Source organism: Artemia sp. Qi Xiang Cuo, unplaced genomic scaffold, assembly GCF_049724085.1.
Source record: "Artemia sp. Qi Xiang Cuo unplaced genomic scaffold, ASM4972408v1 HiC_scaffold_3025, whole genome shotgun sequence".
NCBI lineage: Eukaryota > Metazoa > Arthropoda > Branchiopoda > Anostraca > Artemiidae > Artemia > Artemia sp. Qi Xiang Cuo.
This window is the reverse complement of record NW_028300420.1, coordinates 1,057,121-1,129,209: the sequence shown is the minus strand read 5'-3', so window position 1 is coordinate 1,129,209 and position 72,089 is coordinate 1,057,121. Positions and strand designations below refer to the sequence as shown.

Genomic DNA, 72,089 nt, shown 5'->3' with positions numbered 1-72,089 from the left:
TCTGAATCTACGTATTTGTATGTGTTTTTGTCTCACTCACTCTTTTTGCCTGTAAGTCTAGGTAGGTGTTTGCTTATTCTATTGCATGTTTTTTTCAGTTTGTGCGTCTGAATCTACGTATTTGTATGTGTTTTTTTCTATCTCACTCTTTTTGCCTGTGTGTATGGGTGGGTGTTTGCTTATTCCAATGCATGTCTTTCTCGGTTTGAGTGTCTGAATCTACGTATTTGTAAGTGTTTTTGTCTCTCTCATTCATTTTACCTGTGTGTCTGGGAGTGTGTTTGCTTATCCCAATGCATGAATTTCTCGGTTTGTGTGTCTGAATCTACGTATTTGTATTTGTTTTTGTCTTTATCACTCTTATTGCCTGTTTGTCTGGGTGGGTGTTTGCTTATTCCAATTCGTGTCTTTATCGGTTTCTGTGTGTGAATATACGTATTTGTATGTGTTTTTGTCTCTCTCACTCTTTTTGCCTGTGTGTTTGGGGGGTGTTTGCTTATTCCAAATGCCTGTCTTTTTCAGTTTGTGTGTCTGAATCTATGTATTTGTATTTGTTTTTTTCTCTCTCACTCTTATTTACTGTGTGTCTGGGCGGGGTTTGCTTATTCCAATGCATGTCTTTCTCAGTTTGTGTGTCTCAATCTACGTATTTGTATGTGTTTTTGTCTCTCTCACTCTTTTTGCCTGTGTGTCTGGGCGGTTGTTTGTTTATTCCTATGCATGGGTATATCGGTTTGTATGTCTGAATCTAAGTATTTGTATGTGTTTTTTTTATCTCTCACTCTTTTTGTGTGTGTGTATGGGCGGGTGTTTGCTTATTACAATATATGTATTTCTAGGTTAGTATGTCTGAATCTACGTATTTTTATGTGTTTTTGTCTCTCTCACTATTTTTTCCTGTGTGTCTGGGCGGTTGTTTGCTTATTCCAATGCATATCTTTCTCGGTTTGTGTGTCAGAATCTACCTATTTGTATGTGTTTTTGTATCTCTCACTCTTTTTGCCAGTGTGTCGGGTGGGTGTTTGCTTATTCCAATGAGTGTCTTTCTCGGTTTGTGTGTCTGAATCTAAGTATTTGTATTTGTTTTATCTCTCTCACTCTTTTTGTCTTTGTATCTGGGCGGGTGTTTGCTTATTTCAATGCATGTCTTTCTCGGTTTGTGTGTCTGAATCTACGTATTTGTATTTGTTTATTTCTCTCTCACTCTTTTTACCTGTGTTTCTGGGCGGGTGTTTGCTTATTCCAATGCATATCTTTCTCGGTTTGTTTGTCAGAATCTACCTAATTGTATGTGTTTTTGTCTCTCTCACTCTTTTTGCCTGTGTGTCTGGGCGTGTGTTTGCTGATTCCAATGGCTGTCCTTCTCAGTTTTTGTGTCTGAATCTACGTATTTGAATGCGTTTTTGTCTCTCTCACTCTTTTTTACTGTGTGTCTGGACGGTTATTTGCTTATTCTAATGCGTGTCTTTCTCGGTTTGTGTGTCTGAATCTACGTATTTGTATTTGTTTTTGTCTCTCTCACTCTTTTTGCCTGTGTATATGGGTGGGTGTTTGCTTATTCCAATGCATGTCTTTCTCGGTTTGTGTGACTGAATCTACGTATTTGTATGTGTTTTGTCTCTATCAGGATTTTTGCCTGTGTGTCTGGGCAGAGGTTTGCTTATTCCAATGCATGTCTTTCTCGGTTTGTGTTTCTGAATATACGTATTTGTATGTGTTTTTGTCTCTCTCACTCTTTTTGCCTATGTGTCTGGGCGGGTGTATGTTTATTCCAATGCATGTCTTTCTCGGATTGTGTGTCTGAATCTACGTATTTGTATGTGTTTTGTCTCTCTCGTTCTTTTTTCCTGTGTATGGGTGCGTGGGTTTGCTTATCACAATGCAAGTCTTTCTCGGTTAGTGTGTGTGAATATAATTATTTGTATGTTTTTTTGTCTCTATCACTCTCTTTGCCTGTGTGTCTGGGCGTGTGTTTGCTTATTCCAATGCCTGTCTTTCTCGGTTTGTGTGTCTGAATTTACGTATTTGTATGTGTTTTTGTCTCTCTCACTCTTTTTGCCTGTGTTTCAGAGTGGGTGTTTGCTTATTCCAATGCACGTCTCTCTCGGTTTGTGTGTCTGAATCTACATATTTGGTTGTTTTTGTCTCTCTCACTCTTTTTGCCTGTGTGTATGGGCGGGTGTTTGCTTATTTCAATTTATTTCTTTCTCGGTTTGTGTGTCCGAATATACGTATTTGTATGTATTTTTGTCCCTCTCACTCTTTTTGCCTGTATGTCTGGGCGGTTGTTTGTTTATTCCAAAGGATGTACTTCTCGGTTTGTGTGTCTGAATCTACGTATTTGTATTTTTTCTTGTCTCTCTCACTCTTTTTGCCTGTGTGTCTGGGTGGGTGTTTACTTATTCCAATGCATGTCTTTCTCGGTTTTTGTGTCTAAATCTAAGTATTTGTATGTGTTTTTGTCTCTCTCACTCTTTTTGCCTTTGTGTCTGGGTGGCTGTTTGCTTATTCCAATGCATGTCTTTCTCGGTTTGTGTGTCTGAATCTACTTATTTGTATGTGTTTTTTTCTCTCTCACTCTTTTTGCCTCAGTGTTTGGGTGGGTGTTTGCTAAATCCAATGCATGTCTTTCTCGGTTCGTGTGTCTGAATCTACGTATTTGTATTTGTTTTTGTCTCTCTCACTCTTTTTGCTTGTGTGTCTGGGCGGGTGTTTGCTTATTCGAATGCATATTTTTCTCGGTTTATGTGTCTGAATCTACGTATTTGTATGTGTTTTTGTCTCTATCACTCTTTTTGCCAGTTTGTCTGGGTGGGTAATTGCTTATTCCAATGATTGTCTTTCTCGGTTTGTGAGTCTGAATATACGTATTTGTATGTGCTTTTGTCTCTTTCACTCTTTTAGTCTATGTTTCTGGGCGGGTGTTTGCTTATTCCAATGCATGTTTTACTCGGTTGGTTTGTCTGAATCTACGTATTTGTATGTTTTTTTGTCTCGCTCACTTTTTTGCCTGTGTGTCGGGGCGGGTGTTGGCTTATTCCAATGCAAGTCTTTCTCGGTTTGTGTGTCTTAATCTACGTATTTGTAAGTGTTTTTGTCTCTCTCACTCTTTTTGCCTTTGTGTCTGGGCGGGTGTTTGCTTATACCAATGCATGTCTTTATAGGTTTGTGTGTCTGAATCTACGCGTTCGTATGAATGTTTGTCTCTATCATTCTTTTAACCTGTGTGTCTGGGCGGTTGTTTGGTTATTTCAATGCATGTCTTTCTCAGTTTTTGTGACTGAATCTACGTATTCGTCTCTCTCACTCTTTTTGCCTGTGTTTCTGGGAGGGTGTTTGTTTATTCCAATACATGTCTTTCTCGCTTTTTGTGTCTGAATCTACGTATTTGTATGTTTTTTGTCTCTCTCACTCTTTTTGCCTGTTTGTATGGGCGGGTGTTTGCATATTCTAATGCATGTCTTTTTCAGTTTGTGCGTCTGAACCTACGTATTTGTATGTGTTTTTGTCTATCTCACTCTTTTTGCCTGTTTGTATGGGCGGGTGTTTGCTTATTCCAATACATGTCTTTCTCGGTTTGCGTCTCTGAATCTACGTATTTGTATGTGTTTTTGTCTCTCTCACTCATTTTACCTGTGTGTCTGGGAGGGTGTTTGCTTATCCTAATGCATGTATTTCTCGGTTTGTGTGTCTGAATCTACGTATTTGTATGTGTTTTTGTCTATATCGCCCTTTTTGCCTGTGTGTCTGGGCGGGTGTTTGCGTATTCCAATGCATGTCAGTTTCATTTTCTGTGTCTGAATCTGTGTATTTTTATGTGTTTTTCTCTCTCTCACTCTTTTTTCAGCTGGGTCTTGGGGGGGTTTGCTTATTCCAATGCATGTCTTTCTCAGTTTGTGTGTCTGAATCTACGTATTTGTATGTGTTTTTTCTCTCCCACTCTTTTTGCCTGTTTGTCTGGGCGGGGTAGGCTTATTCCAATGCATGTCTTTCTCAGTTTGTGTGTCTGAATCTACGTATTTGTATGTGTTTTTGTCTCTCTCACTCTTTTTGCCTGTGTGTCTGGGCGGTTGTTTGTTTATTCCTATGCATGGGTTTATCGGTTAGTATGTCTGAATCTACGTATTTGTATGTGTTTTTTTTCTCTCTCACTCTTTTTGCGTGTGTGTATGGGCGGGTGTTTGCTTATTACAATATATGTCTTTCTCGGTTAGTATGTCTGAATCTACGTATTTTTATGTGTTTTTGTCTCTCTCACTCTTTTTGCCTGTGTGTCTGGGCGGGTGTTTGCTTATTCCAATGCATGTCTTTCTCAGTTTGTGTGTCTGAATCTACGTATTTGTATTTGTTTTTGTCTCTCTCACTCTTTTTACCTGTGTTTCTGGGCGGGTGTTTGCTTATTCCAATGCATATCTTTCTCGGTTTGTGTGTCAGAATCTACGTATTTGTATGTGTTTTTTTCTCTCTCACTCTTTTTGCCAGTGTGTCTGGGTGGTTGTTTGCTTATTCCAATGATTGTCTTTTTCGGTTTGTGTTTCTTAATCTACGTATTTGTATTTGTTTTATATCTCTCACTCTTTTTGTCTGTTTGTCTGGGCGGGTTTTTGCTTATTCCAATGCATGTCTTTCTCAGTTTGTGTGTCTGAATCTAAGTATTTGTATTTGTTTTTGTCTCTCTCAATCTTTTTGACTGTGTTTCTGGGTGGGTGTTTGCTTATTCCAATGCTTGTCTTTCTCGGTTTGTGAGTCTGAATCTACGTATTTGTATTTGTTTTTGTCTCTCTCACTCTTTTTGCCTGTGTATATGGGTGGGTGTTTGCTTATTCCAATGCATGTCTTTCTCGGTTTGTGTGACTGAATCTAGGTATTTGTATGTGTTTTTGTCTCTATCGGACTTTTTGCCTGTGTGTCTGGGCGGAGGTTTGCTTATTCCAATGCATGTCTTTCTCGGTTTGTGTTTCTGAATATACGTATTTGTATGTGTTTTTGTCTCTCTCACTCCTTTTGCCTTTTTTGTCTGGGTGGGTGTTTGTTTACTCCAATACATGTCTTTCTCGGGTTGTCTGTCTGAATCTACGTATTTGTATGTCATTTTGTCTCTCTCACTCTTTTTGCCTCTGTGTCTGGGCGGGTGTATGTTTATTCCAATGCATGTCTTTCTCGGATTGTGTGTCTGAATCTACGTATTTGTATGTGTTTTGTCTCTCTCACTCTTTTTTCCTGTGTGTCTGGGCGGGTGTTTGCTTATTCCAATGCATGTCTTTCTCGGTTTGTGTGTCTGCATATACGTATTTTTATGTGTTTTTGTCTCTCTCACTCTTTTTGTCTGTGTTTCAGAGTGGGTGTTTGCTTATTCCAATGCACGTCTCTCTCGGTTTGTGTGTCTGAATCTACATATTTGGTTGTTTTTGTCTCTCTCACTCTTTTTGCCTGTGTGTATGGACGGGTGTTTGCTTATTTCAATGTATTTCTTTCTCGGTTTGTGTGTCCGAATATACGTACTTGTATGTATTTTTGTCCCTCTCACTCTTTTTGCCTGTGTGTCTGGGCGGTTGTTTGTTTATTCCAATGCATGTACGTCTCGGTTTGTGTGTCTGAATCTACTTATTTGTATTTTTTCTTGTCTCTCTCACTCTTTTTGCCTGTGTGTGTGGGCGGGTGTTTGCTTATTCCAATGAATGTATTTATCGGTTTTTGTGTCTAAATTTAATTATTTGTATGAGTTTTTGTCTCTCTCACTCTTTTTGCCTGTGTGTATGGTTGGGTGTTTGCTTATTCCAATGAATGTCTTTCTCGGTTTGTTTGTCTGAATCTACTTATTTGTATGTGTTTTTGTCTCTCTCACTCTTTTTGCCTCAGTGTTTGGGCAGGTGTTTGCTAAATCCAATGCATGTCTTTCTCGGTTCGTGTGTCTGAATCTAAGTATTTGTATTTGTTTTTGTCTCTCTCACTCTTTTTGCTTGTGTGTCTGGGCGGGTGTTTGCTTATTCTAATGCATATTTTTCTCGGTTTATGTGTCTGAATCTACGTTTTTTACTATGTGCTTTTGTCTCTATCACTCTTTTTGCCAGTTTGTCTGGGTGGGTGTTTGCTTATTCCAATGAGTGTCTTTCTCGGTTTGTGTGTCTGAATCTACGTATTAGTATGTGCTTTTGTCTCTCTCACTCTTTTTGTCTGTGTTTCTGGGCGGGTGTTTGCTTATTCCAATGCATGTTTTTCTTTGTTTGTTTGTCTGAATGTACGTATTTGTATGTGTTTTTGTCTCGCTCACTTTTTTGCCTGTCTGTCGGGGCGGGTGTTTGCTTATTCCAATTCATGTCTTTCTCGGTTTATGGGTCTGAATCTACGTTTTTGTACGTGTTTTTGTCTCTCTCCCTCTTTTTCTTTGTGTCTCTGTGCGGGTGTTTGCTTATTCCAATTCATGTCTTTCTCGGTTTGTGTGTCTGAATCTACGTATTTGTATGTGTTTTTGTCTCTCTCACTCTTTTTACCTGTGTGTCTGGGCGGGTGTTTGCTTATTCCAATGCATGTCTTTCTCAGTTTGTGTGACTGAATCTACGTATTTGTCTCTCTCAATCTTTTTGCCTGTGTGTCTGGGAGGGTGTTTGTTTATTCCAATACATGTCTTTCTCGCTTTTTGTGTCTGAATCTACGTATTTGTATGTGTTTTGTCTCTCTCACTCTTTTTGCCTGTTTGTATGGGCGGGTGTTTGCTTATTCTAATGCATGTCTTTTTCAGTTTGTGCGTCTGAATCTACGTATTTGTATGTGTTTTTTTCTATCTCACTCTTTTTGCCTATGTGTCTGAGTGGATGTTTGCTTATTCCAATGCGTGTCTTTCTCGGTTTGCGTGTCTGAATCTGCGTATTTGTATGTGTTTTGTCTCTCTCACTCATTTTACCTGTGTGTCTGGGTGGGTGTTTGCTTATTCCAATGCATGTCTTTCTCGGTTGGTGTGTCTGAATCTACGTATTTGTATGTGTTTTTTTCTCTCTCACTCTTTTTGCCTGTGTGTCTGGTCGGGGTTTCGCTTATTCCAATGCATGTCTTTCTCAGTTTGTGTGTCTGAATATACGTATTTGTATGTGTTTTGTCTTTCTCACTCTTTTTGCCTGTGTGTCTGGGTGGGTGTTTGCTTATTCCAATGCATGTCTTTCTCGGTTTGTGTGACTGAATCTACGTATTTGTATGTGTTTTTGTCTCTCTCACTCTTTTTGTCTGTGTGTCTGGGCGGATGTTTGCTTATTCCAATGCATTTCTTTCTCGGTTTGTGTGACAGAATCTTCGTATTTGTATGTGTTTTGTCTCTCTCACTCTCTTTGCCTTTGTGTCTGGCCTTTTTGCCTGTTTTTGTATGTGTTTTTGTCTCTCTCACTCATTTTACGTGTGTGTCTGGGTGGGTGTTTGCTTATTCCAATGCATGTCTTTCTCGGTGTTTGCTTATTCCAATGCATGTCTTTCTCAGTTTATGTGTCTGAATCTATGTATTTGTAGGTGTTTTTGTCTCTCTCACGATTTTTACATGTGTGTCTGGGTGGGTGTTTGCTTATTGTAATGCATTTCTTTCTCGGTTAGTGTGTCTGAATCTACGTATTTGTATATGTTTTTGTCTCTCTCACTCTTTTTCCCTGTGTGTCAGGGCGGTTGTTTGCTTATTCTAATGCATGTCTTTCTCAGTTTGTGTGTCTGAATCTACGTATTTGTATGTGTTTTGTCTCTCTCACTCTTTTTGTCTTTGTATCTGGGCGGGTGTTTGCTTATTCCAATGCATGTCTTTCTCAGTTTGTGTGTCTGAATCTACGTATTTGTATGTGTTTTGTCTCTCTCACTCTTTTTGCGTGTGTGTCTGGGCGGTGTTTGTTTATTACAATGCATGTCTTTCTCGGTTTATGTGTCTGAATCTGCGTATTTGTATTTGTTTTTTTCTCTCTAACTCTTTTTACCTGTGTGTTTGGGAGGGTGCTTGTTAATTCCAATGCATGACTTTCTCGGTTTGTGTGACTTAATCTACGTATTTGTATGTGTTTTTGTGTCTCTCACTCTTTTTGCATGTTTGTGTGGGTGGGTGTTTTCTTATTACAATGAATGTCTTTATCGGTGTATGTTTCTGAATCTAAGTATTTGTATGTGTTTTATTCTCTCTCATTCTTTTTGCCTGTGTGTTTGGGCGGATGTTTGTTTATTCTAATGCATGTCTTTCTCGGTTTGTGTGTCGGAATCTACGTATTTGGATGTGTTTTGTCTCTCTCACTCTTTTTGCGTGTGTGTCTGGGCGGTCTTTCTTTATTCCAATGCATGTCTTTCTCGGTTTATGTGTCTGAATCTGCGTATTTGTATGTGTTTTTTTCTCTCTCACTCTTTTTACCTGTGTGTTTGGGAGGGTGCTTGTTAATTCCAATGCATGTCTTTCTCGGTTTGTTTGACTGAATCTACGTATTTTTATGTGTTTTTGTCTCTATCACTCTTTTTGCCTGTGTGTCTGGGCGGATGTTTGCTTATTCCAATGCATGGCTTTCTCGGGTTGTGTGTCTGAATCTACGTATTTGTATGTGTTTTTGTCTCGCTCACTGTTTTGCCTGTGTTTCGGGGCGGGTGTTGGCTTATTCCAATACAAGTCTTTATCGGTGTGTGTGTCTGAATCTGCGTTTTTGTATGTGTTTTTGTCTCTCTCACTCTTTTTACCTGTGTGTCTGGGTTGGTGTTTGCTTATTCCAATGCATGTGTTTCTCTGTTTGTGTGTCTGAATCTACGTATTTGTATGTGTTTTTGTCTCTCTCACTCTTTTTGCCTGTGTCTTTGGGCGGGTGTTTGCTTATTCCGCTGCATGTCTTTCTCGATTTGTTTGACTGAATCTACGTGTTTGTATGCGTTTTTGTCTCTCTCACTCGTGTGGCTTGTGTGTCTTGGCGGTTGTTTGTTTATTCCAATGCATGTCTTTCTCAGTGTGTTCGTCAGAATCTGCGGATTTGTATATATTTTTGTCTCTCTCACTCTTTTTGCTTTTGTCTCTGGGCGGGTGTTTGCATATTCCAATGCATGTCTTTCTCGGTTTGTGTGTCTGAATCTATGTATTTGTATGTGTTTTCGTCTCTCTCACTCTTTTTACCTGTGTCTTGGCGGTTGTTTGCTTATTTCAATGTATGTCTTTCTCAGTTTGTGTGACTGAATCTACGTATTTGTATGTGTTTTTGTCTACCTCACTCTTTTTGCCTGTATGTCTGGGCGGGTGTTTGCGTATTCCAATTCATGTCTTTCTCGGTTTGTTTGTCTGAATCTACGTATTTTTATGTCTTTTTGTCTCTCTCACTTATTTTGCCTGTAAGTCTAGGCGGGTGTTTGCTTATTCTAATGCATGTCTTTTTCAGTTTGTGCGTCTGAATCTACGTATTTGTATGTGTTTTTGTCTCTCTCACTCTTTTTGCCTGTGTGTCTGGGCGGGTGTTTGCTTATTCCAATGCTTGTCTTTCTGGGTTTGTATGTCTGAATCTATGTATTTATATGTGTTTTGTCTCTCTCACTCTTTTTGCCAGTTTGTCTGGGTGGGTGTTTGCTTATTCCAATGAGTGTCTTTCTCGGTTTGTGTGTCTGAATCTACGTATTAGTATGTGCTTTTGTCTCTCTCACTCTTTTTGTCTGTGTTTCTGGGCGGGTGTTTGCTTATTCCAATGCATGTATTTCTTTGTTTGTTTGTCTGAATGTACGTATTTGTATGTGTTTTTTTCTCGCTCACTTTTTTGACTGTCTGTCGGGGCGGGTGTTGGCTTATTCCAATGCAAGTCTTTCTCGGTGTGTGTGTCTGAATCTACGTTTTTGTATGTGTTTTTGTCTCTGTCACTCTTTTTATCTGTATGTCTGGGCGGGTGTTTGCTTATTCCTATTCATGTCTTTATCGGTTTGTGAGTCTGAATCTTCGTATTTGTATGTGTTTTTTTCTCTCTCACTCTTTTAACCTGTGTGTCTGGGCGGTTGTTTGCTTATTTCAATGCATGTCTTTCTCAGTTTGTGTGACTGAATCTACGTATTTGTCTCTCTCACTCTGTTTGCCTGTGTGTCTGGGCGGGTGTTTGTTTATTCCAATACATGTCTTTCTCGCTTTTTGTGTCTGAATCTACGTATTTGTATGTGTTTTGTCTCTCTCACTCTTTTTGCCTGTGTTTATGGGCGGGTGTTTGCTTATTCTAATGCATGTCTTTTTCAGTTTGTGCGTCTGAACCTACGTATTTGTATGTGTTTTTTTCTATCTCACTCTTTTTGCCTGTGTGTCTGAGTGGGTGTTTGCTTATTCCAATGCGTGTCTTTCTCGGTTTGCGTGTCTGAATCTGCGTATTTGTATGTGTTTTTGTCTCTCTCACTCATATTACCTGTGTGTCTGGGTGGGTGTTTGCTTATTCCAATGCATGTCTTTCTCGGTTTGTGTGTCTGAATCTACGTATTTGTATGTGTTTTTTTCTCTCTCACTCTTTTTGCCTGTGTGTCTGGGCGGGGTTTCCTTATTCCAATGCATGTCTTTATCAGTTTGTGTGTCTGAATATACGTATTTGTATGTGTTTTTTCTTTCTCACTCTTTTTGCCTGTGTGTCTGGGTGGGTTTTTGCTTATTCCAATGCATGTTTTTCTCGGTTTGTATGTCTGAATCTACGTATGTGTATGTGTTTTTTTGTCTCTCTCACTCTTTTTGTCTGTATGTCTGGGCGGATGTTTGCTTATTCCAATGCATTTCTTTCTCGGTTTGTGTGACAGAATCTTCGTATTTGTATGTGTTTTGTCTCTCTCACTCTCTTTGCCTTTGTGTCTGGCCTTTTTGCCTGTTTTTGTATGTGTTTTTGTCTCTCTCACTCATTTTACGTGTGTGTCTGGGTGGGTGTTTGCTTATTCCAATGCATGTCTTTCTCGGTGTTTGCTTATTCCAATGCATGTCTTTGTCAGTTTATGTGTCTGAATCTATGTATTTGTATGTGTTTTTGTCTCTCTCACGATTTTTACATGTGTGTCTGGGTGGGTGTTTGCTTATTGTAATGCATTTCTTTCTCGGTTAGTGTGTCTGAATCTACGTATTTGTATATGTTTTTGTCTCTCTCACTCTTTTTCCCTGTGTGTCAGGGAGGTTGTTTGATTATTCTATTGCATGTCTTTCTCAGTTTGTGTGTCTGAATCTACGTATTTGTATGTGTTTTGTCTCTCTCACTCTTTTTGTCTTTGTATCTGGGCGGGTGTTTGCTTATTCCAATGCATGTCTTTCTCAGTTTGTGTGTCTGAATCTACGTATTTGTATGTGTTTTGTCTCTCTCACTCTTTTTGCGTGTGTGTCTGGGCGGTGTTTGTTTATTCCAATGCATGTCTTTCTCGGTTTATGTGTCTGAATCTGCGTATTTGTATGTGTTTTTTTCTCTCTAACTCTTTTTACCTGTGTGTTTGGGAGGGTGCTTGTTAATTCCAATGCATGTCTTTCTCGGTTTGTGTGTCTGAATCTACGTATTTTTATGTGTTTTTGTCTCTATCACTCTTTTTGCCTGTGTGTCTGGGCGGATGTTTGCTTATTCCAATTCATGTCTTTCTCGGTTTATGTTTCTGAATCTACGTATTTGTATGTGTTTTTGTCTCTCTCACTCTTTTTGCCTGTGTGTCTGGGCAGGTGTTTGTTTATTCCAATGCATGTCTTTCTCAGTTTGTGTGTCGGAATCTACGTATTTGTATGTGTTTTGTCTCTCTCACTCTTTTTGCGTGTGTGTCTGGGTGGTGTTTGTTTATTACAATGCATGTCTTTCTCGGTTTATGTGTCTGAATCTGCGTATTTGTATGTGTTTTTTTCTCTCTCACTCTTTTTACCTGTGTGTTTGGGAGGGTGCTTGTTAATTCCAATGCATGTCTTTCTCGGTTTGTGTGACTGAATCTACGTATTTTTATGTGTTTTTGTCTCTCTCACTCTTTTTGCCTGTGTGTCTGGGCGGATGTTTGCTTATTCCAATGCAAGGCTTTCTCGGGTTGTGTGTCTGAATCTACGTATTTGTATGTGTTTTTGTCTCTCTCACTTTTTTGCCTGTGTTTCGGGGCGGGTGTTGGCTTATTCCAATACAAGTCTTTATCGGTGTGTGTGTCTGAATCTGCGTTTTTGTATGTGTTTTTGTCTCTCTCACTCTTTTTACCTGTGTGTCTGGGGTGGTGTTTGCTTATTCCAATGCATGTCTTTCTCGGTTTGTGTGTCTGAATCTACGTATTTGTATGTGTTTTTGTCTCTCTCACTCTTTTTACCTTTGTGTTTGGGCGGGTGTTTTCTTATTCCAATGCATGTCTTTCTCGGTTTGTGTGTCTGAATCTACGTATTTGTATGTGTTTTTTCTCTCTCACTCTTTTTACCTGTGTGTCTTGGCGGTTGTTTGCTTATTTCAATGCATGTCTTTCTCAGTTTGTGTGACTGAATCTACGTATTTGTATGTGTTTTTGTCTACATCACTCTTTTTGCCTGTATGTCTGGGCGGGTGTTTACTTATTCCAATTCATGTCTTTCTCGGTTTGTTTGTCTGAATCTACGTATTTGTATGTCTTTTTGTCTCTCTCACTTATTTTGCCTGTAAGTCTAGGCGGGTGTTTGCTTATTCTAATGCATGTCTTTTTCGGTTTGTGAGTTTGATTCTACATATTTGTATTCGTTTTTGTCTCTCTCACTCTTTTTTGCTTAAGTGTCTGGACGGGTGTTTGCTTATTCCACTGTATGTCTATCTCGACTTTCGTTTCTGAGTCCTTGTATATGTATGTGTTTTTTTCTCTATCACTCTTTTTAGCTGTGTGTCTCGGCGGGTGTTTGCTTATTCCAATACATGTGTTTCTTGGTTTTTGTCTCTGAATCTACGTATTTGTATGTTTGTTTTTCTCTCGCATTCTTTTTACCTGTGTGTCTGGGCGTGTTTTTGCTTATCCTAATGCATGTCTTTCTCGGTTAGTGTGTCTGAATCTACGTATTCGTATGTGTTTTTGTCTTTCTCACTCTTTTTGCCTGTTTGTCTGGGCGGGGTTTGCTTATTCCAATGCATGTCTATGTCGGTTTGTGTGTCTGAATCTACGTATTTATATGTGTTTTATCTTTCTTACTCTTTTTGCCTGTGTGTCTGGGCGGGTGTTTGCTTATTCCAATGCATGTCTTTCTCGGTTTGTGTGACTTAATCTACGTATTTGTATGTGTTTTTGTCTCTCTCACTCTTTTGTCTGTGTGTCTGAGCGGATGTTTGCTTATTCTAATGCATGTCTTTCTCGGTTTGTTTGACTGAATCTTCGTATTTGTATGTGTTTTGTCTCTCTCACTCTTTTTACATGTGTGTCTGGGCGGGTGTCTGCTTATTCCAATGCATGTCTTTCTCAGTTTGTGTGTCTGAATATATGTATTTGTAGGTGTTTTTGTCTCTCTCACTCTTTTTACATGTGTGGTTGGGCGGGTGTTTGCTTATTGTAATGCATTTTATTCTCGGTTAGTTTGTTTGAATCTACGTATTTGTATGTGTTTTTTTCTCTCTCACTCTTTTTCCCTGTGTGTCTGGGCGGGTGTTTGCTTATTCTAATGCATGTCTTTCTCGGTTTGTGTGTCTGAATCTACGTATTTGTATGTGTTTTGTCTCTCTCACTCTTTTTGTCTTTGTATCTGGGCGGGTGTTTGCTTATTCCAATGCATGTCTTTCTCAGTTTGTGTGTCTGAATCTACGTATTTGTATGTGTTTTTGTCTCTCTCACTCTTTTTGCCTGTGTGTGTGGGTGGTGTTTTTTTATTCCAATGCATGTATGTCTCGGTTTATGTGTCTTAATCTGCGTATTTGTATGTGTTTTTTTCTCTCTCACTCTTTTTACCTGTGTGTCTGGGTGGGTGTTTGCTTATTCCAATGCATGTCTTTCTCTGTTTGTGTGTTTGAATCTACGTATTTGTATGTGTTTTTGTCTCTATCACTCTTTTTACCTGTGTGTCTGGGTGGGTGTTTGTTTATTCCAATGCATGTTTTTCTCGATTTGTGTGTCTGAATCTACGAATTAGTATGTGTTTTGTCTCTCTCATTCTTTTCGCCTGTGTGTCTGGGCCGGTGTTTGCTTATTCCAATGCATGTCTTTATCGGTTTGTGTGACTGAATCTACGTATTTGTATGTGTGTTTGTCTCTATCACTCTTTTTGCCTATGTGTCTGGGCGGATGTTTGCTTATTCCAATGCATGTCTTTCTCAGTTTGTGTTTCTGAATATACGTATTTGTATGTGTTTTTGTCTCTCTCACTCCTTTTGCCTGTGTTTCTGGGCGGATGTTTGATTATTCCAATGCATGGCTTTCTCGGTTTGTGTGTCTGAATCTACGTATTTGTATGTGTTTTTGTCTCACTCACTTTTTTGCCTGTGTGTCGGGGCGGGTGTTGGCTTATTCCAATGCAAGTCTTTCTCGGTGTGTGTGTCTAAATCTGCGTTTTTGTATGTGTCTTTGTCTCTCTCATTCTTTTTACCTGTGTGTCTGGGTGGGTGTTTGCATATTCCAATGCATGTCTTTCTCACTTTGTGTGTCTGAATCTACGTATTTGTATGTGTTTTTGTCCCTCTCACTCTTTTTACCTGTGTGTCTGGGCATGTGTTTGCTTATTCCAATGCATGTCTATCTCGGTTTGTGTGTCTGAATCTGAGTATTTGTATGTGTTTTTGTCTCTCTCACTATTTTTACCTGTGTGTCTGGGTGGCTGTTTGCTTATTTCAATGCATGTCTTTCTCAGTTTGTGTGACTGAATCTACGTATTTTTATGTGTTTTTGTCTCTTTCTCTCTTTTTGCCTGTGTGTCTGGGCGGGTGTTTGTTTATTCCAATGCATGTCTTTCTCGGTTTTTGTGTATGAATATACGTTTTTGTTTTTTTTTTGTGTCTCTCACTCTCTTTGTCTTTGTATATTGGCTGGTGTTTGCTTATTTCAATGCATGTGTTTTTGGGTTTGTATGTCTGAAATTACGTATTTGTATTTGCTTTTTGTCTCTCTCACTCTTTGTGCCTGTTTGTCCGGGTGGGTGTTTGCTTATTCCAATGCATGTCTTTCTCGATTTGTGTGTATGAATCTACGTATTTGTATGTGTTTTTGTCTCTCTCACTCCTTTTGCCTGTGTGTTTGGGTGGGTGTTTGCTTATTCCAATTTAAGTTTTTCTCGGTTTGTGTGTCTGAATCTACGTATTTATATGTGTTTTTGTCTCTCTCACTCTTTTTACCTGTGTGTCTGGGATGGTGTTTGCTTATTCCAATGCATGTCTTTCTCAGTTTTTGTGTCTGAATCTACGTATTTGTATGTGTTTTTGTCTCTCTCACTCTTTTTACTTGTGTCTTTGGGGGGGTGTTTTCTTATTCCAATGCAAGTCTTTCTCGGTTTGTGTGTCTGAATCTAAGTATTTGTATGTGTTTTTGTCTCTCTCACTCTTTTTACCTGTGTGTCTTGGCGGTTGTTTGCTTATTTCAATGCATGTCTTTCTCAGTTTGTGTGACTGAATCTACGTATTTGTATGTGTTTTTGTCTCTCTCACTCTTTTTACCTTTGTCTTTGGGCGGGTGTTTTCTTATTCCAATGCAAGTCTTTCTCGGTTTGTGTGTCTGAATCTACGTATTTGTATGTGTTTTTGTCTCTCTCACTCTTTTTACCTGTGTGTCTTGGCGGTTGTTTGCTTATTTTAATGTATGTCTTTCTCAATTTGTGTGACTGAATCTACGTATTTGTATGTGTTTTTGTCTACCTCACTCTTTTTGCCTGTATGTCTGGGCGGGTGTTTACTTATTCCAATTCATGTCTTTCTCGGTTTGTTTGTCTGAATCTACGTATTTGTATGTCTTTTTGTCTCTCTCACTTATTTTGCCTGTGAGTCTAGGTGGGTGTTTGCTTATTCTAATGCATGTCTTTTTCAGTTTGTGCGTCTGAATCTACGTATTTGTATGTGTTTTTTCTCTCTCACTCCTTTTGCCTGTGTGTCTGGGTGGGTGTTTGCTTATTCCAATGCATGTCTTTCTCCGTTTTTGTGTCTGAATCTACGTATTTGTATTTGTTTTTGTCTCTCTCACTCATTTTACTTGTGTCTCTGGGCGGGTGTTTGCTTATTCCAATGCATGTCTTTCCCGGTTTGTATGTCTGAATCAAAGTATTTGTATGTGCGTTTGTCTCTCTCACTCTTTTTGCCTGTGTGTCTGGGCGGGTGTTTGCTTATTCCAATGCATGTCTTTCTCGGTTTGTGTGTCTGAATCTACGTAATTGTATGTGGGTTTTTTTTCTCTCACTCTTTTTGCCTGTGTGTCTGGGCGGGGTTTGCTTATTCCAATGCATGTCTTTCTCGGTTTGTGTGTCTGAATCTACGTATTTATATGTGTTTTATCTTTCTCACTCTTTTGTCTGTGTGTCTGGGTGGATGTTTGCTTATTCTAATGCATGTCTTTCTCAGTTTGTGTGTCTGAATATATGTATTTATAGGTGTTTTTGTCTCTCTCACTCTTTTTACATGTGTGTTTGGGCGGGTGTTTGCTTATTGTAATGCATTTTATTCTCGGTTAGTGTGTTTGAATCTACGTATTTGTATGTGTTTTTTTTCTCTCTCACTCTTTTTCCCAGTGTGTCTGGGCGGGTGTTTGCTTATTCTAATGCATGTCTTTCTCGGTATGTGTGTCTGAATCTACGTATTTGTATGTGTTTTGTCTCTCTCACTCTTTTTGCCTTTGTATCTGGGCGGGTGTTTGCTTATTCCAATGCATGTCTTTCTCAGTTTGTGTGTCTGAATCTACGTATTTGTATGTGTTTTTGTCTCTCTCACTCTTTTTTCCTGTGTTTGTGGGCGGTGTTTTTTTATTCCAATGCATGTCTGTCTCGGTTTATGTGTCTGAATCTGCGTATTTTTATGTGTTTTTGTCTCTCTCACTCTTTTTACCTATATGTCTGGGCGGGTGTTTTTTTATTCCAATGCATGTCTTTCTCAGTTTTTGTGTTTGAATCTACGTATTTGTGTGTGTTTTTGTCTCTCTCACTCTTATTGCTTCTGTATCTGGGTGGGGGCTTGCTTATTGCAATGAATGTCTTTCTCGGTTTGTGTGTCTGAATCTACGAATTAGTATGTGTTTTGTCTCTCTCATTCTTTTCGCCTGTGTGTCTGGGCCGGTGTTTGCTTATTCCAATGCATGTCTTTATCGGTTTGTGTGACTGAATCTACGTATTTGTATGTGTGTTTGTCTCTATCACTCTTTTTGCCTATGTGTCTGGGCGGATGTTTGCTTATTCCAATGCATATCTTTCTCGGTTTGTGTGTCTGAATCTACGTATTTCTATCTCTTTTTGTCTCTCTCACTCCTTTTGCCTCATGTCTTTGTGGTCGGATGTTTGCTAATTCCAAATCATGTCTATCTCGGGTTGTGTGTCTGAATCTACGTAATTGTACGTATTTTTGTCTCTCTCACTTTTTTGCCTGTGTGTCGGGGCGGGTGTTGGCTTATTCCAATGCAAGTCTTTCTCGGTGTGTGTGTCTAAATCTGCGTTTTTGTATGTGTCTTTGTCTCTCTCATTCTTTTTACCTGTGTGTCTGGGGGGGTGTTTGCTTATTCCAATGCATGTCTTTCTCACTTTGTGTGACTGAATCTACGTATTTGTATGTGTTTTTGTCCCTCTCACTCTTTTTGCCTGTGTGTCTGGGCTGGTGTTTGCTTATTACAATGCATGTCTTTCTCGGTTTTTGTGTCTGAATCTACGTATATGTATGTGTTTTGTCTCTCTCACTATTTTTGCCTTTGTGTCTGTGCGGGTGTTTGCTTATTCCAAAGCATGTCTTTCTCGGTTTGTGTGACTGAATCTACGTTTTTTAATGTGTTTTTTTCACTATCGCTCTTTTTACCTGTGTGTCTGGGCGGGTGTTTGCTTATTCCAATGCATGTCTTTTTTGCTTTATGTGTCTGAATCTAGGTATTTGTATTTGTTTTTGTCCCTCTCACTCTTCTTTCCTCTGTTTATGGGCTGGTGTTTGCTTATTCCAATGCACGTCGTTTTCGGTTTGTGTGACTGAATCTACGTATTTGCATGTGTTTTTGTCTCTCTCACTCTTTTTGCCTGTTTGTCTGGGTGGGTGTTTACTTATTCCAATGCATGTTTTTTTCGATTTATGTGTCTGAATCTACGTATTTGTATGTGTTTTTGTCTCTCTCACTCTTTTTGCCTGTGTGTTTGGGTGGGTGTTTGCTTATTCCAATTTAAGTTTTTCTCGGTTTGTGTGTCTGAATCTACGTATTTGTATGTGTTTTTGTCTACCTCACTCTTTTTTCCTGTGTGTCTGGGCGTGTGTTTGCTTATTCCAATGCATGTCTTTCTCGTTTTGTGTGTCTGAATTTACGTATTTGTATGTGTTTTTGTCTCTCTCACTCTTTTTGCCTGTGTTTCAGAGTGGGTGTTTGCTTATTCCAATGCAAGTCTCTCTCGGTTTGTGTGTCTGAATCTACATATTTGTTTTTTTTTGTCTCTCTCACTCCTTTTGCCTGTGTGTATGGGCGGGTGTTTGCTTATTACAATGAATTTCTTTCTCGGTTTGTGTGTCCGAATATACGTACTTGTATGTATTTTTGTCCCTCTCACTCTTTTTGCCTGTGTGTCTGGGCGGTTGTTTGTTTATTCCAATGCATGTACTTCTCGGTTTGTGTGTCTGAATCTACGTATTTGTATTTTTTATTGTCTCTCTCACTCTTTTTGCCTGTGTCTGGGCGGGTGTTTGCTTATTCCAATGCATGTATTTCTCGGTTTTTGTGTGTGAATCTAAGTATTTGTATGTGTTTTTGTCTCTCTCACTCTTTTTGCCTTTGTGTCTGGGCGGGTGTTTGCTTATTCTAATGCATGTCTTTCTCGGTTTGTGTGTCTGAATCTACTTATTTGTATGTGTTTTTTTCTCTCTGACTCTTTTTGCCTCAGTGTTTGGGTAGGTGTTTGCTAAATCAAATGCATGTTTTTCTCGGTTCGTGTGTCTGAATCTACGTATTTGTATTTGTTTTTGTCTCTCTCACTCTTTTTTCTTGTGTGTCTGGGCGGGTGTTTGCTTATTCCAATGCATATTTTTCTCGGTTTATGTGTCTCAATCTACGTATTTGTATGTGTTTTTGTCTCTATCACTCTTTTTCCAGTTTGTCTGGGTGGGTGTTTGCTTATTTCAATGAGTGTCTTTCTCGGTTTGTGTGTCTGAATCTACGTATTAGTATTTGCTTTTGTCTCTCTCACTCTTTTTGTCTGTGTTTCTGGGTGGGTGTTTGCTTATTCCAATGCATGTTTTTCTTTGTTTGTTTGTCTGAATGTACGTATTTGTATGTGTTTTTGTCTCGCTCACTTTTTTGCCTGTCTGTCGGGGCGGGTGTTGGCTTATTCCAATGCAAGTCTTTCTCGGTTTGTGTGTCTGAATATACGTATTTGTATGTGATTTTGTCTCTCTCACTCTTTTTACCTGTATGTCTGGGCGGGTTTTTGCTTATTCCAATTAATGTCTTTCTCGGTTTGTGTGCCTGAATCTACGTATTTGTATGTGTATGTGTTTTTGTATGTGTTTTCGGTTGTTTGCTTATTTCAATGCATGTCTTTCTCACTTTTTGTGACTGAATCTACGTATTTGTCTCTCTCACTCTTTTTGCCTGTGTGTCTGGGAGGGTGTTTGTTTATTCCAATACATGTCTTTCTCGCTTTTTGTGTCTGAATCTACGTATTTGTATATGTTTTGTCTCTCTCACTCTTTTTGCCTGTGTGTATGTTCGGGTGTTTGCTTATTCTAATGCATGTCTTTTTCAGTTTGTGCGTCTGAATCTACGTATTTGTATGTGTTTTTTTCTATCTCACTCTTTTTGCCTGTGTGTCTGGGTGGTTGTTTGCTTATTCCAATGCATGTTTTTCACTGTGTGAGTGTCTAAATCGATGTATTTGTTCATGTTTTTGTCTATCCTTTCCTTCTTGTCGTTGTGACTTTACTAGTGTTTGCTATTTCCAATGAATTCCTTCCTCGGTTTGTGCGTCAGAATCTACGTATTTTTAAGTTTTTTGTCTCCCTCACTCTTTTTGTCTGTGTGTCTGGGAGGGTGTTTGCTTATTCCAATGCATGTCTTTCACGGGTTGTGTTACAGACTCTACATATAAGTTTGTGTATATGTCACTTACTCAATGTTTGCCTGGCGGTCTGGGCTGGTGTTTGCTTATTACAATTCATGTCTTTCTCAGTTTGTATGTCTGAATCTACGTATTTTTATTTGTTTTTGTCTCTCTCACTCTTTTTGCCTGTGTGTCTGGGCGGATGTTTGCTTATTCCAATGCATTTCTTTCTCGGTTTGTGTGACAGAATCTTCGTATTTGTATGTGTTTTGTCTCTCTCACTCTCTTTGCCTTTGTGTCTGGAATTTTAGCCTGTTTTTGTATGTGTTTTTGTCTCTCTCACTCATTTTACCTGTGTGTCTGGGTGGGTGTTTGCTTATTCCAATGCATGTCTTTCTCGGTGTTTGCTTATTCCAATGCATGTCTTTCTCAGTTTATGTGTCTGAATCTATGTATTTGTAGGTGTTTTTGTCTCTCTCACTCTTTTTACATGTGTGTCTGGGTGGGTGTTTGCTTATTGTAATGCATTTTTTTCTCGGTTAGTGTGTCTGAATCTACGTATTTGTATATGTTTTTGTCTCTCCCACTCTTTTTCCCTGTGTGTCAGGGCGGTTGTTTGCTTATTCTATTGCATGTCTTTCTCAGTTTGTGTGTCTGAATCTACGTATTTGTATGTGTTTTGTCTCTCTCACTCTTTTTGTCTTTGTATCTGGGCGGGTGTTTGCTTATACCAATGCATGTCTTTCTCAGTTTGTGTGTCGGAATCTACGTATTTGTATGTGTTTTGTCTCTCTCACTCTTTTTGCGTGTGTGTCTGGGCGGTTTTTGTTTATTCCAATGCATGTCTTTCTCGGTTTATGTGTCTGAATCTGCGTATTTGTATGTGTTTTTTTCTCTCTCACTCTTTTTACCTGTGTGTCTGGGAGGGTGTTTGTTTATTCCAATGCATGTCTTTCTCGGTTTGTTTGACTGAATCTACGTATTTTTATGTGTTTTTGTCTCTCTCACTCTTTTTGCCTGTGTGTCTGGGCGGGTGTTTGCTTATTCCAATGCATGTCTTTCTCGGTTTGTGTATCTGAATATACGTATTTGTATGTGTTTTTGTCTCTCTCACTCTTTTTGCCTGTGTGTCTGGGCCGGTGTTTGTTTATTCCAGTGCATGGCTTTCTCGGTTTGTTTGTCTGAATCTACGTATTTGTATGTGTTTTTGTCTCGCTCACTTTTTTGCCTGTGTTTCGGGGCGGGTGTTGGCTTATTCCAATGCAAGTCTTTCTCGGTGTGTGTGTCTGAATCTGCGTTTTTGTATGTGTTTTTGTCTCTCTCACTCTTTTTACCTGTGTGTCTGGGTTGGTGTTTGCTTATTCCAATGCATGTCTTTCTCAGATTTTGTGTCTGAATCTACGTATTTGTATGTGTTTTTGTCTCTCTCACTCTTTTTACTTTTGTCTTTGGGCGGGTGTTTTCTTATTCCAATGAAAGTCTTTCTCGGTTTGTGTGTCTGAATCTACGTAATTGTATGTGTTTTTGTCTCTCTCACTCTTTTTACCTGTGTGTCTTGGTAGTTGTTTGCTTATTTCAATGCATGTCTTTCTCAGTTTGTGTGACTGAATCTACGTATTTGTATGTGTTTTTGTCTCTCTCACTCTTTTTACCTGTGTCTTTGGGCGGGTGTTTTCTTATTCCAATGCAAGTCTTTCTCGGTTTGTGTGTCTGAATCTATGTATTTGTATGTGTTTTTGTCTCTCTCACTCTTTTTACCTGTGTGTCTTGGCGGTTGTTTGCTTATTTCAATGCATGTCTTTCTCAGTTTGTGTGACTGAATCTACGTATTTGTATGTGTTTTTGTCTACCTCACTCTTTTTGCCTGTATGTCTGGGCGGGTGTTTACTTATTCCAATTCATGTCTTTCTCGGTTTGTTTGTCTGAATCTACGTATTTGTATGTCTTTTTGTCTCTCTCACTTATTTTGCCTGTAAGTCTAGGTGGGTGTTTGCTTATTCTAATGCATGTCTTTTTCAGTTTGTGCGCCTGAATCTACGTATTTGTATGTGTTTTTGTCTCTCTCACTCTTTTTGCCTGTGTGTCTGGGCGGGTGTTTGCTTATTCCAATGCATGTCTTTCTCAGTTTTCGTGTCGGAATCTACGTATTTGTATGTGTTTTTGTCTCTCTCACTCTTTTTGCCTGTGTGTCTGGGGGGGTGTTTGCTTATTCCAATGCATGTCTTTCTCGGTTTGTGTGTCTGAATCTAAGTATTTTTATGTTTTTTTGTCTCTCTCACTCTTTTTGCCTGTGTGTCTGGGCGGGGTTTGCTTATTCCAATGCATGTCTTTCTCGGTTTCTGTGTCTTAATCTAATTATTTGTATGTGTTTTTTTTTTCTCTCACTCTTATTGCCTGTGTGTCTGGGCGGGGTTTGCTTGTTCTAGTACATGTCTATCTCGGTTTGTGTGTCTGAATTACGTATTTTTATGTGTTGTTTTGTCTTTCTTACTCTTTTTGCCGGTGTGTCTGGGCGGGTGTTTGCTTATTCCAATGCATGTCTTTCTCGGTTTGTGTGTCTTAATCTACGTATTTGTATGTGTTTTTGTCTCTCTCACTCTTTTGTCTGTGTGTCTGGGTGGATGTTTGCTTATTCTAATGCATGTCTTTCTCGGTTTGTTTGACTGAATCTTCGTATTTGTATGTGTCTTGTCTCTCTCACTCTTTTTGCATGTGTGTCTGGGCGGGTGTCTGCTTATTCCAATTCATGTCTTTCTCAGTTTGTGTGTCTGAATATATGTATTTGTAGGTGTTTTTGTATCTCTCACTCTTTTTACATGTGTGTCTGGGCAGGTGTTTGCTTATTGTAATGCATTTCTTTCTCGGTTAGTGTGTTTGAATCTACGTATTTGTATGTTTTTTTTTCTCTCTCACTCTTTTTGCCAGTGTGTTTGAGCGGGTGTTTGCTTATTCCAATACATGTCTTTCTCGGTTTGTGTGTCTGAATCTAACTATTTGTATGTGTTTTTGTCTCTCTCACTCTTTTTGTCTTTGTTTCTGGGCGGGTGTTAGCTTATTACAATGCATGTCTTTCTCTGTTTTTGTGTCTGAATCTACATATTTGTATGTGTATTTGTCTCTCTCACTCTTTTTGCCTGTGTTTCTGGGTGGTCTTTGTTTATTCCAATGCATGTCTGTCTCGGTTTATGTGTCTGAATCTGCGTATTTGTATGTGTTTTTTTCTCTCTCACTCTTTTTACCTGTGTGTCTGGGTGGGTGTTTGCTTATTCCAATGCATGTCTTTCTCGGTTTGTGTTTATGAATCTACGTATTTGTATGTGTTTTTGTCTCTATCACTCTTTTTACATGTGTGTCTGGGTGGGTGTTTGTTTATTCCAATGCATGTTTTTCTCGATTTGTGTGTCTGAATCTACGAATTAGTATGTGTTTTGTCTCTCTCATTCTTTTCGCCTGTGTGTCTGGGCCGGTGTTTGCTTATTCCAATGCATGTCTTTATCTGTTTGTGTGACTGAATCTACGTATTTGTATGTGTGTTTGTCTCTATCACTCTTTTTGCCTATGTGTCTGGGCGGATGTTTGCTTATTCCAATGCATGTCTTTCTCAGTTTGTGTTTCTGAATATACGTATTTGTATGTGTTTTTGTCTCTCTCACTCCTTTTGCCTGTGTTTCTGGGCGGATGTTTGTTTATTCCAATGCATGGCTTTCTCGGGTTGTGTGTCTGAATCTACGTATTTGTATGTGTTTTTGTCTCACTCACTTTTTTGCCTGTGTGTCGGGGCGGGTGTTGGCTTATTCCAATGCAAGTCTTTCTCGGTGTGTGTGTCTAAATCTGCGTTTTTGTATGTGTTTTTGTCTCTCTCATTATTTTTACCTGTGTGTCTGGGCGGGTGTTTGCTTATTCCGATGCATGTTTTTCTCAGTATGTGTATCTGTATCTACTCATTTGTCTGTGTTTTTCCCTCTCGCACGGTGTACTTGTGTCTCTTGGCAGGTGTTGGCTTATTGCAATGAAAGATTTTTTTGGTTTTTTCTTTTTAATCTACGTTATTTTATGTGTTTTTGTGACTATCACTCTTTTTGCCTGTGTGTCTGGGCGGGTGTTTGCTTATCTCAATGCATGTCTTTCTCAGTTTGTGTGTCTGAATCTACTTATTTGTATGTGTTTTTGTCTCTCTCACTCTTTTTACCTGTGTGTCTGGGCATGTGTTTGGTTATTCCAATGCATGTCTGTCTCGGTTTGTGTGTCTGAATCTAGGTATTTGTATGTTTTTTTCTCGCTTACTCTTTTGCTTTTGTGTATGGGCGGTTTTTTGCTTATTCCAGTGCTTATCTTTTTGGGTTTGTATGTTTGGATTTACGTATTTGCATGTATTTTTGTATCTCTCGCTCTTTTTACCTGTGTGTCTGGGCGGGTGTTCGCTTATTCCAATGCATGTCTTTTTCGATTTATGTGTCTGAATCTACGTATTTGTATGTGTTTTTGTCTCTCTCACTCTTTTTGCCTGTGTGTTTGGGTGAGTGTTTGCTTATTCCAATTTAAGTTTTTCTCGGTTTGTGTGTCTGAATCTACGTATTTGTATGTGTTTTTGTCTATCTCACTCTTTTTGCCTGTGTGTCTGGGCGGATGTTTTCTTATTTCAATGCATGTCTTTCTCGGTTTGTATGTATGAATCTACGTATTTGTATGTCTTTTTGTCTCTCTCACTTTTTTTGCCTGTGTGTCTGGGCGGTGTTTTCTTATTCCAATTCATGTCTGTCTCGGTTTGTGTGACTGAATCTACGTATTTGTATGTGTTTTTGTCTCTCTCACTCTTTTTCCCTGTTTGTCTGGGTGGGTGTTTGCTTATTCCAATGCATGTCTTTCTCGGTTTGTGTGTTTGAATCTACGTATTTGTATCTGTTTTTGTCTCTATCACTCGTTTTACCTGTGTGTCTGGCTGGGTGTTTGCTTATTCCAATGCATGTCTTTCTCAATTTGTGTGTCTGAATCTACGAATTAGTATGTGTTTTGTCTCTCTCACTCTCTTCGCCTGTGTGTTTGGGCCGGTGTTTGCTTATTCCAATGCATGTCTTTATCGGTTTGTGTGACTGAATCTACGTATTTGTATGTGTGTTTGTCTCTATCACTCTTTTTGCCTATGTGTCTGGGCGGATGTTTGCTTATTCCAATGCATGTCTTTCTCAGTTTGTGTTTCCTAATATACGTATTTGTATGGGTTTTTGTCTCTCGCACTCCTTTTGCCTGTGTGTCTGGGCGGGTGTTTGTTTATTCCAATGCATGGCTTTCTCGGGTTGTGTGTCTGAATCTACGTATTTGTATGTGTTTTTGTCTCACTCACTTTTTTGCCTGTGTGTCGGGGTGGGTGTTGGCTTATTCCAATGCAAGTCTTTCTCGGTGTGTGTGTCTGAATCTGCGTTTCGTATGTGTTTTTGTCTCTCTCACTCTTTTTACCTGTGTGTCTGGGTGGGTGTTTGCATATTCCAATGCATGTCATTCTCAGTTTGTGTGTCTGAATCTAAGTATTTGTATGTGTTTTTGTCCCTCTCACTCTTTTTGCCTGTGTGTCTGGGCGGATGTTTGCTTATTCCAATGCGTGTCTTTGTCAGTTTGTGTGTCTGAATCTAAGTATTTGTATGTTTTTTAGTCTCTCTCACTCTTTTTGCCTGTGTTTCTTGGTGGTTGTTTGCTTATTTCAATGCATGTCTTTCTCAGTTTGTGTGACTGAATCTACGTATTTTTATGTGTTTTTGTCTCTTTCGCTCTTTTTGCCTGTGTGTCTTGGCGGGTGTTTGCTTATTCCAATGCATGTCTTTCTCGGTTTGTGTGTCTGAATCTACGTCTGTGTATTTGTTTTTGTCTCTCTCGGTCTTTTTGCCTGTTCTTCTTGGTGGGTTTGTTCTTCTTACATCGCACTTCGTTCTCGGGGTGTGTGACTTAATCTACCTATTTTTATTTGTTGTTATATTTCTCATTGGGTTTGACTGTTTGTATTGGTGGGTGTTTGATTATTCCAATGCATGTCTTTCTCGGTTTATGTGTCTGAATCTACGTATTTGTATGTGTTTATGACTCTCTCACTCTTTTTGCCTATGTGTTTGGATGGGTGTTTGCTTATTCCAATGCAACTTTTTCTCGGTTTGTGTGTCTGAATCTACGTATTTGTATGTGTTTTTGTCTAACTCACTCTTTTTGCCTGTATGTCTGGGCGGGTGTTTGCTTATTCCAATTCATGTCTTTCTCGGTTTGTGTGTATGAATCTACGTATTTGTATGTGTTTTGGTCTCTCTCACTTTTTTTGCCTGTAAGTCTAGGCGGGTGTTTGCTTATTCTAATGCATGTCTTTTTCAGTTTGTGCGTCTGAATCTACGTATTTGTATGTGTTTTTTTCTCTCTCACTCTTTTTGCCTGTGTGTCTGGGTGGGTGTTTGCTTATTCCAATGCATGTCTTTCTCGGTTTGTGTGTATGAATCTACGTATTTGTATGTGTTTTTGTCTTTCTCACTCTTTTTGCCTGTATGTCTGGGCGGGTGTTTGTTTATTCCAATGCATGTTTTTCTCGATTTGTGTGTCTGAATCTACGAATTAGTATGTGTTTTGTCTCTCTCATTCTTTTCGCCTGTGTGTCTGGGCCGGTGTTTGCTTATTCCAATGCATGTCTTTATCGGTTTGTGTGACTGAATCTACGTATTTGTATGTGTGTTTGTCTCTATCACTCTTTTTGCCTATGTGTCTGGGCGGATGTTTGCTTATTCCAATGCATGTCTTTCTCAGTTTGTGTTTCTGAATATACGTATTTTTATGTGTTTTTGTCTCTCTCACTCCTTTTGCCTGTGTTTCTGGGCGGATGTTTGTTTATTCCAATGCATGGCTTTCTCGGGTTGTGTGTCTGAATCTACGTATTTGTATGTGTTTTTGTCTCACTCACTTTTTTGCCTGTGTGTCGGGGCGGGTGTTGGCTTATTCCAATGCAAGTCTTTCTCGGTGTGTGTGTCTAAATCTGCGTTTTTGTATGTGTTTTTGTCTCTCTCATTATTTTTACCTGTGTGTCTGGGAGGGTGTTTGCTTATTCCAATGCATATCTCTCTCACTATGTGTGTCTGAATCTACTTATTTGTATGTGTTTTTGTCCCTCTCACTCTATTTACCTATGTGTCTGGGCAGGTGTTTGCTTATTGCAATGCATGTCTTTCTCGGTTTGTGTGTCTGAATCTACGTATTTGTATGTGTTTTTGTCTCTCTCACTATTTTTACATGTGTGTCTGGGTGGCTGTTTGCTTATCTCAATGCATGTCTTTCTCAGTTTGTGTGACTGAATCTACGTATTTGTATGTCTTTCTAGGCGGGTGTTTGCTTATTCTAATGCATGTCTTTCTCAGTTTGTGTGTCTGAATCTACGTATTTGTATGTGTTTTTTTCTATCTCACTCTTTTTGCCTGTGTGTATGGACGGGTGTTTTCTTATTCCAATGCATGTCTTTCTCGGTTTGTGTGTCTGAGTCTACTTATTTGTATGTGTTTTTGTCTCTCTCACTCATTTTACCTGTGTTTCTGGGTGGGTTACCTGTGTAACTTCAAAAAGTGAATCATTAATCGACAATATTTTTGTCCGATCGAATGATCTTCACAAGAGCTTTGCTGATGTGATAGTTTTCCTGGGATCTGACCATCTTCCGGTCATAGCTACAATTAATCGCCCTGTGAAAAAAATGCGAAATAAGAAGGTCGTAACTAGATATATGAAAAAAGAAAATCTCCACAAATTTGCATAAGAAATTAGTATTGTTGAATGGAACCCAGTTCTTGAAGAAAAAGAATGCCCTTCTAGAGCATTAGATAGCCTTATGTCAACCATTTTACCTATTTATGAAAGAACATGCCCTTTAAATGCTTTAAAGTCGAAAAAACTTATTCCACGAAAGCCATGGATATCGATGGAAACAATTGGTGAAATAGAACTAGGAAATAGGCTATATGAGAAATATTTGGATGCTCAGAGCGATGAATCATTTGACCTATTTAAGAAAACAGAGGAATTTAGTGAATAAGCTCTGACGAAGACCAATCTCTGAATTTTATAGCCGCAAATTTGAGGATAGTAAAGGAAACATGAAAGATACATGGAGGGCAATAAATGATCTTGTTAGTGGCAAGGGAGATAAGAGTAGTGAAGAAGTATGTTTAAGTGGATGTGACAGTGATGATAAAGGTACAATAGTGAATAAAATTTGGTGAATTGCAAACTAGTAATTATAATAAGTACATAGAAATGCTGTGCAATAATATCCGGGATGAAAGAGGTGAACCTTTGGAAATGAGTTCTAGTATGTGTACCAGTAAAGAAGTGAGTAAGATTATAAAGTCACTGAAGTCTAATTCAGCTGGAGCTGATGGCTTGTCCCTTCGAGGGCTAAAAGTGATTTTAGGCTACATACTACCCTGTCTGGTTTTTATTATAAACCTTTCTCTAGAAAAGGGTAAGTTCCCTGAACAGCTTAAATTCGCAAAGGTCATACTCCTCCATAAAAGTGGCTGCAAAATTGATATTGAAAACTGGAGACCGATATCGATTTTACCTCTTTTTTCAAAAACATTAGAAAAAGTCGTCCACAAGCGCCTCTATGATTTTTTGCAGGTGAATAATTTACTCAGTGAGACTCAATTTGGATTCCGTAAGGGACGCTCCACAACGCATGCCTTGCAGCATTTGGTGGAGTGTGTAAGTGGTGCGTCGGATAAAGGCTAGTTGCTTATGTCAATTGTCATTGATATTAGAAAGGCATTCGATACCGTAGATTTGAAGATCTTGCTTGACAGACTGAAGTGTATGGGAATTCGTGGCCCCTCCCTTCAGTGGTTGGATAGTTATCTTCATGGAAGATCCCTGCGTGTAGTGCTAAATGATGTGGCTTCGTCTTCTTATCCATTAAAACGTGGAGTATCGCAAGGTTCGGTTTTATGTCCCCTTGTTTATCTTGTGTACGTCGACGCGGTACGCTTTTATCTTCAAGATTTCTGTGTTACTACGTTTGCTGATGATACAGCTTTGACAGTATGTGCAAAATCAATTGAAGAGCTGGTGTTGAAAGCTAATGATGTGCTAAGGAGACTGGATATTTTTATGAGCCTCAGTTTACTGTGTGTCAACGTGAAAAAACTTTCCTAATGAATTTCTGCGGAGTAGGCGCACCTGTTGATGCTAGGTAGTCTAGTTATTCTGTCTGGGAAGCCGGTGTATCAAGTTAATACTGTACATTACCTGAGATTTTTCATAGACTCAAACCTATCATGGAAGCATCATAGTGATGTTATTTCTACCAAAATTGCAAGAGGAATTGGGATACTCCGTAGACTTCAGCATGTTTTGCCAAAGCAGATTCAACTGATGATTTACCGCTACACTGCCTATCCATACATATCATATGGTTGTCTTATCTGAAGCAGTAACTTTTACAGCAACTTCAAAAGAGTTCAAATTCTTCAAAACAAAGCAGTGAGGATCATAGGCAACTATTTGAAAGATGTGAACGATATAAGTGCTTGCTTCAAGGCTTCAAATTTGCCCAACATGGGTCAACTACGTGACTATCAAGCAGCAGTTTTTGTCTTCCAGTGCGTGCATAATTGAGTTCCAAGTATTTTTCGTGGTATTTACCCTGCTAACTGTGTTATTCATGCAATATTATACGAGGAACAGTGGAAATTTGGTAGTTGAACTTAGAGGTAGCGCGAGATCAGGATTCCAATTATAGTTTCTTGGAACTGCCGTCTGGAATTCTTTACCAGTGAGCATTAGGGTGGCTGAACATCTTTTGGATTTTAAGAGAAAGGTAAAAGAATATTTATTAAAAATGGTTAATAAATATGTGAATCTAATTTAATTTATTATTATTAATATTATTTGTCTATTTTTAATTGAGGAAGGGTTGGTTGGGAGGTTTGGGTGGTTTGGTTGGCAGGGAGTAACGGATGGATGGGAGTGGTTTGAAGGAATGGGTGGATGGGGTGGTAGGGTGAATGGAGATGGTAGGGTTTCAAAAGGGCCCCGCGCTGCTTTTGGAGAGAGATCATTTTACAGGCTAAAACCAATGAAAAACTATCTGATATCAACAATGAATCAGGATAGATTAATTAGTTTAGCAATTATGTTGATTGAAAGTGAAGACTCAAGGAAATTAGATTTTCAATCAGTTTTAGAAGAATTTAGTGAACGAAAACTTAGAAATATGTAAATTCATGTTCATATTCAATGATGTAAATTTCAAAAGGCATTTGCAGCAGCTAAGTAATATCTAGAGGAAAACAACATAATTAAGGTAAGCTCAAAATGAGGACAAACGGACCAAAGAGGACACAAATTTCAGCTCAAAATGAACAAACTGGACCATCAAATGAGACAAGACCAAGGGACCGACCTGAGAAATGTAGATGTACAGGTGAAAATGAACAACCAAGACCATCAAAAGTGACAAGGCCGATCCGAGCAGCTAAGACAAAGGGCTTTGATAAAATGTGTTAAGCAATGATAAACGACAATGAAGAACAAAGAAATATGTAGTTAGAATACTTGTGAAAACGACAATTACAAATAGTAAAAACGGAATTAAAGAACAAAGAAATATGCCGTTAAAAGATAAGTGACAGCAAGAACTACAATGACTCAAAAACGAAAGTGAAGAATAAAAAAATATTTGCGGTTACAAGACATACGACAGTGAGGATCAGAAAAATCAAAAAAGAAAATAAAGAACAAAGAAATATTTGGTTAGAAGATATACGACAGTGAGAACAAAGATATACGACAGTGAGAAATATGCAATTAGAAGATAAGTGGCAGCAAGAAGATATAGGATGGAGTAGGTTTTAGACTTTTACAGTGAGAGACAGAGGCAATACCCAAACTCTTGTTTATAGTGAATTTTGCTCGTTTCAAGCTTGACTTGCATATTCAATTTAAGTTTCACTCGTTTAAGGATTTATTTATCCATTTATATTAGTATCTATTGTATGTTTGTTTGCATTGATTCTTTATTTAATTTCTGTTCGTTTTGAGTTTCATTTATACTTCAATAGCAATATATTTTTTTCGTTTTAAGCTTGATTTGTATATTTAATTCAAGAATACTCGCTTTAAGATTTATTTATTGAGTTATATTATTACTTTATGTGTTTTTTTTCGCTATGATTGTTTATTTAATTTCTGTTCGTTTTGGGTTTCATTTATTCTTTAATAGTAATTTCTGGTCATTTTGAGTTTGAATTTTAAAAGGTATTTGTATCTGCTGATCTTAAGTTTAAAATGGCCTTTACTTTTCTTTGAAAAACTTCTTTTTTTCGGAAATTTTTTTTAATTAATTACAAGCAACAGCGAGAATCACTACGTGTCAAAAATGAAGTGAAGAACAAAGGATTATAGGGTTAGCAGACACGCAAAATTGAGTATCAGAAAATTTCAAAAATCACAGTGAAGAACAACGAATTGCGCTGTTAGAAGACAAGTAAACTGTCAGAATCAGAACAAGTCAAAATGGAAGTGAAGAACAAAGAAATATTAAGTTGAAGAACAACACCATCGCAATCTTCAAAGCCAACAAACTGTGGCGCAAAACCCAGTAAAAACCTACAAAAATGCTGTCAACTACGCTAGCGATAATTACAAGTCATTGGGACCCTTCAACGTTGTATGTATTCACAGTAGAGTCCTCATTTTCCCACCGGAAAAGTAGCTAACAAAGGCTTATTTGGAGGCTACTGCCTGCTTGGTCGAATCGCATTGCCACCTCCACAATTTTGAAATGAATTGCCTTGGCCTGTTACAGGACGTCACTTGCTCTCTAAAGAATGCCACAAACAAATACAAAACTTGAACTCATGTTTTGTTTTAGCTTCAGTCAACATAAGGGATTATCGCTGGACGAATTTATAGCTGGATGAATAGCTGGACGAATTTATCACAAATCAATTTAGTGGCACACCCATCGCAGCCACTGAAGATGATTTTAAACCACACTCATATGGCTAAATGTACTTTTTGGACCCCAATAAAGCTGTCAAGGAACGCCTTGCACATCCTTTTAATTATGGGAACAAACAACTATGCTAAAGGTGACATGAATATGAGAGAAGTAGAGGATGATTTAAAGCAACCTGTTGCTTACTGAATTTGAATTTTACTTAAGAATTTAATATATAGAAAGGACCCTGCAAAAAAACTTCCGATCGGGCCCCGCACCTAGTTGGTCAGGGCCTGCACGCAGCCACCTGAGTCAAATATAGCTACGCACACCTTTTCTCCAATGTATTCTACTCAAAGCCTCACTCATTACTCTCACCTATGGTGTTCCAATTTAATTTCTCGTTTCTTATAATCTCTTCCCGCCCCATTCAAAAAAGGCCTTTTGTGTGTGACCAAACTTTTCGTTCGTCATATCAAGTTCAGAATTGTCCATTCGTAAAATTTAGGGGGGGGGGGGGGAGCAGTTTCCGAATTTAGGGGGGATAATTTCATTATTTTCCCAATTTTTTCCAAAAAAGGCATCTATTAATGAAAATACAAAAACACTGATTTTCAGTGAAAATACCAAAAAAGATTTCTTTGCCAATTTAGGGATGGAGGACAAGAAAATTTGTGGGGTACTCCCTCCCCCTCCCAATTGATGTGTCTGATGAAGTTTGCCATAGAGTATGATTTTTGGCAATATATCATCCTTCGTTAGAAAAAAATATTATGGTCATTGGAGTTTTTCTTTCATGATAGCTCTAGAACTGCAGCCTTTGCAATGCTTTGCCGCTGTAGGTATTTACTTTCCATGAGTTGAAGTATTCAAAAGAAAAATCCTGTATTTATTTCAATGCAAGCTTTCATCTTCTTCCTGCTTATAATTTTATTTTGATATTCGACAAAACAAATACTATGAACAGAAAAAGAGTTATGAAGGCTTATAGTGTCCGAATATCTCCACACATTAAAGGATGTTGCCACAAACTCTTCAAACCTAATTGCTCATCCTAGGCCTCAGTGCTGAATTTGCCCTTTACTGAAATCACTAAGATATTAAACCCTTATATTCTTTTAGTTTCTTCTTTTATCTTCTTCTTCTTTTAGTTTTAAGACTCAAATGTCATTTTATTTAGGCTTTAATAATATTTTACAATATTTTTTAGCATTCTTACTAATTTTTTCCAACTTTTGAATTCAGGCATGCGCATACAAAGGACCTTAACGTTATTTTACCATTGGGGAGATCTAATTATCTCGGCAGTCCAGAGTTATTCTCGTTAAAGCTGGTCAATGGGACACCATGGCACCATTTAGGTTACGATATTATGGCTCTGCACACAAGATGGCACCACAGTGCAATAAAACAAGCGTTGGGTGGAGAGCCCACTTTTATAACCACAATTCGAGAGCCAGCACAGCTCTTTGAATCTCTTTATAGTTATTACAATTTATATAAATTTCATGGAGAATTGACTTTGTATGAGTTTTTAGACAAATTGGAAGATGAAGACTTTAAAAGAAAAGATGATAGATTTCTCCTCAAAATTGGAAGAAATCAGATGCTCTTCGATCTAGGACTTCCTGTAAAAAATTTTGATAACGAAGAGAAAGTAAAAATGTTTGTTGAAGAAGTTGAACAAAATTTTGATCTAGTAATGGTTACTGAGAAAATGGAGGAATCAGTAGTGCTATTAAAACATCTCTTGTGTTGGGATTATAAGGATTTAGTATTTCTAAAGCGAAATAGCCGAGTCGAAAATAAGATACAAAAATTGTCTGTTGGCCAGACAAATAAATTAAGGAGATGGTTAAAAGCAGATAATTATTTGTACACAAAATTAAGGAAGGTTTTTGACAAAAAGGTTGAGCAATTTGGATACAAGAAGATGGAAGAAGAAAAACTGAAATTATCTTCAGTAACGAATCAAATCATGGAAGGATGTTTGCCAGGGGAAAAAAACCTGCTTGGAGAAAGTCTCTTTAGGGAATTGAGGTTGGTGTTTTTTCAGTTATACAGTTTTATTTCTAGTAATTTCCATTTTCTCTATACATCTTTTTGCAATAATTAATTTCCAAAAAATTTTTTCACAAAAGAGATTTTTCAAACAAAAGTAAAGAGCTAAATTGAAGCAATTACGAACAGAAATAAAGTCAAATAGTTTTTAAATAGTTTTAAATAGTTTTCAAAAGTTTTAAATAGTTTTTAAATAGTTTTAAATCATTTTTTAAAGTCAAATAGAGAGCAAAAGCCTTCTAAACACCAGAGTATAATTTTCACTTTACTGAAAGGCGTTTTTATTTCTCATAATATTGAAAGAAAAAAAAATCACCATCATACCCAAGATTACTGAAAAAAAAACCTAATGTGGATTGACAGTCTAATATATGTGCTGATATTCATTCCTGAAGGTATTAATAATTTTGGATCTATTAAAAATAAAAAATTAGGAAACATTTAAATTGTATTTTGTTTCCAGTAGAGTGCAAATTATTTTCTGGTCTTCAGAGGGCACGGGGGTGTGAGCCCTACTCCTCTTAGCTTCTACTCGTGTTGAGTTTGACTCGGTTATTTATTTACTATCTGTTCGTTTTGGGTTTCGTTTATTTATTTATTTTGATTTATGATAGTTTTGCGCTTCAAAACTATTTGACTTTTTTCTATTCCTCTTTGTTTTAATGTAGCTCTTTACTTTTGGTTGAAAAACTTCTTGCATAAAAAACTGCATATAAAAGAATATTTTAAAGATTTTTGGTTTTTCTCAATAAGAATCCAGATTTTGACTTAATACTCATATGTCAGACAAGATTTTTCAACAATTTTAAAATTTTTTTTTACAATCTGGATACACATCCTCCTTAACTTTCCTTGAAAAATAAAACCTGTCTCTATTTCGTTCCAAAGACATTGTATCTAAGCTATTTTGACAACCTGGATGTATTTACACCCTTTGATTTAGTCAAACAGTTTGTGGTACCGAACTGTAGGTAAGGAGTGACTCAGCTCAATAGTAACCGAAACTCTAAAAAACTGAATTTTGATATCAATAGATACATCAAAGGAATTAGATTATTATGTTGATTCCAAATATAAAAAAATCATCAAGTTTAGTGTCACCCGTCAAAAGCTACGAGCCTGAGAAAATTTGCCTGATTTTTGAAATAGGGGGAAAAACACCCCCTAAAATTCAAGAAATCTGAATGGAATTCCCACCATCAGATTGAGTGTATCCCCCTACCGCGCCCCTTTTTTCTCCAAACTATCTGATCAAAATTTTGAGATAGCCTATTTTGAAGTATATAGGCATCTTTCGCGGGGGAGGTAGAGGATTTGTGCTTGGGGTGGATTTCCATAGGTTGAATCTTCTTTGGGGAAGAAAATTATGGGGGGATGAATTTTTCAGGGGAATTTTACACTGGGGGGATTTGACAGAATTCCTATACGAAATTCTATTGAAATGTCTTACAATCGTTTTGCCAAGTCAACTTTGCATGTGAAAATGTTCCGGGGAAATTATCCGGGGGCTATTTTCTACGTGTTTTGATTTCCTGGAAAAAATTTCCACAGATGTTGGTATTCCTAGAGTGACTGAGAAACCGATTAGAAATTAAAGTCTTTTTCAAATGAAAGTATACTAAGGAGAATTTTTCAAGCTGAATCGTCCACACCTAATTTTACGGGGGGGGGGTTATTTTCACTCAAGATGGTAGTGTCTGGACGAAAATAAGATTGGGGGGAGGTGCAATTTACTTTGGATGAAATTTTCATGGATGACTTTCCCGTGGGGGGGGGGGGTATATTTCATGGAGAGTGAGCCAGATTTACCGGCATTATTTGAAAAACGATAAGAGACATAATTTAAAAAAACAAGTTTCTGTTCGTTTTGAGTTTTTATTTTGTTCCTTATTTTCAGTAATTTTTTTATTATTATTTAATTTAACAGTAGGAGCAGAAGTAGTAATTTTTGTAGCCCTGAATGTTTCAACTTAATAACCTTAATTGACCTTGAGATATTGCTAAGAGGGCTTATTGACAACCAGCATGAACATAATGACTTCTGATTTAGTTTTGAAGCAACATAAACTTCCCAAAAATTTTCAACTTTATACCCTTTTCCAACCCTAAGATATCCCGCCTGGATATCTTGACAACATGGTCTATTTTGACAACCTACATGCACATAAACTATTTTTATTTAGTTCAATAGTGGCAATAATAGTAGCAGTGGTAGTAGTAGTAGATGTAGTTGTAAAAGTAGTAGTAATATTGATAGCCCTGAAAGTTTCCGCCCAATACCGTAAAAGCTCTGCTGGGATATTGATAATACACCCCTTTGCTATCTCACATGTGCATAGTGTGTTTTGATAGTGTATTTTGATTGTTTGGGCGGTAAGAACACCGCCCAAACCCACTCCTCATTTATATGCTCTGATTTGTTCATAGTTGATTTCAAAAGGGATATGCTTATTATTCAGTTCATAGTCCTTTTCTTTGTCTTTTTCCTTCCTCTTTTACTTTATAGCTACTTTTTTTCTTTTTTGTATTTTGTCGTATTTATTTCTCATTGCTTTTGTGTCAATTTGCATTTAATGTAGATGTGAAATGCTGGGTTTCCGGTTCATTCACTAATAAAGTATTTATATATCTAACTAATATAAATAAAGAAAATTATAAAAGTAAAAATTTTAGTCAAACAGTTCGTGGTAACCGAATGGTATCCGAACTGTAAGTAAGGAGCGACCCGGCTCAATGGTAACCGAAACTGTAGAAAACGGAATTTTGATACCAATAGATACATCAAAAGAATCAGATTTTAATTCTAATTTCAAATATATAAATTTCATCACGTTTAGTCCTACCTATCAAAAGTTACACGCCTGAGAAAATTTGGCTGATTTTCGAAAAAGGGGTAAGACCCCCTAAAAGTTGTAGAACCTTAATGAAAATCACACCATCATATTTAGCGTATCAGAGAACCCTACTGCAGAGGTTTCAAGCTCCTATCTACAAAAATGTGGAATTTTGCATTTTTTGCCAGAAGAAAATACCACGGATGCGTGTTTATTTGTTTGTTTTTTTGTTGTTTTTTTTTCCCAGGGTTGATCGTATCGTCCCAGTGGTCCTAGAATATCGTGGGAGGGCTCATTTGAACGGAAATTAAAAGTTCTAGTTCCCTTTTTAAGTGACAAAAAACTGGAGGGCAACTAGGCCCCCTCCCACGCTCATTTTTTTCTCAAAGTCACCTCATCAAAAGTTTGAGATAGCCATTTTGTTCAGCAGGGTCGAAAATATGATAACTATGTCTTTTATGAAGACTTAATCTCCCGAAGTCGCCGGGGGGAGGGCTGAAAGTTATGAACTTTACCCAATGTTAACATATACTATTGGTTATTGGGGAATATACAGACGTTTTCAGGGGGGATTTTTCTGGTAGTGGGGGGGGGGGGAGTGGGTCGGGAGTTGTGTGGGAGGATCTTTTTCCATGAAGGAACTTGTCATGGGGGAAGGGACATTGATATGAAGAGGGAGCCGGATTCCCCAGCTTTATTTAAAAAAAGATCAGAAATTATATATATAAAAAAAACAAGTTTTTCAACTGAAAGTAAGGAGCAACATCAAAACTTAAAACGACATAAAACATTACCTATATAATTGGGTTCACCTCCTAGTCAATACCTCGCTCTTTAAGCCAAAGATTATTTAGTACTTTCATAAGAGCTATTTATTCTAATTAACGGCATTTGTGATTAAGGGGTCATTTTTAAAGAATTAGAACAAAATTCGAACTTTAGCTTTAACAGCAAGGTATTGACTAGGGGGCGAACCCTCTAATATACGTATTAAAAATATATGAATATAGAAGTTCGTTACGTAAGTTATATCGCAAGTTACGTATATTTATTACTAATAAAAACGTTCGTAAATAAAATTAAACAGGTTTCCAGAAAGCCATTTAACCAAATAAAAGTAAAATTAATATTCAAATTTTGTTTTAATTATTCATGTACGGTGAGCCAAAATCAAAACCTGCATTAATTCAAAAACGTTCAAAAATTTAATTAAAAAAAAACAAGTTTTTTTAACTGAAAGTAAGGAACGACGTTAAAACTTAAAACGAACAGAAATTATTCCGTATATGAAAGGGGCTGTCCCCTCCTCAACGCCTCGCTCTTTACGCAAAAGTTTGACTTACTCACAACTCTTATTTTTCTTTAAACAATGAAAATCTTTAGCGTATACAGCGAGGCGTTGAGGAGGGGACAGCCCCTTTCATATACGGAATAATTTCTGTTCGTTTTAAGTTTTAACGTCGGTCCTTACTTTCAGTTAAAAAACCTTTTTTTTCATTTTTAAAGAAAGAAATCATATATTTCTTTGTTAATTGAAAAGTAAATTAAAGAATTTTATAGGGAAAACCAGGACTTTCACATTTTGAAATTATTTGATGTCACCTCGTGCTTAGGGGTGAGAAAATTTAAAAAAAAGGTAAAGAATACGGCATTGGACTTTACAGTCCCTACCGGTGGTGCTGATCTCCGTTTCTTGAATGTGATAAATACACTAATAACATTCACTAATAAAGTTTTTATATATCTAACTAATATAAATAAAGAAAATTATAAAAGTAAAAATTTTAGTTAAAGAAAGGAATCATATATAACTTTGTTAATTTAAAAGTAAATTAAAGAATTTTATGGGGAAAACAAGGACTTTCACATTTTGAAATTATTTGATGTCACCTCTTGCTTAGGGGTGAGAAACTTTAAAAAAAAGGTAAAGAATATGGCATTGGACTTTACAGTCCCTACCGGCGGTGCTGATCTCCGTTTCTTGGATGTAATAAATACACTAATAACATTCACAAATAAAGTATTTATATATCTAACTAATATAAATAAAGAAAATTATAAAAGTAAAAATTTTAGTTAAAAAAAGGAATCATATTTTTCTTTGTTAATTGAAAAGTAAATTAAAGAATTTTATAGGGAAAACAAGGACTTTCACATTTTGAAATTATTTGATGTCACCTTTTGCTTAGGGGTGAGAAACTTAAAAAAGAATGGTAAAGAATACGGCATTGGACTTTACAGTCCCTACCGGCGGTGCTGATCTCCGTTGCTTGGATGTAATAAATAAACTAATAACATTCACTAATAAAGTATTTATATATATATATAACTAATATAAATAAAGATAATTATAAAATTAAAAATTTTAGTTAAAAAAAGGAATCATATTTTTCTTTGTTAATTGAATAGTATATCAAAGAATTTTATAGGGAAAACAAGGACTTTCACATTTTGAAATTATTTGATGTCACCTCGTGCTTAGGGGTGAGAAACTTTAAAAAAAAGGTAAAGAATACGGCATTGGACTGTACAGTCTCTACCGAGCGGTGCTGATCTCCGTTTCTTGAATGTGATAAATACACTAATAACATTCACTAATAAAGAGTAGAAAGGACCCTAGTACTCCGACACCCACAATACCCCTTCGAATCCCGATCCGGACACTTTTTTTAAAAACTCCCACGTTCACACCAAATATGGGCATAGAGTCCCCATGGAGAATGATTGCGTAATCGGTCAATGACCTAAATTTCCAAAGGTCGATTTATTTGTTGTTGTTATTTTGGCCAAGTGCACGCTCGAGGCGAATGTTATGATCCAGAAATAGGAAACAGTATTTGTTGTTGTTGTTGTTTTGTCCAAGTGCATGCTAGAGGCAAATGTTAAGAGTTTCCAGGAATAGGAAACAGTTAGATCACGTGTTTCCTTCTCAGCCAATCAGAGACTCGGATACATCCCCCTTCTCAGCCAATCAGAGGCTTGCTTACATATGGTTTTCCCCGTTACATAACAATTCACCCTTAAGATTTTGGTATATAACGGACATGCATTTTGATTAAATTATCAGAAAGTAAAGTAACCTGACAATGGGTAGAACACTTGAAATTTTTGATGAGCTTGAAGCATTGGCAACCTCAATTTACAATGTAAGTTCTGTTTTAGTACATTTTTATTTTCAAAATAAAATTATTTTCCTTGGTCACCCTCCAGTATATTTAATTTCCCCCTCCCCCACAATACAAAACACCACCATGCTATCTTTTTACTCGATAGAAAACATAAAATATGTTCTTTTTACCCTCAAAACCTAACCCCTCCCCACTGTTTTACAATGATAATCCTCGCAATAGAAATAATTCTCTTTTTCGATAAATTTTGGCTTTTCTGTATTGTAATCTTTTCTCTAACTGAGACATTCGTCGCTCTGTTGTTATTAAGCCGCTCTGGTTTTGACATAAGTCTCTCCAGCGCGAGGTTAAAATTAGCTGTCACCCTTTTTAAAGCACTTCCTGTTCGTTTACGTTAGCAGTTTAGTCAAAGGTTTCTCAGATTCAAAAGGATGCCTAGTATATTTCGACAAATTTTTACTTCAACAATCTGTTTATCTTATTTAAAACCTATAGACTGGAACATTTAATTTTTTTTCTAAATGGTAAAAATAGAAACATTGATTTCTATCCTAAGGCTATAGACTACTGATTGTCATGATTTTCTTTTCATAAGTTGTTTAATAAAAACGTTTAAGTAAGGGGGTTTGTTGTGCGAAACATTTCTTTTTGACATTTTAGCGATTTTAACTATAGCATTTGAATAAAAGGCAGTAAGATATATTCTTTATTGATCTGCATTGCGCTTGAATAAATCGCAAGATTAACTAAATGAGAGGGTAAACCTAGGGTGGCTTAATTTTCCAAATATAGAGGGAGGGGGTCAATTTTGAATCCAGGATATTTGTTGGGGAAGGGGTTAACGCTTTTAATGGTGACAAAATAGAAATGAAAAGATAATTGTTTTTACCATAATTTTTTTCTACTTCAATGTCGAACCATTTCTCTTTGGCATTTTAGCGATTTTAACTATAGCATTTTGATAAAAGGTAGTAAGATATATTATTTATTGATCTACATTGCGCTTGAATAAATCGCAAGATTAACTCAATGAGAGGGTAAACCTAGGGTGGTGTAATTCTCCAAAATTTAGAGGGGGGGGGGTAAATTGTTTATACAGGATTAGTGTGTGGGCAGGGGCGAGTACCTTTATGAGTGACAAACTATAACTTAAAATAACAGTGGTGTCGACTTCAGTGTTTAACCATTTCTCTTCGACATTTTAGTGATTTTAACTATAACATTTGAATAAATGGCAGTAAGACATATTCTTTATTGATCTGCCTTGCGCTTGAATAAATCGCAAGATTAACTCAATGAGAGGGTAAACCTAGGGTGGCTTAATTTTCCTAAATTTAGGGGAGGGGGTTTTGTTGGGGAGGGGGTTAGCACTTTTAATAGTGACAAAATAGACATGAAAAGATAATTGTTTTTACCATAATTGTTTTCGACTTCAGTGTTGAACCATTTCTCTTCGACATTTTAGTGATTTTATCTATAACATTTGGATAAAAGTCAGTAAGATATATTCTTTATTGATCTGCCTTGCGCTTGAATAAATCACAATATTAACTCAATGAGAGGGTAAACCTAGGGTGGCTTAATTTTCTGAAATTTAGGGGGGGGGGGGTAGACAAAAGGAGGGCGAGGGTTGGGTGGGGATACTAATTTTCTTTATTTAAAAAAGGGGGAAATTAATTTCCATCCTCACTTTTTTCTTCTTCTTTAAGGAAAATTGTGAAGAATGTCTACTTCCTCCATCTAAGAAAGAGAGAGTGGAAAAGGCAGCCCCCGTGAGACCATCCATTATTAAGTATGCTGGCCCTTACACGACCCCAAAACAAGTGTTGACTGCCCAAGTTTCATCTGTGCAGGCAACAATGCAGCCAGACCGAAAATTAAAGAGAGAGTGGGCGGCTGCTTTCCATTGACCTTTAATACCTGTCCTGTCTACACAAGAGCGTGATGTTATCGTACCGTCCATCCTCCAACACGCACTACCCGGACCATCTGGCACCCAAGTGCAGCCAGGATTTGCAAATGTGAGCATTTTTACCTCTAGTTATAGAAATATATATCTATTTCTTCCATTGTCTTTTTAGTCTTTTCTTTTCACTATTTTTCAACACTATAAAAGTGATTCTCAGGGATATTAAAATATTAACCCCTCGCCCCCAACCATTGTTTAAAATTTCTCTGCTCCCCCCTCCTCAGAGATATCTAAATATAATGTAATTTTTTGCTTCCTTGTCAAAAGAAACCGCTCTTTTTTTCTAATCTTTGCTATTTTCTCTGTCCCCCCACTGTTGCTATCTCTTTGATATCTCATAATAAAAATTTTAGGTAATTTCTAGTTTACTGCTATCTCTCCACTATGAAACTCAAAATATAATTTTTCACAATTGAATATTATTTTTTTAGTGGAAGGACAGAGATTACCACACTTATCTCTTTGCACATATGGATTCTAAGTTGCGTAATATTTTTGACAGCTTTCAATCTTACAATTTGCCAAGATTTTAGGGGGGAAACATTGACGATAAGAGTTAACGGTTTCCCATTTAATTTTATTTTCCTGCTGAACAGTCTTGGAACAAAACAGCCGCGGCTTACAATAATTATGCTATTGAGTCCTAGACAACCTGTAAGGAATTAGAGAGAGAGAAACGACTTCTGGTCTAACAATTTTTTTTTTGCAAATTATGTACACGACTGGGAGCCGCGGTGGCGGCCGGGAAGCGCTATGGCGCCCAAGAAGTGCCGAGGGAAGCGCTGCGGGAAGCGCCGCGGGAAGCGCTGTGGGGAAGTGCTGCGGGAAGCGCTGTGGGGAAGCGCTGCGGGAAGTGCTGCGGTGGCCCGCTGGGCCGGCTCGGAGGGGGGAGCATTAAATAGTGGAAATTGAGGGGAGTGGTTCGAAGTAAATCAAATTTTGTTCCTCTATTTAAAGCGGCGTTTTAGATTGTAAATATCTTATATTAAGTTGGAAATTGGAACTTTCAGAATATCGATTGTTGTGGGGGAACAGTGAATTAACCAAATGCTACTATGTGCATACTGCTACTACTAGTAAGCGAGTTTTAAATAATACGTTAATAATATTCTAAATTTTAAAAACAGTAGGGGTGATTTGAACACTTTGAAAATAAGCTATTTTTTTCATTTATAGATTGGAGCATTGGTCCCATACTCGTTGTCATCATCATCATCGTCATCATTCTCATCAGTTGGAGAAGGAGAGGACGCACCGGTGGAGCTCCCTAACAATTTACCATGGAGTGGTATCGTTAATGAGCAAATACCTGATAATATTGATGATTTTTTAAATGATTTTCTTTTCAATGTGGATAATAGCACATTTAAGCAGGGAGACTTAATTCAAAACACCCTACAGTTTTTGGACCATTTTACAAATGAGTTAACGAAGAACCCTCCTGCTCCAGCCTCCAATACCCTAATAAATCCACTTCAAACAACTGAAGTGGAGCATTCACATAGCCCTATTGTTTAACAATGTGGAGGGAGTGTTGATGATATACAAGAGGGGGAGGGGGGTAATGTCCAATTCACGACTTTTCCAGACTTTCAATTATCTAATACAATTTTAAATGCAATAGTTATGTACACTGCGACTTGTGGGGATCCGTTTAATTCACTGATGGGGGGAAAATTTGTGTTTGATCCCATATAAATTGTGCAGGACTATGTAGATAAAATTCGTGCACTGCTGGAGAACCAAATTCAATTGTGGGGGAGCGATTCAATGAAGGTTTCTATTGTTTTAAAGGTGTTTTATTTAAATGAGGGAAAAAGCGAAGTTTATTATCATTATGTACACTCCGAGATGCGCGTGATTTATCTGAATTTAGAAAATTTTGAGGGTGTGATTTCGGAGTTGGTAGGTCATATTATAGCGCATCTCGAGAACCTTAACGAAAACGGTAGTGGGTCTGTAGTTCTTTTTATTTAACATTTAAGTGTGAATATTTGTAAATTTAAGAAATATTTTATTTTATGAGGAGGGGGGCTGGGGGAGGGAGGTCAATTGAATTAAATTACAATCCAGATCTAGTAGGATGTCATGGTGTTCAGTCGATTTGTTTTTAAATAGCTCAAAAATATTACAGGTACGCTTTCCTCCTATCAGAATTTCAGCCTCTAGTAGATGACGCTACCAAGACGAATTTAGACAATTGGGCTGTATAGGAGATGGAAGGATCCAATTTTCCCATTTTAGATTTCACGTGTTTAGAAGGAAAATACCCAGTAACGCTAAGATCCATTGATATTTTTGAAAGGGCTAATGCCCATTTAAATATCGGTGTTACTGTGGTTCAGTATGAAACTGAATTTGAAGATGGGGTTCGTTCCAAAAAGAAGGGGGTGGTTGTCCCTGTAAGGGGCCCGTCAATTGATTTGGTTAAACACTGGGTTTCGTTGTTGTATACACCACCATCTAGTGACTTTGCCAATTCAATTGGCCATTTTAACCCTATTACAGACATCAGTAGAGTTCTGGGGGAGGGTAAGAAAAGGGGGGAATGTTTCTACTGTTCGATATGCCTCTCTAAGTCTTGGACTGAATTAAAGCTGCAAAATCACATGAGGCACTGTAGTCGGCTTTGCTACCAGACTGTTGAAACAGTTACAGGGGATAGGTCCATTTTATTTTTCAAACAATTCCAGAACGCCCTCCTCAAGTGCAAACAAATATTTTTGGATTGTGAAGATAAGCTGGTGGAGGTGAACGATCGCCGATTTCCAAACCGAGTCAAAGAACATGAAGCTATTGCAGTGTCCTATGCCCATGCGCAAAAAGACAGTTCTAACACCATGCGGTTGTTAGAAATAGTAGAAACATTGGACGAGGGGGAGTGCATGGTCAAGGCACTGACTAAACTAATTGGCACAGCTAATGGTGCTATTTCTCATTTGAGAAATACTCATTACCCAATGGTTTTGTCTGCAGAGGATCGTCTCGCGATTAAAAATCAAAAAATATGTTGGGTTTGTAAGGGGAAGTTTGTAGAGGGGGATCCGGGGACGACAGGGACCAGAGGTGTTGGGCGGGGGACATTCAGAGACCCTAATAACGAGTGGAAGGAACAATCATCGGGGGGGAGTAATTTTAGTCGGGTAGCGTATCAATCGTGTAACTTAAATACTAACCAACAGTTTTTATCCCTGTTTTTATCAACAACTCAAATTATAATTTAAAACTTCTTTTACCGGCACTAGCACGTATGCATAGGGAGGGAGGGGGAGTAGATAGTCCATGGGTAAACAGTTCATTTACCAATAACATTATTCCCAAATCGGCCGAGAAGTTATTGCTTCTCGAGCTGAAATGGCAGGTAGTAAATAATGGGCATACGTGTTGGAATAAAATCAGGTTTTTAGATTCCTTTAGTTTTTTTCCCAAGGAATTGAGTCAATTGATTCAAGTGCAGAAAAGCGACAATTTTGATAGCTTTCCCTTGCTTAAACAGCACTTTCCAGACAGTGAAATGTATGACCTATTGACCTGCAAAGGTGTACACGCATACGACTATTACTGTTCTGGCAATCGCTTAAGCGAGTTGAAACTACCTCCAATTGAAGCTTTTTACAATTCACTGATCAGCAGTGAATGCACAGCCGAGGAATATGAGTTTGCCAAGAAGGTGTGGTCTAAGGGGAATTGTAAAACAGGGTGGGATTATTGTAGACTTTACTTGACCAGTGGCGTTTTAACTTGGTTCAATATAGTCAGCAAGAACACACACCAAATCTATTCAGAGTTCGGGCTAGATAGAGACCACTATTTTCCCACACCGTAGGTGGCGATTGATTTTGATTTAAAAATTAGCAGCGACGAAATAGGCCTAATCCCCTATGTAGATCAGCACCTTTTTGTAGAGCGTTCAATGAGGGGAGGGTATGTTGTTCATGGGGACCGCGTCTTGTCAACTGATCCGAGCGGACAAAACAGCACCGGTGCAAAGTCAAGTGCAGTGTTCTTGGACATGAACTCATTGTACCCCTCGGCAATGTCTCACTACTCTTTGCCGTGTGGGAAATATCAATGGCTTGAGAATCCTTGTGAGTTCCCCGACATTACCACCGTCGAGGACAATGGGCCACAAGGATGGTTCTTTGAAATTGACGGGCACATTCCTCTAGCGCTTCACGACTCCGTCAAAGATTTTGTTTTTCCCTGTATCAATCGACCCGTGAGCAGGGACTCATTGAGCCCCTACAATCGATCATTGGTTGAGGATATGGGGATGCACTGGACCCCCTCTAAGAAAAAACTGATTGCTAATTTGGACCCTAAGGAGAATATCGTTGTTCAGCATGTGCTTTTGCACTGGATGGTGAACAATGGCTTCAAAATCACCAAAATACATAGGGTCCTGCAGTTCAATCAGTGACCATATTTAAAGATATTCATTGACATTTTGGTTGATAAAAACTTTAGGGCAAACTCAAAGGTAGCCAAGGAAATGTACAAACTGATTCTAAATTCAGCGTTTGGCCAAATGTGTGAAAGCGTATGCGACAGATATCTCTGTGATTTTGTGACTGACCCTCTAGAGTGTGCACGAATTATTGCCGACCCCAATTTGACATCGTTCACGAGCATAGAGGCTGGCATGGTTCTTCTACACAGGCGAAAGCGAAATGTGGTACTGAACAAGAATATAGCAGGAGGTAGTTCAGTACTGGAAATTTCCAAAAAGCTCATGTTGTCGTTTTTTTACAATGTGTGCAAGGTGCAATGGCCACGGGAGGGGGAGGTTCAAGTTTACTATGGGGATACAGATTCTCTGCTGTTAAAGGTAAATGGGACCGAAGATTTATTGGGTGATTTTGAAAAGGGGGAACATATCAGCTCACGGATGGATTTCACCAACTGGAATCAATCCCTCTACCCCGAGTTGGTGAAACTTCAAGCCACCAACCAACTATTAATGTTAAAATCAGAGACGGGGAGTGATTTGATATCCAGGGGGCTGTTCCCGGGTCCTAAAATTTATTGCGTTAAAACTCATAGTGGGGATGAAAAGAAGGCGTGTAAAGGGGTGCCTACACATTTTGTAAAGAGCAATTTCAACATGAGCGTGTACAGAGACTGTGTAGAAAGTAGCCTACTGCCGAGAGCACAATTGCTTGCAATTCGCTATCTACAGTATAGAAATCATACTTTGAGAGTGGAAAAAAATGCAATGTCATGTATATCTGACAAAGTCTATGTGCTCGATAATGGTGTGAGTGCCATGCCTCATGGCCACTATCGTATTTCAGACCGAGTTGAATGCATAGACCATCGCAATCAACTTGGTCTGGATAAATTAACCTAACCAACTAACCTAACCCAACCCATTCATAAATTAACTAACCACCCAACCCTTTCATAAATTAACCACTGACCCAACTAACCCAACCTAACCTGTAGCAGCAGTGACGACAACTATTGTACTGTTTTTTTTTCATCGCGGCTCCCGGGGGTGGGGGGGCCTTCCCGCGGCCGGCCCCGGGGGGTCCCCGCCCGCGGCCGACCGGCCTTCCGCCCCGCAGCCCCGGGGGGGGGGACTTTTAAATTCATAATGATCAACTGTGCTAGTTCAAGTTCCAAGGATGGGTGTTGATGTATAGAAAAGTGTGTGTGTTTGCTACTAATGTACATAAAGTGTTGTTCTTGCTCTTGTTCATGTTGATGGACAAAAAAAAGTGTTTTAAGACAATAAGTGTACTTCATGTTGATGGACAAAAAGTGTTTAAAGACAATAAGTGTTGTTCTTGATGGACAAAAAGTGTTTTTTCATTTATGTTGTACATAAAGTGTCATTTTTATCATTGCTCATGTTGAACAAATTGTTCATGTTGAACAAATAGAGTTTTCATGTTGCAAATAAATGACCATGAAATATTTTTGTTGTTCTTGTTGAACAAGTGTTATTCTTATCGTTGTTCATGTTGAACAAATATAGTTTTCATGTTGCCGAAATAAATGCTGCCATGAAATATTTTTTTTTTTTGTTGTTCTTGTTAACGCAGATAGATCTATGGGAAAATTATTACTAGTACTACTTATTCATTGGACACGTATGATTTACAGTTAGTTGTAGTCCGACTGTTGTCTACAGCAGCAGCATGTATCAATTTAAAACACCCTTCAGATCGTTTCTGTGTGGTACCTCAATGTCGGGGAAAACAACACTTTTAGCTAAAATAATTCAAAATTGCGATAAAATGTTTTTGGAAAAGCCGAAAAAATCTAATATTGCTATAGTATTTGGCAGGAGTCCTACGATAAAATAAAAGCTATTGCCACAACCATACCAATGCAATTCATACGGGGAATTGTTGTTTTAAATAGTTTTGAATCGAAATCATGGCTGATTATTGATGATTTGGCTTAACTCATTGAACACTTATCACAGGAAATGCTGCAATTGTTTAGTGTTCGCTCTCACCATGAACACATTTCCATAACCCTAGTTCTACACAATCTGTTTCATCAGAGCAAATTAATGCGAACCCTTGCTTTGAATTGCACCATCTATATTATCTATCGAGTTGTTCATGATTCTAGCTCGCTAATAACTCTCAATAAACAGATCTATCCAGGCGCCCCTAAATTTCTGTTGTCAGCGTATACTGAGGCGACTAATAAGCCCTACGGTTACATTTTTCTGGATCTTAATCAGAGCACGCCCGAGGACCTACGTGTAGTCACCGACATTTTCGACAATGAAATTACAGTATATCTTCCGGTGAACAGTAGAAAAGGCTATTAGTTGCCATTATGACACTGAAGAAACTACACGAACAACGGCATTTATTTTCCATTTTAAGCACTTCAAAACCCTTGCATAGGAAGGCCATACTCAAACAAGGTGTTGACAATTATTTCATTAATCTAATATCTGAACTTTGTTTAAATTTAACTGAGGGCAATGTTCAACTGCCAGATGCTATTATAAAACAGAAAAACCAACATCGTTCCACTGTACGCACCTTGGCTTGTAAAAACAAGGAACAAATTTTTAAAATAAAACGACTCCTTCAAGCGGGTGGTAGCTTTTTCACACTTTTACTACCAATAATTGCAGGACCTGTAAACAGTTTTCTCTAGAGAATGGCAAAACCCTACAAATTGACACCATTTGAACTTGTCCTCTCGCCCGTCGAACATTTTGAAGACAATCTAAGCAAATTCATTAATGATGAGAATATTGCCGATGACAAAAAACTGCTTTTACTTCAAGATGCATTGCGACGTTTGGAAAAGCATAAACCTTATCGTGAAAGACCCGCCGCTGTCACAGATCCTTCTAAACAGGAAACATCACCTCAAGATTCTGCACAATCAACAGAGAAAGAATTGAATTCAATTGTATTGAAAATTGGAAACCTATTGCCACTGACCTATCGTGAACAGAGTAAAAGAGTATTATCATATCTCATGTTTGAAACTGGTGATCAAGTTCAAGTCGATAGCACAGGAAAACGAATTATAATTCAGGGAAAAATTTAAAATCCAGTGTATTTAATTTGTGATATGGTAACGAATCATAAAGGACTTCTATCATTTGACAATCATCTATACACCTTTCTAAGTGCATCAAACTTTCCCAAAAGTCTTATTGCCAATAAGCAAATTCTAAAGAAACTAAGAGAATATAGTCCCCCACCAACACCAACACCATTTAAAAAAGAAGAAGATTCAATATTTGAAAATATTAGCAGCAGCAGCAATGATTTTACAACACCTGTGGCTGCTAGTCAAAAGCGAAGACGAATTGATTCACCCTCCAGTGTGCAAAAGGGGAGTGGACATTACACTACGTGTTTGCGTTCAAAATGGATGAAGTTCTTAAAGGTGTCTTTGAAAATATTGGTGAAGCGGGAAGTTTAAGTTCTCCCAAAACGCTTTCTAAAGTTGTCTCCGACACCACATTGAAAAAAGCAAAAGAGTCTCTAGAGAAAGAACCAAGCTACAAACTGCATCGGAATCACAGGCTTCGTAGCAAACAATATCGAAAATCTAAAGACTTTTTCCCTCTGCATATTATGCAAACAGATCTTTTAACTTTGGACGCAATTCAACGGCGTCACAATGCACCCTACAAATATCTTCTGGTGGCAATCAGTGTCTTTAGTCACTATGCCTATGCCATTCCACTGCGATCAAAGAGAGGTGTTCAAGTTGCTCGGCCCATTAAAACTATTCTTGAACGGACTTCGCATAGAAAAAATCCATTAGATCGCAGTAGTGAATTTGTTAACTCTAAAGCACAAGATGATTTTTCGAAATTTTAAACAACCCTTTATCATAGTCAAAGTCCGATAAAGTCTGAATTGGCTGAACGATTAATAAGAACGATTCGTCTATTAATTTCAAGATATTGTACACTGAAAAATACACCGGCTTTTATTCATGATTTAGATAAAATTCTGCAGATATACAACCATTCACCTCATTAATCTCTGCCCAAATCGAGCCCTCGGGAAGTTCACTGCAGTGAAAATACATTTGATGCTGTTCTAAAGTAATATTCCAATGGTGAAAAAGAAAAAAAAAATGTGAAGAGAAAATTCAATGTCGGTGATAGTGTTCGAATTAATAGAACCACCAATATTTTTCAAAAGGAGAATTATTTATGGAGCACTGAACTTTTTAAAGTGTCCAAAATCCTGGACACTGAACCCACGACATATCGACTGCGAGACACCAAAGATGATTATATTCTCGGCGGTTTTTATGAATATGAACTACAAAAAGTTAGAAACACTAGTGAAATTTATCAAATTGAAAAGATATTAAAGAGTCGTACTCGTAGGGGCAAGAGACAGTTGCTTGTTTACTGGCTGGGATACAACTCCGATTTTGATTCTTGGGTCAGTTCTGAAGATATTAACAATGCCCAATGGTTTCTATGTGACTTCCATGTCTAATGTTTCTGATCCTCTCTACAATGACTTGAATAGAACAAGTGATTTTTGGACGAAACTCCCCCACCATCCAATTCGACGACATTGGAAAGTATAAAGTGGCTCTTGTCGACTGTATTCTCAAAAATACCTATGACTTTCTGAGAAAGGATTGTAAATATGAAATAAAAATTAGACCCTATGATTGGCCGCCACCATCCTCAAGTGATCAAGAACAAATTCAAAAAATCAATTGGATGAATTGTTCATATATTGAATTACCCTACGATGATCTCACCTGTATGAATGTTTTATGTCGTTCTATTAATATAAGAATTCCTGCTCGTAAAACAGGGGCTTTTCAATTCAACTATTCAAAGGAGGAGGGTAAGATCTACATTAGTTCACCTATTGCCAGCGAAAAGGTTATTCTCAATGATAAACTAAAGGATGTTCTTGGCTTTAAGCTCAATATAATCAATGGTGAAAGTGGCGGAAACACCAATTTTATTTTCGCTAACTATCCGCCTGCCTTCTTCACAGATACCTGTATATTTCACTACGCTTCATTTGTGGAAACATCTCAGGCTGGTAATTCAACTGTCCCTCTCCTACGAGTTCTCGAACTACAAACCAATCAAGAGCATATTCATCACTATAATATAAAGCATCTTCAGTATATTCCCGTAAACACTTCCTATTTGGAACTCTGTCAGTTAACACTAAGAACTGAATTGGGTGATCCCATAGCAATTTCAAAAGGTTTGGCTGTGATTACATGTTATTTTCGGCCCATCCTTCAACAACATGTCTAATAGAAACGTGGTATTCACTTGTCCTGATATTGACTGCTATGTTAATATTCTTTGCCCAAGACAACAGGTTAATGGAATGGACTACTACAAGGGACGCTCGTCAATGTCTGGCTATGGTCTTGGCAGCTGGTTTGCTAAGCTGTTTTGATCTTCACTACCCCTGGCTAGAAAATATCTTGTACCGGATGCGACAGATTTTGCATCCTCTACTCTATACGATTGGGGCTCTGGCGAGGTTTTAGAAAAATGAGCTACAGAAAATCTTAGGTCCATTGTGCTAACCCCTGCCGACAGATTAAAGCAAAATGTTATAGGCATAAAAAGGACGAAAAGCAATGCATCATTCATTAGTCTTTACTCAGATTGGAAGTAAAAGTCATGACTTCTCTTGTCAAAGAAAAAAAGTAAAAATTCGACACGTATTGTAAACAGAAGAAGAAGCCCCAGGAAGAAAATTGTTAGATAAACACTAGATTTCGTCCCCTAAAATGTCCTACCTGGCTCAAAAGGATTCTCAACCATCAATTACCGCCTCATTGAATCTATTTAATGCTGAAAATGTTAATGTGAGTGTCAAGCATGGATACTATTAACAATTTTATCCACTACAACCACTCTCCGACAATATCCACTTTCAAATTTATTCCAATGAAGACTACTTTATGGACTTGTCTTTAACATTTATAGATTTACAAATGAAAGTCCGAAAATCCGATAATACAATGCCAATTCGGGCCGATGGAATATCCTATGAAAATCATATACTACATGATTTATTTCGTCAAATTAGTGTCTACATCAATGGCACGCTGGTGAGCACAAGCAACAATCTCTCAAATTATACAAGCTATATGTAATTCATGCTGATGACACCTAAGTCATACAAGGAATTGAGAGGCACCTCCATTGGATATGAATATATTACTAATACTGATAGTACGGATGCACTTAAAATGCTACAATTAGTGAATTACATCTAGTTGGAAAAATATATCATGAAATATTTAATATACCCCAATGGTGGCCGCCCAAAGTTAAAGTGGATATAAAACTTTCGCTTGCACCATCCAATTTCATATTGAGAAAAGAACTTGCTGCCAATCCTTATGTAAGTCTCTCCCTCACCTCCGCAATACTTCATGTACGCAAACAACAGGTCATGAGTTCTGTTGCTTTGGCAGTGGAAAAACTGAGAGCCAATGGAAATAATATTAAACTACTTGTTCCTCATACAATCACCAATCAACGTCATATTGCCATGGGCTCACGCACCTTCACCGATTCATCCTTTATCAATGGCGAAATCCCGTCAAAACTCGCTTTGGCATTTGTAAAAAGCGCCAGTGCAATATGATCGTGGACTGAATGCCCACATAAATTCAAGATGTTTGGACTTTCATCTCTTGTGTGCAAAGTAAATGGCATCCCACTCTACAATCTATCATTTGATAAATCCTATAGAACATTATATTAGTTGACCATGCAAACCCTAGATCATGATTCGCAACTATTTGAAAATGGTATAACCGAAGATATGTTTGCTAAAACACATGGTATCATTGTATTGGATTTGTCTGGCACACAGGATATGAGTATAGTACGTACGGGGAGTGTGCATTTAAAGTGTACATTTGCTGACCCATTGGCTGAGAGTATTGCACTAATCTCACTAAATCAATATGAAACCTATTGGGAAATCACTCCCGAAGGCAGTTTTCTACTAGACTTGGTGCCATGAACACCAGTCAAATAATCAATGTATTTGATATGGACCCCTACATGTCCCAGTACAAATCCTATTGTCTACCCTCGGACTGTCTTGGAAAAATTCAAACTGTCAACAATACCTTGATTATTGTTAATAGCAGTCCGTCGACTGTGCTGACGGGTCATTGGCTGTGCATCTGTCAAACAATGAAGACGATTGAATTTTTTGATCGTCTTGGTCTACCCTATACATTTTACACAACCCACATCAGCAGCTATATTGAGAGCAGTGGGAAAACAATTATTCAAAATCTGAAGAGGGTTCAGGATCTAACGACTAAAAGCTGTGGCTTTCATGCACTACTATATTTTGTGTTCTGATGTCAAGACTATACTTACAAGCAATTTCTCCACATTTATAATGAAATTCTACGTCTGAACGGGTTTCTAGTGGAAAATATCCTCTCAGACCTATATAGTATTGATTTTAGTGTCCTAAGAGTAAAGTGCTTAAAAAATGTTTGTGAATTTGTTTATTAATAAAATGCATACATATACAACAATGTCTTTAAATCTTCACTTTAGATTTCTTCTTCTTCTTCGATGTATAGGCAACGGTCGTGAACCACTAATGCCGGTAAATCATTTGGATTCACTGTATATTGATCTTGATTGACTACAAAGTCAGGGTCATATTTTCTAAAGTACAATATAACTTGACTCTTGACATATCTCTTGTATAGTCAATGATGGTATTTTGCATTCACATTATGAAATTCACGATTTTCAATCTGACTATTTGAAGCAATATCATATACAGTGTTTTCAAATGGTGAATCACATTCGGTAACTGCCAAATAAAAATCACTTGGTTTATAGTCATAGTAGGCAGTGTCGTCACAACGATGACGTAGAAACCAAATTGTCTTGTTACCCCAACAGTTGAATCGTAGACCAGATTCCTCTTCCCAGAATAATTTAAATCCACGACGATACCAATCTCGTAGAAATAAACTAAAATCACGTTTGGGATTCTTTCCAATAATAGCGGGGTAAGTATTCTCCCACTGATCACATTTATCATAGTGACAATTGGAGCACAGGTGCCCTCTAGGGTGAGAGTCACACACCTCCTCAAGACATGAATTACATCCTTTAATGTGTACTGCATAGCCTCTATGTAATTTACAAGGATTACATAATTTACACTTTTCACTATAGTCATCAATAATTGTAAAATTCTCATTTTGAGTCCAACTGCCAAGAGTGTACATGCACAATGGACATGTATAGAACATTTTTTTTTTGGTTTTCCAATGTCACTTGACTCTCTCACAGCTAAAACAAAACTGATCGTCCTCGCTCGATAAATTCAAGGTGAGAGGAATGGGTAGAGGAGTAGCTCTGTGACGTTACCTCTTTCGAATGGCGGGGGAGCCATCTACATTGAATCCATTGGCAATGTTTTCAAAAGTATATCCACGATATGATTCTGCTTCATTTATATCAATAAAATGAGTATAAGCATTTGAATCACATTTTAAAAGTTTCATAAAATAGTCCAATGGGGAAGAATCAGTTTTCATTATATTGTCAAGTGTTCCCTGACGAGAAAATATTCTACGTTGGAAAGATAACTTGAGAAAATCGTCATCCAAAATCAAATGTTTTTCCATAACCACTATATTTGATCTATGTCTCTCTTTCTCAAATTTTTTCATTTTTCAATCCTTTCATTCTGAATGTTGACTCTAGACTGTGCCTGATTCGTCAGCTCTAACCAGAAAAGAAAGGCAACATTTTTGATTTCGAAACAATTTTATTAATAATTACAACAATAATACTAAGCATGTACAATTAGCGATACAGTTTATTGTCTTCGATATGTTTCACCAATGCACTTAAAGCACATTGAAGTCTATTCACATGTGCTATATCAACTTTAGCAGCGAAACATAATTGATCCTCCATTTTAAATTTGCTCAAGGATATCACATATCTTGCATATACTTCATCCCATTCTAGACAAATCCGTGATCCTCTCGTGACTTCCACTGCAATGTTTGGTGCTCTTGTATTATTACCATTAACTCCCTTGTCAAATTCTAAGAGGGTGAACATTCCACTCGTCATCATAAATACATATCCAAATAAGTGAAGTCAAAACTGTTCTTCTCACTCCTTTGAATTCTATTCACAGACTAATAAAACAACTATAGCAAAAATCCTTTTGTCATATTCTCCGCAAAACTCCGCCGCTAATATGTAAACGACTCTCTGATTGGCTGATAAGGAACCACGTGATCTAACTGTTTCCTATTCCTGGAAACCTTAAAATTCGCCTCTAGCATGCACTTGGCCAAAACAACAACAACAACAACAAATACTGTTTCCTATTTCTGGATCATAACATTCGCCTCGAGCGTGCACTTGGCCAAAATAACAACAACAAATACATCGACCTTTGGAAATTTAGGTCATTGACCGATTACGCAATCATTCTCCATGGGGACTCTATGCCCATATTTGGTGTGGGTGTGGGAGTTTTTAAAAAAAGTGTTTTCAGGGGGGATTTTTTCTGGTAGTGGGGGGGAGTGGGTCGGGGGTTATGTGGGAGGATCTTTCCATGAAGGAAGTTTTGATGGGGGACGGGACATTGATATGAAGAGGGCGCCGGATTTCCCAGCATTATTTAAAAAAAGATCAGAAATTATATATATAAAAAAAAACAAGTTTCTCAACTGAAAGTAAGGAGCAACATCAAAAGTTAAAACGACAGAAAACATTACGTATATGATAGGGTTCACCTCCTAGTCAATACCTCGCTCTTTAAGCCAAAGATTATTTAGTACTTTCATAAGAGCTATTTATTCTAATTAACGGCATTTGTGATTGAGGGGTCATTTTTAAAGAATTAGAACAAAATTCGAACTTTAGCTTTAAGAGCAAGGTATTGACTAGGGGGCGAACCCTCTAATATACGTATTAAAAATATATGAATATAGAAGTTCGTTACGTAAGTTATATCGCAAGTTACGTATATTTATTACTAATAAAAACGTTCGTAAATAAAATTAAACAGGTTTCCAGAAAGCCATTTAACCAAATAAAAGTAAAATTAATATTTAAATTTTGTTTTAATTATTCATGTACGGTGAGCCAAAATCAAAACATGCATTAATTCAAAAACGTTCAAAAATTAAATTTAAAAAAAAAACAAGTTTTTTTAACTTAAAGTAATGAACGACGTTAAAACTTAAAACGAACAGAAATTATTCCGTATATGAAAGGGGCTGTCCCCTCCTCAACGCCTCGCTCTTTACGCTAAAGTTTGACTTACTCACAACTCTTATTTTTCTTAAACAATGAAAATCTTTAGCGTAAACAGCGAGGCGTTGAGGAGGGGACAGCCCCTTTCATATACGGAATAATTTCTGTTCGTTTTAAGTTTTAACGTCGGTCCTTACTTTCAGTTAAAAAACCTTGTTTTTTTTTATTTTTAAAGAAAGAAATCATATTTTTCTTTGTTAATTGAAAAGTAAATTAAAGAATTTTATAGGGAAAACAAGGACTTTCACATTTTGAAATTATTTGATGTCACCTTTTGCTTAGGGGTGAGAAACTTTAAAAAAAAGGTAAAGAATATAGCATTGGACTTTACAGTCCCTACCGGCGGTGCTGATCTCCGTTTCTTGAATGCAATAAATACACTAATAACATTCACAAATAAAGTTTTTACATATCTAACTAATATAAATAAAGAAAATTATAAAAGTAAAAATTTTAGTTAAAGAAAGGAATCATATTTTTCTTTGTTAATTGAAAAGTAAATTAAAGAATTTTATAGGGAAAACAAGGACTTTCACATTTTGAAATTATTTGATGTCACCTCGTGCTTAGGGGTGAGAAAATTAAAAAAAGGTAAAGAATACGCCATTGGACTTTACAGTCCCTACCGACGGTGCTGATCTCCGTTTCTTGGATGTAATTAAATAAAAAAAACAAGTTTTTTAAACTGAAAGTAAGGAGCGACATTAAAACTTAAAATGAACATAAATTATTCCGTATATGAAAGGGGCTGTCCCCTCCTCAACGCTTCGCTCTTTAAGCTAAAGTTTTTTATTTTTTTAAAAAATAAAGTTGTGAGACAGAGTCATACTTTAGCGTAAAAAGCGAGGCGTTGAGGAGGGGGCAGCCACTTTCATATACGGAATAATTTCTGTTCGTTTTAAGTTTTAGTGTCACTCCTTACTTTCAGTTTTAAAAACTTGTTTTTTTATTTAGTTTCTGATCGTTTCTTAGTTAATGCAGCTTTTATTTTGGCTCACCGTCATTGAATAAGTAAACAAAATTTGCATAAAAATTTTACTTCTCTTTCGTTAAATGGATGTCTCTAAATTTGGTTATGACGTAATTTACAAATTAACTTACGTGACTAACTTCTATATTCGTATATTTTTCTTCTGGCAAAAAATACAAAGTTGCAGATTTTTGCAGATATGAGCTTGAAACCTATGTAATAGGGTTTTCTGATACGCTGAATCTGACGTTGTGATTTTCATTAAAATTCTTTCACTTGTAGGGGATGTTTCCCCCCTCATTAAAAAATCGGGTAAATTTTCTCAGGCTCGTAGCCTTTGATGAGTAATACTAAACTTAATAAAATTTATATATTTAGAATCAGAATTATAAACACATTCTTTTGATACATTTATTGACATCAAAATTCCGTTTTTAAAAGTTTCGATTACTATTGAGTCGTATCGCTTGTTTTGTTTTATTGTTTTTTTATTACGTATATGTTATTACGTATATGAGGGGGTTCTCTCCTTAGTCAAAACTACGCTCTATACGTTAAAAGTAAAAAAAAAATTAATTCACAAACCCCTGAATAACAAAGGCCGTTTAATTAGAATATATAGCTCTTTTTAAAGCACTAAAAAAAAACTGTAGCGTAAAGAGCGAGGTATTGACTTGGGGAAGAACCCCCTCATATACGTTATAATTTATGTTCGTTTTAAGTTCTGATGTTGCTTCTTATTTTCAGTTGAAAAAACTTGTTTTTTTTAATTTAATATCTGATCGTTTTTTAGATAATGCTTGGAAATCCGGCACCCCCTTCATAGAAATGTCCCTTGCCCCAAAGAAAAATCCTCCATGGAAAGATTCTCCCGAGTAACCCCCTCCGCCAGCCCCCCCCCCCCCTCCAGAAAAAAATTCTTCCTGAAAAAGTCTGTATACTTCCCAATAACCAATAAATAATGCTGGCAAGTCCGGCGCCCCCTTCATGGCGATTTCCCTTCCCCCATGAAAACTTCCTTCATGGACAGATCATCCAACATAACCCCCGACCCACCGCCCCCCCCCCACTACCAGAAAAAAATCCTCCTGAAAACGTCTGTATACTTCCCAATAACCAATATTATAAGTTAACATTGGGTAAAGATCATAACTTTTAGCCCTCCCCCCGGGGACGTCGGGGGATTAAGTCATCATAAAAGACACAGTTATCATATTTTCGACCATTATGAACAAATTGGTTATCTCAAAATTTTGATCGGGTGACTTTGGGAAAAATATGCTCGTGGGAGGGGGCCTAGTTGCCCTCCATTTTTTTGGTCACTTAAAAAGGGCACTAAAACTTTTAATTTTCGTTCCAATGAGCTCTCCCACGATATTCTAGGACCACTGGGTCGATACGATCACCCCTGGGAAAAAAAAATAATAAATAAAAAAATAAACACGCATCCGTGATCGTTCTTCTGGCAAAAATGCAAAATTCCACATGTTTGTAGATAGGAGCTTGAAACCTCTACCGTAGGGTTCTCTGATACGCTGAATATGATGGTGTGATTTTCATTAGGGTTCTATAACTTTTAGGGGGTATTTCCGTTTTTTTTGAAAATCAGCCAAATTTTCTCAGGAGTGTAACTTTTGATGGGTAGCACTAAACTTGATGAAAGTTATATATTTGAAATCAGCATTAAAATCTGATTCTTTAGATATATCTATTGGTATCAAAACCCCGTTTTCTAGAGCTCCTTACTTACAGTTCGTTACCACGAACTGTTTGATAAATACACTAATAACATTCACTAATAAAGTATTTATATATCTAACTAATATAAATAAAGAAAATTATAAAAGTAAAAATTTTAGTTAAAAAAAGGAATCATATTTTTCTTTGTTAATTGAAAAGTAAATTAAAGAATTTTATGGGGAAAACAAGGACTTTCACATTTTGAAATTATTTGATGTCACCTCGTGCTTAGGGGTGAGAAACTTTAAAAAAAAGGTAAAGAATACGGCATTGGACTTTACAGTCCCTACCGGTGGTGCTGATCTCCGTTTCTTGGATGTAATAAATACACTAATAACATTCACTAATAAAGTATTTATATATCTAACTAATATAAATAAAGAAAATTACAAACGTAAAGATTTTGTTAAAGAAAGGGGTCATATTTTTTGGTTAATTGAAAAATAACTTAGAGAATTTTATAGGGAAAACAAGGACTTTCACATTTGGAAATAATTTGATGCCACGCTTAGGGATGAGAAACTTTAAATATGATAAATACAAGAGACCATTTTTTAAGTGGAATTCGAATCATCATCTATCAACTCATCATACACAGCGCAATAGCGCTGCCTAAGTAAAAAGCGAAATGGGCGCAATGTATCATTATTTTTTTTCATTTTACCAAGACGCTTCATGGGGTAGGATATGGGTGTAGGATATATGGGGTAGGAATGGGTGTCATAGAAATTTCAAAAGGGGCTCATTTGATTGAATTTGGAAGTGATAGATGTGGCCTTTTTTAAGAGTCCAAAGTAGTTTTGGGCCAACCAGCCCCCATCGCACTTACACTCCCTCCCCCCTAAATTCACCGGGTCAAAATATTGATTCGACTTTTCTGTCTTTATTTCTCTTTTTTTTCGATTTATGTTTATTGTAGATGTGATATACCAGGTTTTTTAATTATTCCTTGTGTCGCAGCAAACTTCAATTTTTTTTATATTTATTTTGAACCCTTATATATTTTCATAATAATTTTTTTTTCGTTAGTTTACTGATTTTATTCATATTTGTTTTGTTTTTGCATAGGAAAAGCGCAGGGTGTCGACTGTATGCATTAGGTGAACATATCTTTTTGGATGAAATAAAAAAAGCTCAATGGAAGAGAGCAGACAAGGCAGCGTTACAATCACTTGGATTGAGATAACATGCTCTGAATATGAAATTAATACTACTTTAATACAGTAGATGGTTCTCATTGTTGTGGCTTGTGGCTTGTGGCTTCATCTTGTGGCTTCTACCCGCAAAACCAAGAACGATATATAATTTCGATGTCCAGCCCTGAATTTTCACAAAGTGCCATAACTTATTTATACAATTTTCGTACAAATTTTAGTTCACTTTTTTTGTTTTTAATTAAACCCAGTTACTTGTATTTTATTATCCACACTTTTGAATTATAAGAACTGGGACCGTCGGCCCCTTGCCAGGAAGTTCCTGAGAGACATTTTTAAATATGAAAGTAATTTCTTTGGAAATATCGAACGCTGGCTCTCATAGGTTCCCAGCAGCTAGCTTGTTTATGGAAAAAATAGTTATAGGCTATGTGAAATATATAGGCTATCTAGTTATAGGCTATGTGTTTTTTTTTGAAAATATTTATTGGCCTTAGAAGTTTGGTCTAGGAAGTGATGCTATGATTTTGTTCTATGATGAAGTATTAAGATTTTAATAAAAAAGAAGATTTGTTTTCAGGCTCGTTGATGCGTAAACTTTTTTGAATAGGTGAGCAACAGTGTTACCAGATGTCCGATATAAGACAGCAAAGCCATAAATGCGAAAATGCGCAATTTATGTGAACTTTTTGCAAAAATGCACAATTTTTCCGGGGCCAAAATTTTTCGAAAGAAAATACACTGAATGAAAAAAAAGGCTTTGAAAAAAATTGCGTTTTTTAATAATTCTAGGCGCAACCACCTAAAATCTTATTTCTCCTAATTTAAAGTGACAATTTCGAAGAAGAGTATTTTTTTCTATTTAATTGGCTGTTTTCTGATGTTTGGAGGCAGGGCATATAATAAGTGACGGGGCCACACCCAAAGGTCATAATTTTGTTCCTAAAATGAACAATTATTAAAATGTGCTTAAGTGATTTCCACATTCAGGACACAGATTAGTTATATCGATTGCAAGGGCGCCGGCAGAAAATTTTCCAGGGGGCCAGACGCCAAAACAGCAGTGGTGGTTGGGTGACAGTCAAGTTGGTTTACGGTGCCAGACTACGACTTTACCCCGAAGAGGACGAATTTGCAATCAATTTAAAATCCTGAGAAGCTAATTGATTTAAAAGTATGAATAACTATCTTTTAGGCGTCCGTATTGCAAAAGAAATAATGTCACACGGTGGTAGTACTGGATTCAACCAAGTTAATTCGCTTTATTTGTAATTAAATTTTGCTACATTTGGTGATCTGTAATTACGAATCAGCTATGATGAGGGGGGTGTGAGTCATTGTTTAGGTGGGTGTAGAGTAGACTCTCACAAAAGTACAATTTAATTGACAAACTGCTTACTATCCTTGAGGATTCAGATAAATGGCGAAGGAGGAAGGGGGAGTAAGAATTAATCAGATCGTATTTCTATATAACTTTTATGTTATATTCTCATATCTACCTATACAGGGGTGAAAAAGGCAAGATACGCTATCATAAACCACGCCAGGAAACTTATTTGGGGTGACAAATACTGCTAAGAACTTAGTTTTCCGTAATTTCTAATAGTAATATTTTTCTTTTTCCTTTATATGAAATACTTCAATGTATTTAAGAAAATATATTTGTAATGTATTTATCGATAAGAAAATCCCATTGTAGAGGCTGTTATGACTTCAGTTATGTAGAAAATCAAAAGTCTCAACAATAATCCTCCTTTTCATCCAACCAAAATTCTTTAGTAGCCTAGTAATATTACCAAGGACTTTTCGCCAAAATTAATATTCATCGCCAATTTTTTAAGTATATTCAAATCTTATTCAAAATTGAAGTTCCAAATTGAAAAGTAGGACGATACTAATCAACGTGTAGTAATTGATTTACACACTTTAAAAGCAATTAATTTGAGATTTAAGGGACTGGTACCTCAAATTATATTTTGGTTGGGCCTGGGTATGAATTGGAAAACAATCACAATTTAAATAAAAAAAAAGACCTTTTCAACTGAAAGCAAAGAACAGATTTGAAACCTGTTTGAACAGATTATTCTTTGTATGAAGGGGGCTGTCTCCTCCTTAGCTCCTTACTCTTTGCTGTGAAACTTGGCTTTTTCCAAGTTTTTTAAGAAAATTTGGAAAAAACCTGGGGAAAGGTTTTTGAGTTATAAAAATCGCCCTTTGTTTTATTTTTTTTGGGGAAGTATGCATACATTTTTCGGGTGGGGAGGGGAGGACGAGTTTTCTACTGGGAAAATTTTCAATGGAGAGGATATTTTCCAGGGGGTGAAATTTTAAGAAGAAATTTTACGCTGAATTTGCCAGAATTCATATACGAAATTTCTTTATATAATGTATTACAGGTAATTGCTTGGCTAAAAAAAAAAAAAAAAAAACTGTCTTCCTAATTTAGTAACTGAAATAAATGAGCACTTGAACAAGGTCTAGACCTCATCCATCCAATGACCTAGGACAAAACAGTATATCCAATCCGAAAATCAAGTCCAAAATAGAGCAAAATCAGCACTAATAAGTAAAAGTCATTGTCCCAAAACCAAGCCATAGCACCTTAAATCTACAACAATTTAATATTCCCCAGGTGATCACCACATATCCGGGCTCATCAGATGAAAACTCATTGCCTATATAGGTTTCGGCGCTTAAATTTCATTATCCAGGCAAAATGAGCACGCCATGCCATAATATGGCATACACCTGTGGAATACCTATGAACAAAAACCCAAATACCCCAAAAATATAAAAATATAGCCAGAAAAAAAAAATTGAGGTTCCCTAAGCAACCTTCGACTAGCACCAAATCACACTAAACACATCCAAAACTCTGAAAGCATAACTTTCAGCCATTATAACTCCAGTTATTTGCATAACACTAACCATCCACCAGAACCTTTTCACTTTCACTCAATTTCTAAGAAATTGTTATTCTTTACCTGCATGTGTCGAAACCAACTCTAAACTCCAAAAATATACCGGAAGAGAAAAATTATTCATCCAACAGGCTACCACAAAATATAATTCAAAATATCTTCATAACTTTTATTATACTTATTTAAAAGTTGATTATATTGAAAACAAAGCTTTTTAAATTGCCAAGCAAGTTTATTGGCGGAAAAACCTCTTACGATTAGCTTATTTCTAAGTATTTTACACCTATTTTTGAAATCGATGTAATTAGTACAAATTCTTGCATATCTAAAAAGTTGGGAAAAATACGATGAATATATTACATTCGAATATATATTACTTTTAGGAAATGGAAAATTAACTATTTCAAAATTAAACTCGTCTGTTTTATTATATATTTTAAAAAATAGTGTATGATTAGGTACAAACATTAATATCTAAATCTAGAAAATGGTCATGATTGCCATTCCCATTGCTAGATTCCAGCTTTAACTCTGGTGGATATATTTTATTTGAAATCTCTAAAAAATCTGAACAATTTATCACCAGAAGGTCATCTAAATATCCTTTATTATTTGAAAGCAAATATTTTATGGTGCTTGGATTCTTTTTATCATCTATATATAATAGCTTAAAAATAGGTCCGCTATAGCTGGACTGGCATTAACCCCCCTCCCCCCCATAGGAATTCCAATACTTTGATTATGTAGATTACCATTAAATTTTATAAAAGTATTAAATAGAACAAATTTTAGTAGATCAAAAATCATATATAAGCTATAACATCTCGAACTAGTGGTACTTTTAAAGTAATTAGTCCATCTCGCCTTCTTATTATACAAATCAATTTTTTTTAAAGTCAAATTAGACAAAAGAAAAGCTTTCTTAATAATCTCTTTTAAATTTATAAATACTAAATTAATTAGTAAAGTTGTATATAATGTAGTGAAATCAAACGAGTCCACTCTTTTGGCTGAAACTAAAGCCAAAGAATCTATTACTTGCAACAAAATATTAACACTCCAATATGGATTAAACTTACAAAATTTTTTAATTCCCGAGCAATATGACTTAAATTTATTTTTAATTTCTTCTAAAATACGCGACAGGTCAGTCACCGCAACTCTGGTAGGCCATCTTGCTGCACCCGTAATAAAGCGTGGTTTCGGGGGATTTTTATGAAATTTTGCCGTCCAATATAAAAAGGAGAATTTTTATCATTAAAATTTTTATCATTAAATTTTTTTAAAGTGTATCCTCTATTCTATTGAATAGACTATTATTAACATCTCGAACCTTTTTATATGTATTTGTTGTACTAAGCTCCTTTGTTAAAACATCACAATAAAGCTTCTGACAAATTATTGCAAAATTATTATATTATTCTTTATATTAGCAATCGCTTGTTTTATCTTAGCATTATAAAAAATTACCTCATTATTACGATTAATTTTCATATTATATATCTTATTCCTAACCCTATTAATAATTAAATTTTTCCAATTCTAAAAACTATTTTTATTAATTTTCTCCTGTTTGCACCAATTACCGATAAATAAATCTAGATCATTATTTGACCCACTAAGCACATTCGAGGGTTTTAGAAAATTTGAAAGACGGAATTTAGCCCCCATTCTCATTATATTCTGCAAATCTATTTGTTTTATTATTACTAAATCACCTGTAATAATATGTTCGTAAGCTGGATTGACAAATGATAAAAAAAAATGCTCACATTTACAAACAGGTTTCCACTTACTATCCGGGTCAAAATTCTTAAGCATTAAATTTTAATTAAAAACCATTTGTCCTATCGTTTTTGAAAACTTATATTTTATGATCGGATAATTCTTATAATTTAAATTACTAGGAAGGGCCTGTTTTACATCAGCCTGGTTTAAAATTTCAGGTAAATTTATATCCTCTATTTGTTTACTTCTAAAATTTATAGATAAATATAATCTCTTCTCCTTATTAACAGTCTTATCAGACTTTTTTTCCTTTGAAATACATTTAGTTCTAGCTAAAATACATACTGTATCATAAATTAGTTTAATTTTTGAATTACATGGTGTTTTATTATTTTTTTTATTATATGTTTTAATAATTTTTTGATAATTTATTTAAGCATTTTATTATACTAGCCATACCATTAGACTCAAATAGCTGGCACAACTCCCTCAAATAGATATCTAAATCTATATTCTTTTTCCTATTATTTTTCCTCTTGATCAATCTTGACCCTCTTGATCGATTTTTACGTTTAACGGGATGATTAAAAGAAGGATGATCCATTAAACCATTAATACAATTAACAACAGCATTAGACATGTCTCCATATTTAGCCACTCGATCATTCAACCCGAAAGGATAAGCAGTACCGAGGGTATGGCTCCAATAATCTTCACGTTTACGTAATTTTATATTTTTCTCTTCTTTAGTGAAATTATTTATATCCAAATTTTCTAAAATCATAATACTTAATTTAGTTAAAAAGCAGGTACCATTATTACAATGTTGTAATAGATAGCTGTTAGTTTTTTTCCCGTTAATTGTACTTTTGTGTCCCGAAAACCTCTCATATTTTTTATTAATACTTTCCCCCGCATATTGTAAGCCACAGATTTTACACTCCAACAGAAAAATGATATTAGTTGTTTTACAATTTACCATACCCCGAAATAAACATTGAACCTTTTTATTATATAAAGTGCTTTTTAAAATAACCTTTGGGGTGAAATAATCTTGCAAAATAAAACAACGACCGGTACACCTACTAATATCCGGTAGACCCCTTTGAATCTTACTATTATTCAAATTTATCATTAAAAAACAAGGTAAACAACCATAACGACATACCAAACAGAATCCAAAACATATCCAAAAATCAAGCCCATTTCCATTAACCATAAGACCAAACAACAACCCAAAACATAAAAAAATGACCTCCCCAAATAATTATCCGTCTCAGGTTAAAACCTGGATCAGGGTTAAGGTCTGTCGGGGAAAATTTTTAAAAATTCCTCCACCAGCACTAGATCTCACCTGAAATCATATAATGTATTACAGGTAATTACTTGGCTATAAAAAAAAAAAAAAAAAAAAAAAAAAAAAAAAAACTGTCTTCCTAATTTAGTAACTGAAATAAATAAGCACTTACACAAGGTCTAGACCTCATCCATCCAATAGCCTAGGACAAAACAGTATATCCAATCCGAAAATCAAGTCCAAAATAGAGCAAAATCAGCACTAATAAGTATAAGTCATTGTCCCAAAACCAAGCCATAGCACCTTAAATCTACAACAATTTAATATTCCCCAGGTGATCACCATATATCAGGGCTCATCAGATGAAAACTCATTGCCTATATAGGTTTCGGCGCTTAAATTTCATTACCCAGTACTCTTGCAATGCAAGCAAAAGTTGACGGCACATTCTAACCGACATTGCCCCTTACTAAGTTGTTTTCCTTGTGTTTTCTATAATTATAGGAACTATCTTATGTTCTAATCACTGTACTAATTACTAACAAACAAATATACATTTAGGATCACCATAAAACGCTGATTCTTTGACTGAATGTTATCAATAAATAGGCTCTTATACTTTCGTTATTGACAAGGATCGTTATTTACTTACCATTCGTTGCTATGAAGAATTTGTTTTTTTTTCCTCCAACCAAATCATATAGAAAATTTTTTTTGTGGAAGACTGGTTAGGGGTTACTCAGTCACAAATTAGAATTTATATTTTCCTTATTTTTGGTCAAAATCTATTAGCAGGCAGCCAACAATGGAGCAGCAAACATTTTTTCCATGGTTTTTCCCTATTCTGCCCTCTTTCCTTTGGTTTCCTTATAATTACTTTATAGTACCAAATTTCCAGGGGGGCCATGGCCCCCCTGCCCCTTCTTGCTGGCGCCCATGGTCTTTTGGAATATCTCCTATCACTCTCATGGCTTTTCCAGTAATAAGTTAAATATAATAGCAGTAAGAAAATAAAATATAATTTTTTTAGGTAAAGGAAAAAAATGAAATTTTAACGATGAAATGCAATATCACAAGAGTATGACTATTTTAGAAGATATTACTTTTTTAAATAATTTTAAAATTATAATTTTTTCCAAATTAAAATGAAAAAGAGAAGAAGATGTTGTTAATATTATTTTAGTAGCTTAAGAGATTCATGTACACCACTAGGGTATCTTAAATTTCTTGCTGTAATAACTCAGTGATAAATAGCTCACTCAAGACGGTTCTTGTTTGCACCACTTGTATGCAAAGGTGTTGACCAAAATTGACTCTAATTTTTTTTTTTTTTTTACAATCGGTCTGTAATTGCCAAATTGAATTTCACAGCTAAAAAACGATAAAAAGAAAATCGCTTCAAAATGATCATATAAAGAAATAACTCAGTTTCTAATTACCTTATAAGTGTTTTTGTACATTGTACATTGTGTATAAGTACATTGTGATGTATTCATTAAAATCGTCTAATTTATTTAAATATAGATTAACTAAAAAAATAAACAAATAGACTGTTGTGTCTTTTAGAAAAACTAATTCTTTTACATGCGCTGCAATGTAGAGTAAGAGAAAAATAAATGCAACCCTAATTTTTTTATTAACATTTTTGCTTTTGATAATTAATTTAGTTTTTATTACTAGTTTTGACTTTGCTTCATGGCCTTGGTTTTTTCTTCTTAAAGGCGATTTTGAGTTTCCTCTCTTACCTCAGCTGTGATGATTCAAATGGTTCAATGATTCAATGTGATGAAAAAAAAAATAGAAAAAAATGTGTTTTTCGTAAACCAAATATTCTCTGAAGCATCCAAAATACAAAAAAAAAACTTGTTTCCATATCAAAAGCTATAATATCCTATTATTTACATAACACCGAAAAGGGGGCATGACGCCTTAAAAAGCTTCTAAATATTTTGAAAACCTTTTATATGTATATATATATATATATATATATATATATATATATATATATATATATATATATATATATATATATATATATATATATATATATATATATATATATATATATATATATATATATATATATATATATATATATATATATATATATATATATATATATATATATATATATATATATATATATATATATATATATATATATATATATATATATATATATATATATATATATATATATATATATATATATATATATATATATATATTTGTATATAAAATAAAAATGAATGGAGCAAATTTCTAGAAATTGCTTACTTGGAGCGGTCGAATGCAAAACTTGTTTTTTTTAAACGTCATAAAAGACCTTTTAACCTGACTTGCTTGACTTAGGTCGCGTCCAGCCTTTGTGGCTACATTGGCGCTTCTTCTTTTTTTTGAAATTTGACGAATATGGTGGCCATACTTTGATCAGTCTAGCGCCAGCCAGAGTTGCTTGCGTGGAAGTTGTCAAGTCATCTCTTGTGAGGTCAGCCTTGGGGGTATGTTCCGTGTGCTCATTCTTCGAATTTGATTTTTGATAGATGGTAGCAATCATTGAATATAACCGGGCTAGCGGAGCTTTGGGTTTCTTCTTTCATCCCGGATGGTACGAGAACAACGGCGGAGTTAATGGAGGTTTCATTGGATGTTGGGTGTACAAAAGTGATCCTCGCTATGCAGCGGAGGCATTTGGTTTAAAACTCGGAGGTTCTTTGTTTATCATCAGCCTTCACTATCCAACTTTTATTTGGTCATAAAGCGATAGGGATTGTTAGTGAGCTACAAAGTCCCACCTTTAAAGATGTCGAGAATGCCTTGGTTTTCAAAATTCAAGACCTTTTCAAAAGTCACATTTCTATGAGCTCCAATTAGTAATTAACAAAAAGATGATCCAAAGACATGGAGTCGGCTTTCCTAAAATATCCAATGGTATTAGCAAACCAACTTTGGATCAAATGAAAGCGATCTAGGCCATGGGCGTAGGGAGGGGGGCAGGGGGAAGCTGCCCTCTCCTAGACCTTCAAATTTACATTAGATATGGCTGAAAAAGCAGATGGTTTGGAAAAAGCAGTTGGTATAGCAGGTCTAGTTTACGTAATTGTTTTTTTTAATTTTATAATTCTATACAGTATAAAGAAATTACTCGTCTTTCGTGCCCTTTTTTGAAGATTTTCAAGAAGTCGTAAGATTACCTACGTAAGTTTACGTAATTGTCTGTTTAAACTTTACGATTTTATAGTTTACGAAATAGACTAGGGTATAGTTTACGTATTTGTATTTTTAAATTTCATAATTCTATAAATGATAAAGAAATTATTCGTCTTTCCCTCCCTTTATTATAAAAAAAAAGTCGTAAGATTACTTTGCTTGGTTTTGGCTTGATTCAGCATTATCTTTGGTAGTTTTACCTGGCATAGGGATACCATATAGATCTTATTGTAGAGGCTCCACTGTGCCGGGTAAAGAAAGTAAAGCCTCGAAAACCGTTAAGGCAGGTGGTATTTCTTCTGATGAGCCCTAATAGAAGGTTCTACTTGGAAATATTTCGCTAGATTGAAGGTGCTTTTGCTTATAAAATTACAACGACTTACATTTATTGATGACGACATTGCATGAAGTTGGACATTTCTATTGGGTTGATGGTTCGGTTATACTGTTTGGTCCTAGGTAGTTGGATAGATGAGTAAGGTGAAAACCTCGTTCAAGTGCATATTTGTCTCAATTGCTGGATTAGAATGACAGTTTTTTTTTTTTTTTTTTTTTTTTTTTTTTTTCTTGCCAAGAATATTACCTCTAAAACATAATATATATATATATATATATATATATATATATATATATATATATATATATATATATATATATATATATATATATATATATAATATATATATATATATATATATATATATATATATATATATATATATATATATATATATATTTCGTTGCAATTGAGGATGTTTTTCCTCGATAATCTCTGCTGGAAAGTCAAATACGTCAGATTTTTGGGTACGGGGAGCTCCCTGCTGTGGACAATTCCGACGAGCAGTACTACGGCAAACGTATCTCATTGCCTTAGTTCTGCTAGGTACGATTCTCGACAGCTCCTACGATGGAAGATAGCGCAAACACTTGTAAAGCACAGACATTGACACCACATCAAGAGGCTTCTGTAATTGTTGATGGATATCGATAGGATATGTACCACAAGTTGTTGCTCTACTTGCTTGATTAAGAATTCAATAGAGAGAAGTAATAGGTGTCTTTTGGTTACCAGCAAAAATATGGCAGAATGTTCAATCGAAACATCTTTCTGATTTTGATTCATCCCATTCAGCCTATCATTATCCCATCCAGCCTATCATTATAGCTTGAAAACTGGATCGCTTTCCACGACCATTACAACAGCTCAGAAGATTCCTTTTCCAGTTTATATGAACTTACCGGAAGTTTGAAATTTTTGAAATGTCTTGTTCTACTGGATAGAATAATACTGTCTATGGTGCTAGCTTTCCTTAATCCCTATTATAAGCATGTTGAAGCACCAGCAATCCTATTCAATTTGGTTTACCCCTCCATTTCCTTCAATATTGAACAGATGGCGTTGAGCAAATTTCGGCTTTTCCTTCTTTTTTTTACACAAGTCCTAAGGGTACATTTTTACGAGGACGGCATTGAACTCCAGCTCGCCTCCCATACTCTTTAAAACATAAATATTCAAACAGTACGGCAGATTTCTTTTTCCCGCTAAACGTATACCAAATGCCTAAACTATCCCGGTGAAATTCTTAAGTCAGATAGAGACTTTAACACAAATTTCATTCTTGTTACCGGTTTAAATTATCTGGCTTATAAATACGGCTTATGATGCAGGTTGAACCTCTAAATCCTTCATTACATACCCAGTTTGTGGAACCAAAACTGCCATTTACACATATTAAGAATCCCTCAAAGAATTCAGACGTGCATTTCAAATTTAATTAATTGTCTGCAAATTTCTATACAACTAGGACACTTCACCGATTTCAAGTCACAGTTGAACGAGGGCATGAAGTTCAACACTCCTCTCAATCGACGAGAGGAGAACGGAAGCAAAAAAATTCTTTCGTTGAAGGAATCAAGCGCAAAAACGCAGGTAACTTTGAGAGTTGACTTTCATGCAGCTCTCGTCCTCATGAAAATGGGCCCTCTAATGCACGACAAGTGATTTTGATGGCAAATGATAAATAGATGGCGTTGCATGGTGTGCATCAAAAACTGCTCCATGTTTTAATCTTCCACTATTAGTCTATATTTCCATGTACCACACAAAAATAATAAGAGAAGAAGAAAAAAACCTAAGTTGAACCGACTATTTGAAATCTAATATCTTTTCCCCTATTATCCTATGATATTACTCTGTAACTTTACTATTACCCTATGATACAAAATATAAAAGACACATTACGAAGACTTGATACAATAAATAAAATCCATATA

General features: G+C 36.5%; 1 protein-coding gene across 1 annotated transcript; it reads left to right on the top strand.

Annotated features, from left to right (window-relative positions):
• The first annotated feature begins 33,267 nt into the window (after window positions 1–33,267).
• LOC148938688 (galactosylceramide sulfotransferase-like) lies at window positions 33,268–60,919 on the top strand. The gene is made up of 2 exons (XM_089107618.1): window positions 33,268–34,064; window positions 60,574–60,919. Exons 1-2 carry the CDS (start codon window positions 33,397–33,399, stop codon window positions 60,689–60,691), a joined length of 786 nt encoding a protein of 261 aa, XP_088963744.1. The 5' UTR covers window positions 33,268–33,396; the 3' UTR covers window positions 60,692–60,919.
• Window positions 60,920–72,089: the final 11,170 nt, after the last annotated feature.

Bases quoted from the DNA above. Each gene is read 5' to 3' on its own strand.
- LOC148938688 (XM_089107618.1), top strand. From the start codon at position 33,397: ATGGCTCTGCACACAAGATGGCACCACAGTGCAATAAAACAAGCGTTG. The intron at 34,065-60,573 runs GTTGGTGTTTTT...GTTTTTGCATAG, and splicing joins AGTCTCTTTAGGGAATTGAG to GAAAAGCGCAGGGTGTCGAC.